Here is a 72,089-nt window from a genome sequence, read left to right as displayed (position 1 = left end):
CTTCAAGGGCAACTGCCGTAATGTTGCGCTAAATTACTACTGTGGGCAGATGGGATACTGTCACACCCAAACCCAAGGCCGCTGAATGTTTTGGATGAAGGACATGGGTGACCCATACCACTCGGGCACAAACACTCTCACCTGGCACTCGATCAGAACCTGTCACCCAAACAACATACACATGCATAACACACACATGCATGGGCACTCACCGGACAATGCATCATAATCAGGTAGTTCTCCCACAACTTGCATCTGTTTCTCTGTGATGAAGGCCCCAGCAACAGACTCATGTTCAGTGAGTTTGTTGTCCTCTTGTGGAGACCCACCGCCAGTCACCAGGGTAGCGGCATGATTTGAGGCCAGCTTGTTCTTTGCTCTGCGTTTCAGGTCATTCCACCGCTTGTAGCAATCATCAGCTGTGCGCCTCACAAATCCAAGGGCACTTATGCGCTGAGCGATGATCGGCCAGTGTGCCTTACGTTGACCAGGTGTGGTCTTGGACCCTGCAGTCACCAGCATTTCGTGGCTATGTGCCGACACATAGGACACAAGTGCATCAAGTTCCGCCTCATTAAAGCAAGGCTTCCTTGAGGTACCGGAGTGTGTAGCCGTGTCTGGGGTCTCAGCCTGTCGTGCCAGAGCACCCTTCTTCCTCTTCTTTAAAGGTGGAGCAGTGCCAGAGTGGCTTGCGCCGCTCTGGTCAGTAGGGGCAGAATCACCGGTGGACTGGGTAGTAGGAGTGTGGGAATGCACAATGAGCATAGGGCTCGATGCTGGCATTGGTTGCAGGGTAATGTTGGCAGGGGGAACGTCAGTTTGATGGACCTGAACTGACACTGTCCTGGCTGGGAGAATCAGATCTGGGGCAGATGGAGCTGCAGCTGCCCCTGCAGCCTCCCCACCCTGCATACTTAGGGCAGCAGATGACATAGCTGCCCCAGATCCACATGGCTTGGTGACAATAACTTGCACCACCACACATAGCCTAGACTTGCTGACCTCGGAGTCAGCCAGGGAGTCATCCTGTGCCAGGTCAGGTGCCACAATGGGCTGGTCCAACAGGGGCTGAGCTGGGATGGTGTCAGCCACGTTTCCCTCAACCATGTGGGGGGCATGGGTGTCCCTGATTGTTCCTCCACACATGGGAGTATAGGGGCACCCTGCAAATCCCGGCCACGTCCCCTACCGTGCCCACCATGCCCACCTTTGAAGGTCGGCCACCTTTGCCTCCCTTACAGCTTGGTCGCCTCACAACCATGGCACTGATGTTGTTGTGCGTATGGGAGTTGCAGTAAAATATTGTCCTTGGCAATTGGGGTTCAAAAGGGTAGGATACTAGATGAAATTCGTACCCTAGTGCTCTAACAAGGCTGTCTGTGTCCCCTGGGGGAAGATGATGGGTCACGCAACGCACAGGCAGCCCAAGATCAAAGATTAATGTGCACGCAACCCCCTCGTAGACCACGTGCATGAAAAAATGAACCCGCACTACGCTGTGGCACCCAGAAACACAAAAATAAGCGTACGTGTAATACACGCAGCCTACAATGACCTCTGAAGGGGAACGCAACACACGGGGCAAGCACAGTTGCTAAGTACATGCGGAACTCACCGTCTGCCTGGAAAAAGTACATGAAAAATACGCGCTTGTGCGCGTTGGCAACACCCCCGCCAAAAGAAGAATTGTACGCTGTCTGAGGAGACAGGACAAAAGGAGAAGTGAACTCTGTTTGAGGAAACAGGCCCAACAAAAATTCAGAAAAGAGCTGTCAGAGGTAACAGGGAGTACGAACTAGAAACACTGTGAAGTAATCGCGTGTGAACCAACAAGAAGTACAAAATTCTCCCACTTGCTCTCCACGAAAAGCACGTACAAGGAAATGTCGTCCTACACGTAGCTTTTAAACTAGCCACACGTACACGTCAGATACGTGTGTACGCGGGCGCTTTCCTCCAATTACACGCGATGACACTCGGACGTGCAGTTTTTCCACGTGTGCTCTCTCATCATGAGCTATGAGGGAAAGGCCCGCGTGCGTAATGTAACTTACGCGCTTACGCGCTAAGGGCCTTTGGTCCAATGAAATCGCGTGCGTGTGCTGACGCGCTTACGCGCTAAGGCCCTTTCCCCGAATTACACGCTGACGTGCAATTTTTTCACTTGCCAAATCACTCCGTATCAATCTGGCCACACGAAAACACGTGGAAGACCACGCTCCTGCCCAGAAGGCCGAATTACTGCCCCCAGAGTCCCGAGCATGCTCCCACCTGCCATCTGCTGCTGCCTGACTGCCTGCTGCCCACATGCCCTGCCATTTGCTGCCTGCACGTCAGCCAGGGGTGTAGTTGCTGTGACCACCCCTGCTGGAACCAAAGACTCCCAACTGGGATTCCATCGCTCCACAACCCAGCCCCAGGACCCAGTTGCCCACCCACTCCTGCCTCTGGGGTTGCCATGTCCAGCACAACACCATCTGGCAGCACTGGCAACCCCCAGCTAGAGAGGCAGAGGGCCACCAGCTTCACTGCCACCGAAGTTGGTGTCCTGGCAGAGCAAGTCCTGGGGCAGTATGATGCCCTCTTTGGAAGTTCGCGCGCCGACAATGAAGGATGGACCAGGATCTGGATGGACATCGTGACTGCCATCAACGCGGAGGGGGTGGCAGTCCGCGACTTACATCATGTCAAGAAGCGCTGGGAGGACTTCAGGTCCAGGACCCTCAACAAGGCCCGGCGCCTCGCTAAGGCAGCGGATGCCAAGGGGCGCCGGGGCCAGCTGTCGAACCATCAAATGAGGGTCCTGGAATGCATACGCCCAGCTCTGCACGTCCAGATTCTTGAGAGGCAGACCCATCTGGAGTCGAGCGGTAAGTGTACATGCATGTTGATAGTACGCTGTGCGTGTCGTGGTGTGCCAGTAGTGTGCAGGTTGCACATGTGTTTATGTAGGGCAATGTAGGGATGTGTATGAACATGGGCGTGAGGCTGCCACATGTGAGTCCTCTCAGTTGTGAGACACAGTGATGGTGTATGTGTTGGTAAGCATGCTGGGCAAATGCAGGTGTGAGAGCACACATGTTTGAATTTCTGTGTATGTACATTGGCATGGTTGTGGCATGGATGGTGGTTCATAATGCATGTATCTGCACTGTGTACATGTGCATGTATGTGTATCTGACAAGTGTGCAACTGTGATGCAACATAGATGCACGTGACACTGATATGTAGAAGGATGAATGGCAGATGTGACATGTATGGCGATCTCATCACTGCAACAGTTGGAGGAGATGTAGACATGCATGTAAGTGTGGTGGCGGGTGTGCATGTCTAGTGCACTCCCTGTGTTTCATGTGATGTCAGGCTCACCTTAGGCTGTTCATGGTGTTGTATGTGTATGGATGTTGCTGCCTGGTGCAATATTGCTGTTGAAATGTTCATGTGCGTGAGTTAAAATGACATGTGTGTCATGGAGTGTGAAGCCGTGTCTGAAGTTAAACATTGCCACTCATGTGCAACTGTCATGTGTGTATCAGTCCATTGTACAGTGCCCTGATGCCTGTGTTTTATCTCTCCCTGTCTGCAACGTCAACTGAAGAAGAGGGCGGAGAGGGTGCTGTGGGGCACAGCGGCAGGGATTGTCCAGCTAGCCAGAGACGCAAGGCCCGGCTCCCCTCCCAGTTTGTCATCTTGTCAGGGAGTGAGGAGTCTGGTGCCGCGTCCCAGGCCTCAGCTGCTGAGGGTAGGTCCAAGAGGCAGAGGTTGGAGGTGGACTCCTCGGCAGCAGAAGGGGCAGCTGAGACACCACAGGGTCTGAAAGAGGAAGATGGCATGGAGTCATCCAGGTTGGTGGGGGGTTTGGTGGAGGAGGAGGCCGTGGAAGGGACACACATGGGGTCTGGAGGTGGGGATTCCACTGGTGCTAGCGGTGCAGTGCAGGACCTGGGACAGGAGGCAGCAAAGGCCGCCGCGGAGGTGCCTGTGTGCAATCCTGTCCCTGATCCTGTCACTGCATCATCTGGCACCAGCAGGGATGCCTACGTCCAGGCCCTTTTTCAGGGAGGGGATGAGCGCACAACAACTGGCCTTCCTCTCCCTGCGGACGTGGCTGTCCAGGACCGTGTTGAGCCTGTCCTGGCCGGGATAGCGTTGCGTCAATGGGGCATGCGAGGTGACGTGCAGTCTTTTCATGAAGAGACTGCACGTCATCTTGGGTGCCTCTTTGACCGCATTGACCTGCTGGGATGGGTCACCAGTGCTGGATTCCTCCGTGTGATGGACCTCCTTGCGACCCCCTCCTCACCTGAACCCCCTACGCGCCAGTCATCCTCCATGCCATCTTCCCACCCATGTATCACCTGGCTACCCTGGGGAGCTGCCTCTGACCCTGCGGCCAGGCTGGTGGAGGACACATCCCTGCCACAGTCGGGAGTCGGACGTCCAGCAGGGGTGGCCACCTCAACAACTGCACCCAAGCCGGAGGAGGATGTGCAGGCAGAAAGAACCAGGGCACAGGCAGAGGCACAGCAGCAGCAGCAACAAGGTGGGAGCCATCATGGCTAGGGGCCTTCGACATCGGAGGGGCAGGCATTGGCCAGAGGGCAGGTGGACCCAGGACTGGAAGTGTCTTCTGTGTGGCAGCGGGTAGGCCATGCTATAGATGTGGAGCGGCAGTGGGCAGAAGAGGCACGGCTCACGATGGTGATGGCGGAGAACTCCATGCGGAGGGCCCTGAGGCGGGCTGAGTGCCTCGAGGAAATTTGCAGGGAGTTGGAGGAGAACATGTCGTCGTTCCTGCGAACCCTTGGGGCCATGGAAGAGGACCGCCTCCAGGACATTGAGCAGGAGTTCGATGATGCCCTGGCCCGGGACATCCAAAAGTGAGCCGTCGGACTAGCCCGCTGCCCTTGTAAATAGTTTTTAGAGTTAGGTTTCCTTTTCGTTTTCCTTTTATTTGTGGTCAAAGGACAATGCCACACACATTTGTATATAGTTATATTTTTAGGTAGTTTGTTAGGTAGGTTTCGTTTGTTTGGTTGGGATCATGGACCTTTTACATCCCTGGACAATGGATTGCATCATGCATTAATTTTTTTATTTTTTGCATTATGGACATGGAGCAATGGATTTATTTTTTTCGGACAATGGATTGTAAATAGTTGGACTATGGATTGATTTCTCTTTTTTTTTATTGTGAACATGAAGCAATGGAGATTTTTTTTTTCATTTCCTTTGGATTTGCGTTGTTGGAGGGTGACTTTGGACTGTTTTTCTTTCTATTTTTTTTGGATTGTTATCATTTTCATTCAATCATCTTTTTCACATGCTTTTCATTTCATGTTTCATATTTTGGTATGCTTTCATTTCATTTTTGATTTTATGTACATAATACATTTTCATTATTTAGTTCCATGTATGGGATTCGCTCATTGGGTTGATGCATGTGAAAATGTGGGTTTACACAAGCAATGCCAGCCAGTGTATGTGTGTGACGGACATGTGTTGATGTACATAGTTGACTTTTGGTTTCTATCATGAGATCGGCATTTCACTGCTGGGGGGTGGGGGTGCAGAGGGACATGAGTGGGGGCCTGCTGGCAGGTGCCCCTCAGTGCTGGGGGGTGGGGGTGTAAGGGGACATGAGTGGGGGCCTGCTGGCAGGTGCCCCTCAGTGCAGGTGGATGGGAGTGCAGGGGGACATGAGTGGGACATGAGTGGGGGCCTGCTGGCAGGTTCCTCTCAGAGCTGGGGTGTGTGGGTGCAAGGGGACCTGAGTGGGGGCCTGTTGGCAGGTGCCCGGCAGTGCTAGGGGTTGGGGGTGCAGGGGGACATGAGTGGGGGCCTGCTGGCAGGTGCCCCTCAGTGCTGGGGGGTCGGGGTGCAGGGCAACATGAGTGGGGCATGAGTGGGGGCCTGCTGGCAGGTACCTCTCAGAGCTGGGGAGTGGGGGTGCAAGAGGACTTGACTGGGAGTCTGCTGGCAGGTGCTGGCAGGTGCCCCTCAGTGCTGGGGGGTGGGGGTGCAGGGGGACATGAGTGGGGGCCTGCTGGCAGGTGCCCCTCAGTGCTGGGGGTGGGGGGCAAGGGGACATGAGTGGGGGCCTGCCGGCAGGTGCCCCTCAGTGCTGGGGAGTGGGGGTGAAAGAGGACATGACTGGGGGTCTGTTGGCAGGTGCCCCTCAGTGCTGGGGGGTGGGGGTGCAGGGGGACATGAGTGGGACATGAGTGGGGACCTGCTGGCAGGTACCCCTCAGTGCTGGGGGGTGGGGGTGCAAGGGGACATGAGTGGGGGCCTGCTGGCAGGTGCCCCTCAGTGCTGGGGGTTGGGGGTGCAAGGGGACATGAGTAGGGGCCTGCTGGCAGGTGCCCCTCAGTGCTGGGGGGTGGGGGTGCAGGGGGACATGAGTGGGACATGAGTGGGGTCCTGCTGGCAGGTACCCCTCAGTGCTGGGGGGTGGGGGTGCAAGGGGACATGAGTGGGGGCCTGCTGGCAGGTGCCCCTCAGTGCTGGGGGTTGGGGTGCAAGGGACATGAGTAGGGGCCTGCTGGCAGGTGCCCCTCAGTGCTGGGGGGTGGGGGTGCAGGGGGACATGAGTGGGACATGAGTGGGTCCTGCTGGCAGGTGCCCCTCAGTGCTGGGGAGTGGGGGTGCAAGAGGACATGACTGGGGGTCTGCTGGCAGGTGCCCCTCAGTGCTGGGGGGTGGGGGTGCAGGGGGACATGAGTGGGACATGAGTGGGGACCTGCTGGCAGGTACCCCTCAGTGCTGGGGGTGCAAGGGGACATGAGTGGGGGCCTGCTGGCAGGTGCCCTTCAGTGCTGGGGGTTGGGGGTGCAAGGGGACATGAGTAGGGGCCTGCTGGCAGGTGCCCCTCAGTGCTGGGGGGTGGGGGTACAGGGGGACATGAGTGGGACATGAGTGGGGGCCTGCTGGCAGGTGCCCATCAGTGCTGGGGGGTGGGGGTGCAAGGGGACATGAGTAGGGGCCTGCTGGCAGGTGCCCCTCAGTGCTGGGGGGTGGGGGTGCAGGGGGACATGAGTGGGGGCCTTCTGGCAGGTGCCCATCAGTGCTGGGGGTGGGGGTGCAGGGGGACATGAGTGGGACATGAGTGGGGGCCTTCTGGCAGGTGCCCATCAGTGCTGGGGGGTGGGGGTGCAGGGGGACATGAGTGGGACATGAGTGGGGGCCTTCTGGCAGGTGCCCATCAGTGCTGGAGGGTGGGGGTGCAAGGGGACATGAGTAGGGGCCTGCTGGCAGGTGCCCCTCAGTGCTGGGGGGTGGGGGTGCAGGGGGACATGAGTGGGACATGAGTGGGGGCCTTCTGGCAGGTGCCCATCAGTGCTGGGGGGTGGGGGTGCAGGGGGACATGAGTGGGACATGAGTGGGGGCCTTCTGGCAGGTGCCCATCAGTGCTGGGGGGTGGGGGTGCAAGGGGACATGAGTGGGGGCCTGCTGGCAGGTGCCCCTCAGTGCTGGGGGTGGGAGTGCAAGGGGACATGAGTGGGGGCCTGCTGGCAGGTGTCCCTCAGTGCTGGGTTGTGGGGGTGCAAGGGGACATGTGTGGGGGCCTGCTGGCAGGTACCCCGCATTGCTGGGGGGTGGGGGTGCAGGGGGACATAAGTGGGAAATGAGTGGGGGCCTGCTGGCAGGTACCCCTCAGTGCTGGCGGGTGGGGGTGCAGGGGAACATGAGTGGGGGCCTGCTGGCAGGTGCCCCTCAGTGCTGGGGGTTGGGGGTGCAAGGGGACATGAGTAGGGGCCTGCTGGCAGGTGCCCCTCAGTGCTGGGGGGTGGGGGTGCAGGGGGACATGAGTGGGACATGAGTGGGTCCTGCTGGCAGGTGCCCCTCAGTGCTGGGGAGTGGGGGTGCAAGAGGACATGACTGGGGGTCTGCTGGCAGGTGCCCCTCAGTGCTGGGGGGTGGGGGTGCAGGGGGACATGAGTGGGACATGAGTGGGGACCTGCTGGCAGGTACCCCTCAGTGCTGGGGGGTGGGGGTGCAGGGGGACATGAGTGGGGGCCTGCTGGCAGGTGCCCCTCAGTGCTGGGGGTTGGGCGTGCAAGGGGACATGAGTAGGGGCCTGCTGGCAGGTGCCCCTCAGTGCTGGGGGGTGGGGGTGCAGGGGGACATGAGTGGGACATGAGTGGGGGCCTGCTGGCAGGTACCCCTCAGTGCTGGGGGGTGGGGGTGCAAGGGGACATGAGTGGGGGCCTGCTGGCAGGTGCCCCTCAGTGCTGGGGGTTGGGGTGCAAGGGGACATGAGTAGGGGCCTGCTGGCAGGTGCCCCTCAGTGCTGGGGGGTGGGGGTGCAGGGGGACATGAGTGGGACATGAGTGGGTCCTGCTGGCAGGTGCCCCTCAGTGCTGGGGAGTGGGGGTGCAAGAGGACATGACTGGGGGTCTGCTGGCAGGTGCCCCTCAGTGCTGGGGGTTGGGGGTGCAGGGGGACATGAGTGGGACATGAGTGGGGACCTGCTGGCAGGTACCCCTCAGTGCTGGGGGGTGGGGGTGCAAGGGGACATGAGTGGGGGCCTGCTGGCAGGTTCCCTTCAGTGCTGGGGGTTGGGGGTGCAAGGGGACATGAGTAGGGGCCTGCTAGCAGGTGCCCCTCAGTGCTGGGGGGTGGGGGTACAGGGGGACATGAGTGGGACATGAGTGGGGGCCTGCTGGCAGGTGCCCATCAGTGCTGGGGGGTGGGGGTGCAAGGGGACATGAGTAGGGGCCTGCTGGCAGGTGCCCCTCAGTGCTGGGGGGTGGGGGTGCAGGGGGACATGAGTGGGACATGAGTGGGGGCCTTCTGGCAGGTGCCCATCAGTGCTGGGGGGTGGGGGTGCAGGGGGACATGAGTGGGGGCCTTCTGGCAGGTGCCCATCAGTGCTGGGGGGTGGGGGTGCAGGGGGACATGAGTGGGACATGAGTGGGGGCCTTCCGGCAGGTGCCCATCAGTGCTGGGGGGTGGGGGTGCAAGGGGACATGAGTAGGGGCCTGCTGGCAGGTGCCCCTCAGTGCTGGGGGGTGGGGGTGCAGGGGGACATGAGTGGGACATGAGTGGGGGCCTTCTGGCAGGTGCCCATCAGTGCTGGGGGGTGGGGGTGCAGGGGGACATGAGTGGGACATGAGTGGGGGCCTTCTGGCAGGTGCCCATCAGTGCTGGGGGGTGGGGGTGCAAGGGGACATGAGTGGGGGCCTGCTGGCAGGTGCCCCTCAGTGCTGGGGGTGGGAGTGCAAGGGGACATGAGTGGGGGCCTGCTGGCAGGTGTCCCTCAGTGCTGGGGTGTGGGGGTGCAAGGGGACATGTGTGGGGGCCTGCTGGCAGGTACCCCTCATTGCTGGGGGGTGGGGGTGCAGGGGGACATAAGTGGGAAATGAGTGGGGGCCTGCTGGCAGGTACCCCTCAGTGCTGGCGGGTGGGGGTGCAGGGGAACATGAGTGGGGGCCTCCTGGTAGGTGCCGCTCAGTGCTGGGGGGTGGGGGTGCAAGGGGACATGAGTGGGGGCCTTCTGGCAGGTGGCCCTCAGTGCTGGGGGGTGCGGGTGCAGCGGGACATGAGTGGGACATGAGTGGGGGCCTGCTGGCAGGTGCCTCGCAGTGCTGGGGGTGGGAGTGCAAGGGGACATGAGTGGGGGCCTGCTGGCAGGTGCCCCTCATTTCTGGGGGAGTGAGGGTGCAGGGGCACATAAGTGGGAAATGAGTGGGGGCCTGCTGGCAGGTGCCCCTCAGTGCTGTGGGGTGGGGGTGCAAGGGGACATGAGTTGGTGATCAGTAGAGCAAGGTGACATGTGGCTTGGCTGGGGGCATGCCCATGGTGGATGGGCTGCCTGCAAGACATGACAAGGGGTGCAGGGTAGTCCCCTGTGGTGTTGGCTGCCTGCAGGGGCCGTGGAGGGTGTAGAGGGAACACCTGGGAGGACCCACACTGCCAATTCACGTGTAGGACTCCCCGCGAACCCCCGAAATTTACATACCCCGCTCTGACAGCAAAATCGCGTGTGAAACTTCCCGCGCACCCCAGGAATACAGGTACTAAACACAACATGAATGTAATCTAAATCCAACACACAACAATGGGAATAATAAAAGAAAAGCTGCATGTCTGTAAAAGAATAAAAAACAAGAAATCATAATCCAAAGAAATCCAAAAGAAATGGTGTCCAAAGTCACAGTCCAACAAAGCAAATCCAAGGGGAAAAAGAAAGTGAAAACCATTGCTCCATGGTGAAAATAAAAAAAAAGAGAACACTCCAATGGTGAACTATGTACAGATGAACATTCCAGGGTCCATGAGCCCAACTGATGAAATGAAACCTATCTTAAAAATACTACCTAATAAAAAACTATATACAAAAACGTGGTGCATTGTCCAAGCGCAACCAAAATAAAGAAAAAACTAAAGGAAACCTAACACTATCTAACTATATACAATGGCGGCGGGCAAGTCCAGCAGCTCACTCTGCGGTGTCCCGGGCCAGGGCATCATCGAACTCCATGTCTATTTCCCAGAGGCGGGCCTCTGTCCTGGCCCCAAGGTCTCACAGGGAGGCACTAAGGGCATGTTCCAACTCCCTGCGAGTTGCCTCGAGGCACTCTGCCCGCCTCAAAGCCCGACGCATGGAGAACTCCGCCCTGACCATGGTGAGCTGCGCCTCTTCCGCCTGCCTCCACTCCGCACCTATCTGCTGGCCCAACCGGTGCCACACGGAAGACACTCCCATTCCTGGGTCCTCCTGCCCTCTGGCCGATGCCAGCCCCTCCGATGTTGATGGCCCCGAGCCATCATTGCTCCCACCTAGAGCCTGCTCCTGCTGATGCTGTCCATGTGCCGTGTCTGATGGTGCCTAGACATCCTCCATCAGCTGGTCTCCAGTTGTGGTGTCCACCCCTGCTGGGCCGCCGACTCCCGACTGTGGCAGGGATGTGAGCTCCACCAAGCTGGCTGTGTTGGTCGGGCCAGGTCCACACGGGGCTCTGGTGGAATCTGGGCCAGAAGACAGTGTGCAGAATAACTGGCACATAGTCTCCACAGAGGAGGAGAGGTCCGCCAGAGTGCGCGACACATGTAGGAACCCACCAACCAGGACGGAGCCCATACGTTCGTGGGACCCCTCGTCCACAGGTAGTGGAGAGGCAGATGACATGGCACTCTCCCCTACCTGTAGACGGGCCTGGGTTGGGGCCTCCCTGCTGGTGCATTGTGGTGCAGTCACAGGGTCAGGGACAGCGATATGCACAAGCCCTTCCACGGTGACCTGTGCTGCCTTCTGACCCTGGGCCTGGACTGCACCACTTGCACCAGTGGTACTACCCCCAGCAGGCCCCATGTGCGGCTCAGTAGCAGGCTCATCCTCCTCTGTGGAGACCACCTACTTAGATGTCTCCACACCATCTTCTGCCATTCGAAGCCCCTGTGGGACCTCACCCGGCCCTTCCGCCACAGCCGTTGTGGCAGACGCAGCACCAGCCCCCTCGCTACCGGATGATGGTAATTCCTGGGAGGGTGGCTGGGCCTTGCGTCGCCGCCCCGTGGAGGCATCCCTGCCGCTTGGCTCCACCGTGCCGTCTCCACCCTCTTCTTCACTTGACGCTGCGTAGAGGGAGACATAGAACACAAGCATCAGGGTACAGTACAACATACCCTAGACAGGAAGCAATAACACATGAGTGGCACTGTCAAATGTCACTTCCATCCTGTCATTTCACAACACATGGGTGAATGCACACAACACACATGCAGAAACAGTCCTGGTGTCTGCAATCAACATCAACATACATGTAGAAGGGCCCCTGTAAACCAAGATGGTTCCTTCAAAGTCACATGCATCCATGGCATTTCAAAGTCACACACACACACTTCTCAGGCACACACACACACATGTGAACCATACATGTACATGACATCAGCACCCATTCCTCACCTCCCCTTCATGTCCAGGAACAGAGACAGCCATGCTTTCATGTGTGCATTCCGCATAGAGCTCCCCATGTTGCATTAAAACACATGCACCAACCATGTGGTTCACACATAACTGGTCTCACATGCATGACCATGATGTCCCTGCACAGACACATCCATACATGGCCTATGTCACACATACAGGGAAGCATCAGACTACCAGCACACTGCAAAATGCCCTGTCTCACACAGCAATGCTTGGCCACTTACCGCTCAACTCCAGACGGGTCTGCCTCCGAAGGATCTGGGCATGGAGCGCTGGGCCTACGCGTTCCAGGACCCTCATCTGGATGTTACTCATGCGTGCCTGGCCCCCTCCGTGGGGCCCCGGGGCTTGTGGAGGGTCCTGGACCTGAAGTCCTCCCAGCGCTTCTTGCCTTGCTTGATGTCGTGGGTTGCCACCCCCTCCGCGCTGATGGCAACCACTACGTCGTCCCAGATCCATTCTCGTCCTTCCTTGTTGCTGCGTGATGTTCTGAAGAGGGCATCATCATGCCCCAGGACATGCTCCACCAGGACACCAACTTCGTTGGCAGTGAAGCTGGTGGCTCTCTGCCTCTCTGGCTGGGGGTTGCCAGTGGTGCCAGATGGAGATGTGCCCGACATGGCAACCCCAAAGACAGGAGTGGGTGGGCAACTGGGTCCTGGGGCTGGGCTGTGGAGCGATGGTATACTAGTCGGGAGTCTTATGTTCCAGCAGGGGTGGACACAGCAACTGGACCCCTACAGATGGCTGATGTGCAGGCACCAAATAGCAGGGCACGTGGGCAGCAGACAGTCAGGCAGCAGCAGATAGCAGGTGGGAGCGAGCTTGGGGCTCTGGGGGGCAGGAAAATGGCCTTCAGGGCAGGAGCGTGGTCTTCTGTGTGTGTACGCGTGGCCAGCTTGATACGGAGTGATTTGGCACGTAAGAAAATTGCACGTCAGCCTGTAATTCGAGGAAAGGCCCTTAGCGCGTAAGCGGGTCAGCACACGTACGCGATTTCATTGGACCAAAGGCCCTTAGCGCGTAAGCGCGTCTGTGACGTATCGCGCACGGGCGTTGCCCTTTCACGTGTAAAACTTCACGCGAACCCCAGGAATACACATACCCCACTCGCACAGGGCTCTTTCGCGTGTAAAACTTCACGCGAACCCCAGGAATACACTTACCCCACTCGCACAGGCCCTTTCGCGTGTGAAACTTCCTGCGCACCCCCGTAATACACGTACCCTGCTGAAATCGCATGTGAGACTTCCTGCGAACCCCAGTTATACACGTACACCACTCGCACAGGCCCTTTCGCATGTGAAACTTCCCGCGAACCGCGTAATACACGTACCCTTCTCCAATCGCGTGTGAAACTTCCCGCGAACCCCAGTAATACAGGTACCTCGCTCGCACAGGGCCTGTCGCTTGTGAAACTTCCCGCAAGCCTCAGTTATACACATATCCCACTCACACAGGCCCTTTCGCTTGTGAAACTTCCCGCGCACCCCCGAAATACACATAGCCGGATCCAATCCTGTGTGAGATTTCCCGCGAACCCCCATAGTACACGTACCCTGCTCCAATCGCATATGAAACTTCCCACGAACCCCAGTTATACACGTACCCCTTTCGCATGTGAAACTTCCCGCGAACCGCGTAATACACGTACCCTTCTCCAATCGCGTGTGAAACTTCCCGCGAACCCCAGTAATACAGGTACCTCGCTCGCACAGGGCCTGTCGCTTGTGAAACTTCCCGCAAGCCTCAGTTATACACATATCCCACTCACACAGGCCCTTTCGCTTGTGAAACTTCCCGCGCACCCCCGAAATACACATAGCCGGATCCAATCCTGTGTGAGATTTCCCGCGAACCCCCATAGTACACGTACCCTGCTCCAATCGCATATGAAACTTCCCACGAACCCCAGTTATACACGTACCCCACTCGCACAGGCCCTTTCGTGTGTGAAACTTCCAGCGAACCCCGTAATACACGTACCCTGCTCCAATCGCGTGTGAAACTTCCTGCAAACCCAAGATATACAATTACCCCGCTCGCACAGGGCCTACCGCGTGTGAAACTTCCTGCGAACCCCAGTTATACACATACCCCACTCGCACAGGCCCTTTCGTGTGTGAAACTTCCCACGAACCCCTGAAATACACCTACCCAGATACAATCGCATGTGAGACTTCCCGCGAACCCCCGTAATACACGTACCCTGCTCCAATCGCGTGTGAGACTTCCCATGAACCCCAGTTATACACGTACCTCACTCGCACAGGCCCTTCGCGTGTGAAACTTCCTGCGAACCCCGTAATACATGTACCCCACTTAGCATTTGCGGTTTGGCAGCCCTGTAAACTGGTCCAGGGTTAGCGCAGTCCTTTGCGCTGGATTGGGGATTTTGATGGCTTTTCCTTGCGCGAGGGCGTTCTTGGGGGCGTAACTGGCGCTGCTGCAGGGTCGCTGCGCCACTCTGCGCCACGGCTGGTTTTGGAGGCTAAAATCCATGAATACGCTATGCGCGGAAATCGATTTTAGAGCACGCGGCTGGCACAGACATTCGCACGTGCACACTGTGCACCAGCCACGTGCGCCACTTGTGCGCGAAATTCTATGAATTACCCCCTTAATGATCACCATAGACGTTAAGGAAAGCATGACTAGTTGGAAAGACTTCTCAAATCTATTGGCAGTAGCATGGTTGAACCCGGTGGATTATGTACACAGGCTGTACACAGGCTGGACAGTTACCTCGCAAGAAAACCTGCTGCCTACCATACTAGATCTAGCCAATAGTTTCCATTAGACATTTCTCAAAGCAATGCCAGCAGAAGGCCATTTCTTTACCCTTGTTCAATGGATAGGAGGACATTGTTGCCACTGTTTGTGAGAACTAAATAACTTTAGGTCAACAATTGAAGTTGTTGAACTAAAGGTGCTGGAGGGAATGAAGGGTATCTAGTCTCCAGAAGCAGCATCAGTGGTGGAGAGTTGGAACAGGTGACTGGAGAATCAATGTCAAGCTCAATGGAGCCAATCCTGTTAAAGGGGGGAGGTGGTACCTGAGCAGTGCAGTACTACAGGAGCAGCATTCTATTGCAGTTCTATATTTTGTGTTTTTATTAAGTGTTTATAGCGTGTCATTGAAGCCATTTACACTATTGAGACATAATACATATGAATTAAAAAACATTACGTTTTGTTAAAACACTAAATTAATTTCACTTAAATATCTCGTTAATGAAACATAATACCATGCATGTAACAATCCTATATACAAAAAACTATTTCATCATTTTCATAAATTGGCAACATAAATGAGGTTCTGCAGCAGTAACAACCAGTGACTCTGCCCCATAGATTGCAGAACAATTTTGATCAAATCCAGCATTCAAGAAGTTTTCATATGATCTACCATACTCTAGAGTAAAAGGTGGACATTCAATTAAAAAGAAGTCTGGCTGTTTCAGAATTACCCACACACAGGGCCTCATTACGAGTTGGGCGCAAAGGGATTACCAGCACCGGTAAGGACACCGGTGCCGGTAATCCCTTTGCGCCCTATTCCAAGTTCCCTTAGAGGGTCCCTTCCTTAACGCCTGGTTTTAATAGGCATTATGGACAGGACCCGTTAAGGGAATTCAGAGCCAATAACGGTACCGCAATTTGCGGTACCGTTATTAGTGCCTTCCCCCTTCCCATTGAGCCCTATGGGGGCTCAAATGGAAATGGGGAATGGTTTGGTGAATGGGGACTTACTGGTCCTGCCAAGGTCAGACTGGACCGGTAAATCCCCCTTTCACCAAACCGGAGTCGGAACCGCTATGGGAGGTAGTCATGGCGCAAATAGTGCCATGACTACCACCATACTCGGAATGAGGCCCGCAGTCTTGAAATTCAGGCCGATATTGGAAGGCCCTACCAAACACCAGCACAGGAATAATGTCAAAATGGAAACACATTATAAAACAAATCAAGGGGGGATTTCGTATTTAAATATCCAAGAGGCAAATCACAGAAGGAACCCTTACTAGAATATTGAATATATCTTGTCTTTTGAACAAGTTTGTTTAGAGATTGTGCACGATCCCACGCCCATCTTATCTTTCAGTTTAAAATATATATATGTGTTGCCCTGTTCAGTGATAGATAGGGCACAATTTACTAACAACATTCTTTGCTTATTTTATTCCGTTACGCTGCGCTGCACATTAGCCTCACTTACTGCAGCTTTTTATACATTTTACAAGTCATGTTGATGATTGCTCTAGTATTTTAGAAATTCCTTTTTAATTATATGTAATCTACCTTTATTTACTCTGTTGGTGTGTATGCTCGCCCGCATGTGCTAAATTACATTTCTGGTTTATTGCACTGTTTAAAACGTATATTATTGCTTCTGGACTACAAGTCCCACTGGCAGTGTAGCTTCTCGCCTGCATTTGTATAGTATTCAGGCGCGTTAGCACCAGTGAATTAAGGGCAAGCCGGTTAGTGCCAGTTTGTATCAGGGTTGTTTGTTGATCTTTCTTTTGCCCCTCACGGATTGACAGGTGAGAATAGTCTTTCCTTTTGATCGCCTTTAAATCATACAAGCACTGGCTGATATTGCACCTCCTATTTCCTTGCAGAAAACTGCAACTCGACAAGATGATATTATTATGCAGTTCTCCTTGCTCAACACCCGTTCTTTATTAAAACATGGGGTTGAAATATATGACTATCTCACCATGACATCATGTGATATCATGGCTATCACTGAATCATGGCTAATGGACACAATTCCAAAATCTACGACCCTTGCGATTCCCTGAGACTAATGCATTTTCAGAGCAGACCGCTCGGATCATAGAGGTGGAGGCTAGCCATTATTGCCAGGAAGTGTTTTGACATTCATGTGAACACCCACTTATCTCCCGAGGGCTGTGAAAGCCTGGTTGCCAAAGTTAAATTTGATGCAAATGGGTCCCTCACCATTGTGGTAATTTATCGGCCACACTCTACTACTCCTCTTTTTGAGCAGCAGTTCACTAATCTATTTTCCAGCTTCACCAGGGCAACCACCCCATCATTGTTCTCTGAGATTGTAATCTTTGGGCAAATGATTCACATGATAAATTAGTAGTTTTGCTGATGTCAGCCCTATGCACCATTGGTTTTTCCCAGAGGTTTCTTGTTCCAATCCATGGAAATGGACACACTATTGATTGGGTCCTTACCCATCAAGTATACCAGCAATATAAACATTGCACCTTGCCTGTGGTCTGATCATCTTTCAGTGCACGGTACACTTATAATGTCCACTTGCCCCTCACTTCTGGAGTCTGACCCTAAACACTCTGTTATCACGAGAAATCTAAAAAAAGATCGCCACTCTAGCCTCTCATCTTCTGGCTAAATTATCCCCAGTTGATATTTTTTCGTGCAACAATGGTCTCCCCATCCATATTACTAATACTATCAACAACATCATAGATTTGTTAGCTCCTAAAAAATCTAAACATGTGAAGAATAAAGTCAACAAGAGTGACTGGTTAGAAAATCCTGTTGCTGCCCTGCACCGAGCCAAACACAAAGCTGAGAGAGCGTGCGGGAAAAAACCCTCCTTATTAGATCTCTACAAAAATGCAGTCAAAACTTTGAAGTCAGCAGTCGTCGCAGCTAAATCTCAAATTTACAATGACAGGATTACATCAGCCAACTCAAACTCACGTTAGCTATTTACTATTCTCAAAGAGTTTGAGGGGGACATACACAAGGCGACAACTGCTCCTAATGATGCTGCATGGTGCCAATCATTTCATGACCAATTTAATATTAACATTTTAGCTCATCAGAAATCTATTTCTGTCCAGTAATTGAATTCCAGGGATATGAGCACTAGTCTTTCATGCTCTGCTCAGCCTACTGCTTCCCCTACACCCATTAATCCCCATGTGGTATTCCAGTTTCAGCCTTGTACAGAGACAGAGATTTTTAAAATAGTGACTGGGATAGAAGCTACATCATGTCTCAGAGACAGCTGTACCTCATCCATTTTTAAAGCCAGAAGTTATACCCTCACTCAAATGTTTCCTTTGGCGAATCTACCATTCCTCTGATCCTAAAGGAGTCATGGATTACCCCTCTCCTTAAGAAAAACAGCCTGGATCTCAAAGTACTCAAACATTGACCAATTACAAATGTGCCTTTTCTCTTAAAAATTCTAGACTGTGTTGCATATACACAACTCCAAGACTTTATTGAAACTAACAGCATCTCAAACCAGCAACAATCATGTTTCAGGCACATGCATGGAACAGAAACAGCATTGACTGACCTCAAACATGCTCTTCTTCTGCTGCTGGATCTTTCTGCAGCTTTTTACCTGGTTCATCACTCTTTGTTGGTCACCAGGTTAAGTGGACAAGTGAATTGTTCGGATATGGCTTCTCAGTGGATTCTTTCTTTCCTCGACCAGTGCCGGTGTGCCAGAGTTGCAGTACAGAATGTTAGCCCAGTCCCCACACTTACCACCTGCAGTGTTCCGCAGGGGTCGTGTATTTCCCCTTTATTATTCAATGTATATATCATGCCACTGCCCATCCTACAGGAATGTCTTGGTGTTCAGTTGGGGAATCATGCAGATGACACACAAATCATTGTTGAGTTAACCGGCTGTTATAGAACGGATTCTGACACTTTTAATTACATGTATAACGCCATCCAGAATTGGATGATTACAAACTCTCTTGCACTCAATCCTGAAAAGACTGAATTCCTGATCTTAACATCAGGACAAAAGTTGCTTCCAGAATATGAGAAATTTAATATAGCTGGCAATCAATTTCAAGTATCTAGAAAGGTGAAAACATTGGGTGTGGTATTGGATGCAGAACTTTCTATAAAAAACCCATGTTGCCACCGTTTGGGCTTCCTGCGGATATGTTTCAAAACTGCTGAGACATATTCAGCCTTGTATCTAATTAAAAAACCGAGTCCTGAAGTGTCTTTGTGGTCGTGCCATTCTGTTTTCCCGGAGGTCTGCTTTCAGTTGCTTTTGCTTGGAGGAGGAGCCAATACACCTAAAAGGGCTGCAGTGAGCGGAGTCTGGTACGAACGGAGGAGCTTGAGTGTCTCCTCCAACTCATGGACTGGTGGACTCACGCCTGTTGCCCTGCTGGGGAGCCACAAATTTGAGCACTGAGCTGAAGGGCCACTCTGTAAGTGAATTTAAACTGTTTTCCTGTCTCTCAGCCCTCTTTGCATTATTTGCATTATTGATGTCAATGGCATTAAACAGACTTGTGCTTTGTGCTGCTTTAGTAACACAATCCCTAACAGGATCCCAGGCTATCTCGTAAGGCTTGCTTGGGCGCAGGGGTGGAAGTCAGACTTTGGCAGCTCCCTAAGCTGTCGGCATGCCCCGCACCTCGGCCCATCTCAACAAGGCTTTTTTTCCCCTGTTACTACAACGGCTGATTATGGCTGAGTGTGGGAGAAGGAGTGAAAGGCCGTCGGGAGCGAAGGAATCACATTTATTAGTGGAAGGTGTTCCTGTTCCTGTTTTACCCCGGTTTTGGGGTGTGTTGCTCAAGCAATTCCAGAGCTGGGAGCCTTGTTGCTGACTGATGAATGTTGACTCTTGTTGGCTGTTCTATTACTCATGAATCGCACTAAATCTAAAGTCAAAGGAAAATAACAAGACTATGGGCCTCATCACGACTTGGGAGGTAATGCCGGCGCTATTAGCGCCGGCGCTATCTGCCCTACCACCGAACTCCCCGGCGCTAATAGCGCCGGATCACGAGTTCAGCGGTAATTTTAATCCCCATTCCCCATTGAGCCCATTCAGGAATGCCCCATTCCCTATTGGGCTCAATGGGGAAATTTTGCGTTATTACCGCCGGCAGATTTCCCACCGGCGGTATGAATGTGAATTTTTGGCGGATTTCCCCCAGCTCAGAGCTGGGGCGAAATCCGCCGAAGTCCTGAATTGGCAGACCACTTGGTAATAGCACTACCGTCAGATTTAAGGGTTACCGCCAAAGTCGTGATGAGGCCCTATATATTTTACCAGCCTGTTGAACTATTGTTCGACTCAGGATTACACTTGGTATACCTGAACCTGAATCTTTTGTAATTGATACACTTGTTAAGGGACCTGCCTATTAAGGGGGCTGCAAGGTTTTCCTCTCCCCCTCCTTGCAAGACAGCTTCTTGAAAGTTTGAAAGTGTGTTTATTGGACCCTCGTGCCAAGGGGTTGCAAGGTTTTCCTCTCCCCAGTGCCTAGGGCACACTTCCCAATTAGTCAGTGGCTAAACTAATAGTGGTTAAAATTAATAACATTTGTTTAGTATTTGTTTCATATTTGTTTGCTTAGTATTTGCTACTAGTGGGGTTGCGAGGCCCGTGAGGGTCTCTTCTTCTCTATCTTGGATATTTTTCTGGCAGGCTCCAAGATCAGCCTTTAATTTGGCTATAGCTTACATATTGGACACTTGTAACATGATTCACTGCCTCTCCTGACTCTTTTTACTGGCATACATCTTGCATTTTCTTTGCATAGACGTCGTTTTTAACATTGGTGCTTACAGAGTATGTAGAGTTTACTGAATTTGTAATGCTGCCATGCTTTTCAGGAAGATGTTCCACTTTGGTATCTTGTGCATTGCATTTTAGTTTGTGCAGCCTTCTGTTTCACACTATTTTTAGACCTGCCCTGTTTCATCCTTTGCCTTTTTCGCTTTTGTTTTCCCTGTCTCTCCTCTGTCCTCTATCCTCTGTCCCTTGCTTACTACACGCAGTGGCATTAGTGTGGGTGCAGGTATCAGTGTGGGTTGGGCCGGTAGCAGGTGACGGGGACAGAGAATGGTAAAAAGGAAACTAAGAGAGCAGGGCTCCATGGCAACCAGTGCCAAATAATCCAAACACATAAGGGCTCCTAAGGTTATTAGTAAACCTGTAATCAGGACCCCTAAACTTAGGCGACCAGTGAGCCAACTCTCACTGGATTCCTATTTAAAACCAATAGTGGGGAACCTCCAGACAGGATACAAGTAACGGAAAAGCAATTTAGGAAGCCGCCTCCTCAATAGGGGCTATTAACGTAGTGGAAGATGGGGGCCAGGGAGACGGGTGTTGTGATTCTGGTAGCCTGTGCAACACAAGCATCCTAGAAGACTGTCATGGCTGAGGCTGCTGGAGTGCTGAAATCTAGCCAGGATATTGAACTAGTTGGCACTGTAGGGGGAAAAGGTAACCATATTGGCCCATCCTGGGGACAGGGTGGTGGCCTTGGGAGATCAACGGCCTACTCCACTATTTGGGGAGGTTTCAAAAGCCTCATGCACAAAGGATGATGACAAGACATGGTTGGAGGCTTTATTAGACAACAAACTGAAACCATTATTCCAACTTTTGGCAGTAAAGAGGGGGTCCTGATTGGGGGTCCCTCACCCGATGCTGAATGGCTAACTAAAATTGAGGCTATATACGACCTGCTTCAAACTTTTAAAAAAGGGGCCATGAACACTCTGGCGATAATGGACAACTCTATTAGAGCCTTGAAAATGAAGGTGAACACCATTAACGAGAATTGTGCAGGAAGAGGGCCCTGTAGCGCAAACCCCTACTAGGGAAAGTAGCAAGATGGGGCAGGGGGCAAGGGAGGGTGTAGCTACAGGTGATATCCTCTCGCTGCCCTCATCGACCAGCATGCCAATACGTTGCAGCGGACAAGGGATCCCAACGGAAGGGATAAATCCTCTTCCGTGTGACTTGCCCAATGTACCGGTTATCGGCCCAATGGCGGCCCTTTAGTGGGTGTGATAATGGGGGTCCAGGGACTCCCTGGGGGAGCCCTAGAAACAACAACTCCAATCTGATGGGTCCTAGTGTAGACCCCAAATCAGTGTTAAGGACTAGGGAAGTAGGCTGGGTTGGCCCTACTCAGAAGTCGGTTGAGGGTGACTGCATTGTGGTTTAATTTTCTAACCCCATTGTAGCTAGCCATATGATGACCTCTAACTTAACAAGGGGCTTTGAGGGCCAATGGCTTGAAACTAGGCAGTATATTGGTGGGTTTGGATTACTTTTATCCCCAAGGGAGGTTGGCGGCATCCCCACCCTCGGGCTGTAGAGAAATGTACACACTGGGGTATTCATGCTGGGGTGGTGGAGTTGCCTCTGCCATCCCCAGAGTGGTATGTGTGTCTATATGGGAAACTGTGAGGGGAAATGGTTGTCAATGTCAAGGGCAGGTAGAACCCATCAGGAGCCTTGTAGTTCAGAATAGATTTGAGCGACTATCGTCATTGGAGGACCAGGATTGACAGGAGGTAGTGCAATGTTCACCCCTGGGGGGGGGCTTGGCGAGTCCTGCAGGTAGAGGGACAGAACTAATTGTGGTGGCTATCAAAGCTAAAATTGTATCCTGGAATATAGCAGGCTTTAGGAGTTAAATGCAGTTGGATGAGAATGTGGAATTCTTGAAGTGCCACAAGATCATCCTACTGCAGGAAACATGGGACCTGGAGGTGCCCCGCCTGGACGGCTATGCCTCTTATGGCATGCCAACCAAAAAGAATGGGAGAGGGTAGTGTTCTGGTGGTTTGGTTGTTATGGTCAAGGCCTCTTTACCATGTAGGGTGGAGGTGGTTGAGACCAAATTGGAATTTCTACAACTTTTGAGGTTCAAACCCTTTGGCACGGATGGATTTGATATTCTAAATTTCTATAACAGCCCCAATAAGGTGGGGGCAGGGGGTTTGGTTAAAATTGAAGGAATCTGTGAATTAGTATAAGGCAGATTCAATGAATAGCCAGAATAGGCTCATTTGGGGGGGAGATTGTAATGTCTAAATGGGTCGTGGCCTGGCAAAAGACCTTTATGAACCCACCGAGGAACAAATGCTAAAGGTTTTGGAGTCTCAATATGAGGATAATAGGGCTTGCATCAGGGGTCTCCAACTGAGCACCTGGCTCATCGAGTGGGGCCTGCAACCCGTGAACAGGCTCATCAATCCGGACATCCCCGGTAAACGTATGTTTAGTAACCATTTGGGATCCTCATTATTGATTATTTTTGCCTAACGCTGGACCTATGGAAACTCATTGTGAGTTTTGAAGTAGCAAGAGAGGGGAATAGCGACCACTACCCATTGGTTTTAACTATTAAAGGCCTGGTCGAGGGGGCGGTGAGTGTGCCTAGCCCACTGTGCCAAATGGACACTGATGTACCATCACTTAGAAGAATAAAATGGGGGAAAATCCTAGGCTCTGGTTTGCATCTGCAAATATTAGCCACCCAACAAAGCGGCCTTAATGGGGATGATGGATCAATCTAACAGTCAAAGGGAAGAGGTGGGTCTCTTCATGGGCATCCTGGAGCCCCTCTCTGTTTTTTTTTTCAGTGGTTCCCAAACAACCAGGGAGTGACGGAAAGCGGGCTGGTTTGATCAAAAATGTAGGCTGGCAAAATCGGCCCTTTTAGATGCTCTGAAGTGCCCTGCGACGGACAGATGAACAAGAGGGTCCTCCAACAAGGGAAAACAAGGTACACAGGGCACTCATCTGGCAGCATCACATTGGGTCTCCTACTTTGGGACTCTGTACGATGATGGTCGTGTGCGAAAGGAAGAGCTGTCTGATGGTGTATCTTTACGCTTTTCTTTGCAGCAGGTGCCCAAAGAAATAGGCGCGCAATCATGAATTGAGCACCCGGGCCGGATGCCATACCGGCAGATCTCTTTATGAGTCAAATTAATATATGGACTGTGGTGCTGACTTTGGCCTTCAATGCATCCCTGAGTTCAGGGCATTATCCACCATCCTGGAAGATGGCAACCATCTTTCCCATTTTTAAAAAGGAGGACATAACCAAACCTTCTTCGTACCGTCCCATCTCCCTTTTGAACACTGTTTTTAAGATTTTTGTCTGGGTACTGATGGGCCATATTGAGCATTGGCTTACTGTGGTGGAGATCCTGACTGATATTCAGTTTGGTTTTTGCCCCGGTTGGGGCACAATGGAGCAAGCACTAAATTTGTACCTGTTAGCATTGAATTTTATTTTCCGTAACAGTATACTTCGCATTCATGGACTTAAGCATGGCTTTCGACAAATTACATCGTGCTAAGTTGCGGGCCCTGCTTGAGTCGGTGTGCTGCCCAGTGGATATTCTGGGAGTGTTGCAGGAGTTTCACTCGGGCAACAAAGCTAATGTCCGGTTTGGTCCTGGGTGGTTTGACATTGTATTCTCTGTTTGCCAGTGGTGCGTTTTGGCCCCTGTACTTTTCACCTTGTATATTAATGGGCTGCTGCAGGCTTTGTTGAGCACCAGAGTGGACTTTCTGAAAGTGGGGAGCAGGCCATTCCCGGTCTTGGCATATGCCGATGACACAGTGTTTATGGCCAGAACCCCCAGGGCCCTGCATGCCTTGGTTGATGCCTATGCCTCCTTCATGACCAGTTTAGGTCTCAAAATCAGTTCTACCAAATCAGCGGTGATGAGCTGTAGTGGAGAAAGAAACCTTATCAAGATGTGTCCTATAATCTGCAAGGGTGAAGTTATTCCAAGGGCGGGTGAGTATGATTACTTGGAGGGTCAGGTTTTCGGAGACCCAAATAGGAACAGCACACGTAAAAAAACAATCCTTGAAAATGTGCCAATACTTTGTGGGTCTCTCTTGTTTTTCTTCTAATTGTAAGGGCCAGCACATGGAATCGGCCCTCAAGGTATATACTATGCAGGTAAAGTCAGCCCCACAATATGGAGCAGCTCTATGGGGGCATTGTAAGCCCGGTGATATGCAGGCCAGGGACAATTGTTATTTTAAAAAGCTTTTGGGACTTCCTAGCTCTTCGTCCTGTGTCTCAGTGCATAGAGATTGGAGATGGCCTTTCTGGAGGATGATTGGACAGTTGCCCCAAGCATCCTAAAGCTAAGAATATGAGGTAACAAAAATACCACTTTGTGTCACTTTATAATAAAGGTGAGACTGAATAAGGATTTGTGGCATAAAATACCCCAGTTAAGGTCCGTAAACGAGCTTATGTGTCAGCTGAACGTGCCGGTTGTGCCACCTTTTACTATGATGCTATTACCGCAAGAAGTAAGATCATCCAAGGAAGCAGTAAACAGGGAAACTGTGATTAAACATATAAATGTAGCATTAGTGTCACAAGCAGACAACTTTACAGCCGTACCTTGTCTGGGCCAGGGAAAAACATCAATGCTGGCTCATCACAAGGGCACAATTCGATTGTGTACGAAAGAGTGGTAACACAGTGTACTGGGTGGGTCACCCCGATGATCCAAGTTGGCCTGTGTGTGGCGCCACAAACAAACATTTGAGTCACTTTATTATGTTTTGCACTGGTTATGGGAACATGAGAAAACAGACTATTCTGCAAGTTTTAAAATATACGGATTTGCGCCAATTGGGCCAGCAATGTGTTTTTTAGTAAGGACGGAAATTAAGTTTATGACTTGGGCCTTGCTTCATTAAAATCAATTCAAAGTATTATGATGATTGTTTTTTAACATGCACCAATGCAAAATGTTTTATTTCTGATTTACTATATGTATGTGTTTGATCAATATTTGTATTCAATAAACATTTACAACAACAACAACCATTAAAACACAGATCCATTTTAGCCACCGCCCTAATTAATTCGCAACTTGATTATTGCAACAGCCTGCTGATAGGGACATCCAAGGCAAATCTTCAGGCCATGCAGGTTAAACAGAATGGAGCTGTTAGAGCTGTCCATGGGCTATCTCAAAGGGAAAACATCACTAATGCCAGACGTAGTCTACATTGGCTACCTGTAAACAACATGTCATTCATAAGTTACTTTCTTTGAATTATAAATGTATCCACAATTAAGCTCCTCAATACCTCACGAACCATCTTACTACTCTCCCAGTAGGACATGACTTGCGGTCTTATGACCCTTTAAAACTCTCTCAGCCAAGGTATAACCTCAAAAACTATACCGGCTCTACCTTTGGTGTTCAGGCTCGTTTATCCTGGAATAAACTCCTGTTTGAACTCAGGCACGCTAAGTCCTGCATTGAGATCAAGAAAAGTCTCAAAACCCATTTGTTCAATTTAGATCCAGATTAGGTCATGGACAACCTTTCTCATCAGCATAGACCATGGTCTTCTGTACCCCGCCCAGCAATTTGTTTTTTATTTCTAGTTTTGTTTTTCATGCACTTTGAGGACCATTGGTGCAGAGCGCTATACAAGAACTATACATAAATAAATAAATAAATAAATAAATACATAAATAAATAAATAAAAGCAAAGGAGGGCCTACCACTGAGACTAAGGAAAAAAAGTTAGACTTTTTTATTTACTATCCCATTTACCATCATCAGACATAAGAACACTCTCTATACACAAAGGAAAATTAAAAAGCTAAATATCTTTTTATTATATATTAGTGATTGTTGTTTCTTCAAACAAGCTAAATAGTCAATCATGCCTTATATATTCTTTTACATATTATGCTGACAATAAGACCACGTATACAAAACAAGTAAATTGAAAAATAGTAAATCAAAACATTCATCCAAGTCCCAGTGTTTCGAGTGACATGTTAACCAGTTTTGAAGCAAGTCTCTAAATATTTGGTGACGGTAGAGCAAATAAAAGAAACCATGAATGATATAATGACTGGGTAAGACCTGAGCTGGAAGTAAGAGAAGGAAGAAAATCACATTTTAGCAAAGTGGATCTAATTGAGCGGGTCAATAGTATTATTCTATACTAGCCTTGCTTGCAGGTAGTAAAACTAAAAGGGTAATACTGGCTGTAATGATTATTTTCCTTCAGATTTTGTATCAAATTGCTGTCCTTATTTACATAGTACAGAAATGACATTTCATTTTGTAGCAGCTTTTTTGAGAATGTGTTTCATTCAAACCACTGGCCACCATTCCATCTAGTAAATTTGCACCAGATTAATTATTACTTAGTCAAAAAGAGGATGTATGAGTCATTTTTTGTTTATTTCAGTTTATTCAAGAAAGAAGCCACTTCATAAAGAGCATGCAATACCGGCCCTACGCCCTTAAGGTGGATGTTTACAGTATCCCATAATTCCCTATACACAGTATTACCTGGTTTAAGCCATGCATGCTTGACAGCCAGCCCTATAGTGATGAGTCAATATCAGCAGCCAAGGACATTTTTAACAACAGTTTACATCTTGCAATTTACCATAGAGAGAGGAGCGAGGGCAGGTCTAATTCCATTCTCAATGCCTCCACAGGAATTGCAGTAGGTAAGCCCAGTAATTGTTGAAGTATCTTCCCTCTGCTTTCTCAAGCCCACTAAGATGGGCAGGAGGAAATGCACCTAAGGCATTTAAAATCCTTGTTATGATACACTTATGATAAACCTCTAACATCCCTTCTTTGGATTAACCCTCTCGCTTATTGATGGGACACTTAATTGCTTGCCATTTACCTATTGACTTTGGCAGCCGTACCTATGCATAGAAGGCTGATGAGGGAAAGTATCTCACTGGTAAACCTAGGTGCTCATGTGCTTCAGAAAGATGCCACCCATATGCCAATGATATCGTTGTTTCTGGCAGGGCCTCCATCCAACTACCATGACTTTCATTCTGCACAGGTTGAATGTTAACTGGTAGGAGGATGCATAGACACATATGGCGTCCAAGGACTGCTGCAGGCAGATGGGTGTTTGATCTAACAGGACTGTATTGTCGAAAGTACGAGAGTCAGCTAATGCTCTTGTCACAGAGCTTAGGTGGATAATTCCATACAACCTGCAAGGCCTTGTCCATATTGGTAGCATGCAGACTGAAGAGTAAGGCTGCTAATACGCAGCCTTATTTTAGGTCAGCATTATTAGCAAGTGACTCTATTGTAGAACCCTCCTGTGTCAATCTATCTGTCACTGAAGTATCAGAATAGAGCAGCTTGATTAAATTGAACAATGTCTCATAGTTTGACCTGGGGTACATTGGCAAACGCTGCCTTATAATTTATATAACAAAGATACAGTTGAGTATCCGTGTTATAAAGGGCATCTGACATAAGAAGGTGCAAGGTCCAGATACTATGAGACACACTGCCACCTTTTCTAAATCCTGTATCCTGGCATTTAAGCAGGTTCCTAGATTCTCCCCATTTTTTAAGTCGTTTTAACAATAGTCAAAAATAATCAATAGTGGAGCCCTTTTGAATGTTGTGCACATCACAGCACCAGGCTGATCTCCAGGAAATCTACCATTTGTAGATTGCATTCCTATTACCGTCAGCCATTGCCAAAATGTTAACCCTTCACTAACATTCTTCGGCTGACATATCGGGGTGGGCTGTCCAGAACAAGGTCTTCCTCTGGATCAAATATACCATCTGCTGGACCAGTACCCAATTTAATATATAGGTGCCCACCAGCAACAATCATTAGATTATTGTCCATAGATCGGTTTGCAAGATCCTCTATTTCCTGTTTTATTGTGGTAATACACTCCACTGATCTATTTGTATAGGAACTGTTATATATATATTAGTAACATATATAGGTTTCCCAATACTTTATTATAAACATTTAAATCACTTGGAAAAGAAACACAGAAAGTAATATACAACTGTGTACATGTTTCCTAGTAGATATTGAATTGTAAAAGTGTATTTCTTTTCCATACATAAGTTAATGTGTAGAAATAATATTTTTTTACAATATCCATGTTTACAAATCGTAAAATATATTGCAGTACATTCTTGTTCCTTGTTTTATGGCTCGTTTAAAGTCATTTAAAAAGTAATTAGTGTACATATTTTTCTTATAATAAAGTAATTGAGTATTTACATCTGTTTCTTTAAGATCTATTAAATAATTAGGGTTCAAAATGTGTATCGTTCTATTTGTTTCTACTAATATTCTCTTTTTGGTATTTTTTTTAATGTCATATTATGATAAACAAATCTCTATATATAGAAAAGGGAAATTTGCAAATATATGTGTTTGTTTGTTAGAAATGTTCAGCATACTTCTCAACAAGCGACAAACCTGAAATTTGGCATTTGGTTAGGTTCCATGGTGTAGACAATGTAAAAAGTATTAAATATACATATTTCTAATTTTGTTTTTTTGAGTGGTCTGCAATGCTTGGTTATGTGTGTGTGTCTGTTGAAATGTTCAGCATATTTCCCAACATGCTACAAATCTGAAAGTTGTCGTGTTGGTAGGTTTGATGGTGGTGTATACAATGTAACATACCAATATACCTTTTTTGAATATTTATTTTTAAGAAGTCTGAAAGGCTTATCCCTGCAATATGGCTCTTGGCACTGCAGTACTGCTGTAGTGCTATGTTCATTGTTACTAAACTTAAGCAGTTCATGAAAACTTCTGTTCATTGTTCTTAAACTTTCCACACTATCAGCATTCTAGCTAACATTAGCGGCATTCACTTTTGAAGTCATGCAGGTGACACAATACAGTGCTTCTGTAGTAGTATGGGTGACAGGAAACATGCATGTCTTTTCAATAGTGTCAGCAATGATGCTGTCTTGTGACAGCACAGAAAATATCTCATGATAATTATAGAAACTTAATTTCCCATGGACGTTGATGAATGTATGCCATCTCAATAGTTTGGATGTAGGGGTACAGCATTTCAAGCTTACACGCTTCAGCCCCTCACGTACAACACTTATGTTGAGGTCGATACTGCCTCTGCTATAGATAGGGACACCAATAAAATTGGTTATTTGGTTAGTTAGTTAGCTTTATTTGGTTTTCTACAGAGTTAGGAACAAAGTCACTGTGTTCACACTAGCAGGAAAGACTAGCAATTGTGTCCACAAAGAAGCATTTGTTTACACAGATAGTCACAGTCTGTGCAGTGGACTATTTAAATTCATTACTATTAATAGAAACTATTTTTTAAAATATTAGATATTTATCATGCAAATATTATCTTTTACTAAAGCACTATAAATTAATGCTTCAGAGGTAGTGGTGCCATGTATGTGTTGCTGTTCAATATTTTATACACTGTTCTCATTGCTGTGAACTTTTGTAAAATCACATATGTACCTAAATCAGGGTTGTGTAAATATTTGGAAATACATACAGGGAAGGTATGTCTGAACTTATATATGATGTAATTAGTGATGTCATCAGTGACTCCACCATCACTGATGGCATCATTGATGCCATCTGTGATGTTATCATTGTGGTCAATCATTTTTAGTATAAACATATTAATATAGATTCATACTATTATGTAAAATAATAGGGCAGACCAAAAAATGACCCTTTCTTTAAACTCATAGATATTTAGTAGAAACAATACTAATTATGTATAAATTATCATTTTAATACTTCTTGTAAAATCTGTGTGCATCCTTATTTTGGCCACGTACACACATAACAAGTTAATGTCAATTTTCTACAGTCCATACTTCAATGTTTTTTTTTTAACGTTTCTTATTTTTATTTTAATTTACTTTGGAGACGGACCTCAGTGTAACAACTAAATATATTTCCGAGCTTTTCAAGCAAGTGATACACTGAAATTCATGTATTTGAATAATTCCAAGAACTTGTGGTTAAAACAAGGAGTATTCCTCAAGCTGATGTAGCTGAAGACTCAATGTAAAACAGACGTCTTCATATACAGAGTGAACAACGACTTTGATCATTTCTTCAGGTAGAGGCTGGACCCGACACAGCAGCCACAAATGCATTTATTTGGCACTGGATTCCTGGCACGTTCTATTTGTTCCATTGTTGCTTTTCAATAGATGTGATATGATATGATATTTTATTTATATCGCGCTTGTACGCAAGTGTTTCAGAACATGACCAAGCAAAGGCAGGGAAACAAGGGAGAGAAAAACAACAATCTTACTAGGCCCAGTGACATTAAGAACATGCAAGATAGATGGCTATTCATTAAAATAGAATTTCATGCTAATACTTCCCGTAAAATCTGTGTCCATCCTCCTTACTTTGGTCACATACATATATAAGAAGTAAATGATGATATTCTATCATGTATAGTGAAAATTTGTAACTTTCTTTTTACAGTGGTCTTTTTTTTAATTTTGTACTTTCCTTTTTAGCTCTGTTTCATATGTAAACAGTTATGTCATACTACACTCCCCAACACCCAAAATAATTTACATAGAACCACTTATTTAACCCAGTACTTACAGGAAATAGGTTTTGCAATTAAATCTGTACATATCATTTTAAAAGATACAGCAGAAGTAGAAGATTGCAGAATGCTTGTTTTTTTCATAATTTTAGGATAATGACCTTCTTCTAGGCAAATTTGGTTTTGTGTAATACTATGTTGTGCATTACTACATATTGGTGTAGTAGTTTCTAGAAATATATTCCATTACCTATTTATTTCATTTGTTATTAATATAAATATTGGTTATTGATATTGACAAAATCTATACTGGTTCACTGTAAAATCGAAACTTCAATAACATTAAGTAGGCATCTTTAAATCCTTAGGCAATTTAGTTGTGTGTGATACTGTAGAGTCTACTCCTGTATGCACCCATGTTGTGAAATGTCTGCAGTGAACGGATGCCCCAACATGAAAGATAATAGCACATGTTTGAAATACTTTTCAGCTATTTGATATCTGACTGTTTACAAAGTTTAAAATGGGAGTATTAATGTTCCTCTCATCCATTCTACATCTTTTAAACATTACCAAAATGTATTTATTATAATCTAGATTTTGTAGTGAGGATTTGAAATTACAGTCACACTCACTGCATATCATATGATGGTAAGCTTGCATTACAAGTTCAGAAAAATTCACATGTTTCTGATCTGGTTCTGGAAGATATAAAAACATTTGCCCATCTTCTCGACTAATTTCCTGTGTTTAACATTGGGACAGTGTACCACAAAAAAGAGACCTGCAGCAAATTAACAACACTAGTATTCAGCCCCCAAATAAGCAATGGACACTCAAAAACTAGGGAACCCAAGTGTCTCCTCGACTTCTCCTCATGAGTTATGACACTTCAGTCCATGTACCAAATAGGAACTGAGAAAGAGCTTTTCAACAATGAATATTAATACACACAATTGTATTAAATGACAATACATTTGTCAATAAATCTTAAAAATGACATACAAAAACATGATTATAAAACATGAACAGTGTAAAACATTTCATTCTCATCACTCACACTCTAAAACACACTTGTCACTCACGTAAACATATACAGTATTAAAAACGACACCTGACAAACCTCTGGAGTGGGATAGACAAGTGCAAAAAATACAAATTTAATAATAACAATAAAGTGCAAAAAACATTGGTTGTAAGAGAACAAGGGCCAATGTTAATATAGGTCACATCTTAACCTTAGATATGGTCTACAGTAAAAAAATCCTTTCATCACCAAAAGGTAACAAATACAACTCAATATGCAATTACTGACACTGTTACAAAGTCCAGTGCCAACAGACCCAACATGTTTCGTTCTTCTGAATTGTTGAAAAGAACTGTCTGAGAACTTCTTCAGGGGACCAACACACTAAAAAAAAGCGAGGGAGAAGGATGCATGTCATGGTGCAGCATTGAAAATATGCATTTCCACGATCAATGCTTTGTATCCAAAGCCTAAAGGAGAGAACAAAGATAGGCAGCATTTTAGAACTCAATAATAATTTACTGCCTCTAGGCCTTAAGGATGCTACAATCTACCCTTAAAGGGCTTACCGTCTGAAATATTTCAAAAATGTTCTTCACACAGCAATGTTTGAGTGTCTTCTAAGTTGACCAGAATCTGGGAAACAACGTGAAATGACAATTGGAGTACAAACAATATTTATCCAAGTATCACTGTCTTAGTAGGTCTGATAACAACAAAGGTAGGCAGATGAAAGCCGCTGCCTCTAAAAGGCAACTGCCCAACCCCAACTCTTCAATGGACGAAGTGTAGTGGCGCTAGTAGTAAAAAACTCGGCCTTAACAGAACCGGTGCTCAGGGTCTGGAAAACAACAGGAAAAATTGAAAGGACCCGGACGGAGACATCCATCGTAGAAAAGCCAGTAGAAATTAACTGTCCTTGAGTCCAACGGGCAATCAAGGGAATATGCAATGGATATCGTGGATTGGTACATTCTCAAATTTGTTTATACATCAACTACAGTGTTACAACGTTGTTTTTTGTCCATATATCTTTTAAATTACTTAAATATTGCCACAGAAATGTATTCCAAATAAAATCTTCATTAAATTCGAAATGTATTCAGAAGAACTCTGGTCGATTTGATTCACAATAAAATTGTGCAACACAATGTTTACATTTATGACATCATCGACATTTAACATGATGATGTCAGCATTGCGTGATGATGCCGCTTTTTAAAGCAGGCATTTTGCAATTACAACGCTCGTGAAACTATACGAAAACCTCTGTTTTCGTATAGTTCCGTTCCGGCAGCATAGCTCAGTGGCAGCGTGCTCGTCTTGGAAGCAAGATGACATGAAGCAACAACAGGTTCGATCCCCGGGTCCGTGCTTAGAAACCTCTGGGTGTTTAAGCGTGTTGTAAATACGTAACTAAGACAACAAAAAAAGAACACAATTACGCAACTAAGAAAAACAAACAATTCCTGTAACAGCGCTTCCATGCCTGCGGGCTGTGTGAGCGCTTTATAAATGTAAAAGAAATAAAATAAAAATCTGTTGAAACGCTGTTTGACAACACAGTTTATTGATGACTTTAGAAATAGGAATTTTGCAATAGACTCACAACAAGTAATTTTTTAAACAAAATACTGCCACAAAGATTTGTGTTTTAACAGATCCAATAGGAAGAACCTATTTTTGACAACACAGGATTTGGATTTAACAGATCCAGTAGGAAGAACCTATTTCGACAACACAACACACTGGGTGGAGAGTCATACATCCCCTAATAACTCAGTTAAATCTGGATAAAGACTGTAAGAGTAAGTGAAATGCTTCTTAATTATTATGAAGTATAAGATGTTACCTAAACACAACACACTATAGTTTTACTCTAATCAATCTATCTAGGTACAACTGATAAATGTGGAGGACAATAGAAATAGAAACTTGCGCAATAAACAGAGGAATGTGATCTCAGATACATGAACAGGACTATGTCCTCTTTGCCTTCTAAAAAAACAGGTTAGCATCCAATTAATTCATATTTGATTGACTGTTGTCATTAGAAATTGATATGATTGGGCAAAACATATGATATAATATGTGTTTTAAAAACCAATTAGCAAAATGGAGACTATACAAACACTATGTATACACAATGTTTTAGTTGTGATGAATATATGTCACAGTATGCCATTTATATAAAGTAGTTTAACACTAATGATGGAAACCTCTTCTTGCACACAATGTAGACTCAGACACATGAGCTATTTTGAAACAACATTGGATCTTTGTTTGAATTAAGTACTAACTTGATATTTATGAGGAAAAATATGTAAAATTTAAATATTGTTTTTTGAAAAAACAGATACCTATCTAATTGAATATACATTTTTTGTAGATATTGTTTTAAATATAACAGCCCCTGAAGAAAAGATAGATAGTATTGGAATGTGTTGGGCAATAATAGACCACATCTAAAGAAGAAAATCATGAAAGTGTCTCTTTCTTAAAAATTGAAATATGAATACTGTGAAATTGTTTACAGACATTGGTGAATTAATCTATTTAATAGCTACCCTATTACATGGCTAGCATCTTCCAAAAAGTTTGGCTTCATTTTTGAGCCACAAACAGTAGGCAAGGGACACAAGTTCCCTAAATTGGGAACTTATCTCACAAGCAGTGCAAGATAGTGTCAGCATTTTGATACAGTGGCAGTGTTTTATAAGATTCTGCAGAAAGGTCTATCGCTAGAAGTAGGGAAGTTGAAAAGGGCTGGAGAAACTTGGAGAATGAAAGACAGATGGGAGGAGATGAAGCTGAAGAGTAGATAATGAGGCAAGGGAGAGGAAGCAGAGAGCAGGAGCCAAGGGTTTGGACAAGAGGAGAGAGAAAGAGGTGGGCGAGAGGCAGTTGGGAAGTGGAGAGAGAAGAGAGGAGTGAGTGAGGAGTTGAAGTGATAAATGAAGTGGAGATGAGTAGGAAGACATTAAGAATAATTCTGGGGAAGCCATAGAGTGAAATTAAGGAGACAAAGAGTAGGGGGGAGGGACAGTAGGCATGCTTTAATCTTCTGAGGTAAGAATTTCAGATCCCTTATTTTATATCTCATAATATTGTAAACATATAAAACAAAGTTAAAGGATATATGAAGTTCAGGACCAGCATTTATGACTGCTTGATTTTCTGCGTTATTATTCTAACTTCTAGACCACAAATACTTTAGCTCGTTCATGCACCTGATCACTTAGGGTACTGAGAAAAGTGGACCTATGTGTATTATCAACCATCAAACAGCTACAGCCATCATGACCTGTGCTGAGTAACAGGGAGACATCTGAAAGTGAATGTAGAGATGAATCCTTGCGCAGTTGTATTGTTAAAATCTTGGAGAGATTTTAGAGCCACCAATAAGTGGAAACTAGATCCCTGTTTCAAAAGAAAATGACATAAAGACTATGTTCAAATGTCCCTTTCAATTACAGTAGTTTAAAGGTATATAATAGTCACTAAGCCTCCATCTTGGCATGATGCCTTCTAAGAATTGGCTTCTGTTATTGTATGGGCACGTTAACATTTTGGACATTCTACAGGAAGAGTTTTGTCTTGTATTGGTCTTCTCTTTACATAGTCCCCAAATGTTTGCCATTCATGCATTCATTGAGCCTTGGGTAATATGTGTTACATTAAACAGTAAATTGCTCATCTATTCTCCAGTTTCCTTCAATCTTGTCCCTCTCTGCATCATGTGGTTTCAGCCTAGGATGTTCCTCTGGTTCTTAGTCTCCCGTATTTTAGCCCCTTTCTGATGTCATTCTCAAATGTGTGTATTTGAGGACCCTATTTTTGGTAGTGATCCCTTTATCCTTGGTTTCCTCTTGAGAGGTTGATTTTGCACCCTTTCACAGCTTTCTGTGTTCATCTGTCCCAGGAATTGGTTCTCCATACTTTTGCTTCAGGCCCTTACTCTTGTGAAACATTAGGCCATATCCTAGATATAAATAGGGCAATCTGCATATACTGTAGACTTCTGGATAACACTGTTGGGTTTCGCTACTCTGAAGCTGTATTTAGGGATTTTTGTGCTGACCTCAGATGAACAAACAGTTCAACATTTACTCTCACTTGCAGTCTAGATAGTCGTTTTCATTTGCCTATGAACAACAAAAGGCACCCTTTCTGAAACTCTTCCAGCGTCCACTAGTGAGATTACTACTTCTTGGTCCGAGCTAAGTGAAGTTTGTATTGTTGAAATTTGTAGAGATACAGCCTTCCACAACTCAATGTCTCATTTCACTAACCCCTTGATATGGATACAATTATTAATACAACTCCAATTTTCTTGCCATTACTTGTCAATATTGCTCATATGTATTTGCCAAGCTACCTCCGTTTTTTGTCATTAAAGGTTAGTGTGCCTTTTAGTACAAATCTCTAATCTGTGTTTTATTCGTATTCTAGTAAATATAACTGTATTGTTTTTATGTATGTACAATAAAGGGAAACATAGATTATATAATGTTCCAATGTTATTTCAAATGGAAAAGTACCATAAAGATATTATAATTTAATGTATATTCTGATACCATAGCTGGCAGCACAGATATTGGAAATATGGTTCTTACACAATGAGGTATTTTGCTATCTCTCTGCACTCCCCTCCACACACATGCCAGACACAGAACATCCTAGGTATGTGTAAATTCATAGCATTGTAAATGAACTCCAATTTTCAGATAACAATGACAAAGTTGATTCCAAAGAAGAGAAATTTCAAGCACGTAGGTGTCTTTTACAACTGTAAATGTGACAATAGTTGATTGTTCTAAAAAGTGCTTCAGTTGTTATTGTGCTTGTAAAACTTATTTGCACATCTACTTTATTTGTGTATTGTTTATTTATTGTTTGCTTGTTATGAGCTTATACAGGAAATACAATTCAGTTTCAAAGCACCCACAGGGCAACAGGTAGGGGACGTGGTTAGCAGTACAATTAAATACAAAAAATAGAGAGGGGAAAGGGACGGCTCTACTTACTATGCCTTGTGAGTATACAGAACTTGCAAGTGCAGGAAGGAAGAGGGCAGTGGGGTAGGTGCTGAAGTGTCCATGCTTGCAGGTGAGCCACAGATGAAGTGACGGGTATAGTAAGTGCTATGCACCAGGAGCTGTGTTGGGTGGAAAGTTTGAATCTCCATTGCGGAAGGTGAGCCAAGGCAAGTGCTGTTAGGGAGAATTCTCTTAAAAGGCTAATTTCCCAAACCTAGTGAGTCCCCCAGCAGCTTTTCTGGATTTTTGGGGTTTGTTTTTTTCTCCTGCTAAGAGTGAGACTCTTTTGTTCCCACTCTTAGGCATGATTTGAGGTATGTCTTTGACTTGGTATGTGCTTATGGGATATGGGGTCTTTTACTCCAAAGGGTATCATCTGTTTTGGTATATGTGTTACACAGAACCCTCAGTGCAGTAACACAGGGGTGTCATAATGACCCCCAAACATATACTCCATACCCTGGGACTGACTACTGTCTCCCAGGGCATGTAAAGTCACCATTGGCTTTATTAGTCCAAAATTGTGAACAGAACCAGTACAAATCATCATATTGTGCAAGTACTGGAAGGGGTTAATTAGATTGCCCCTGGGACTGTTTCCAAGGGTGCACTGTCCAGTCCCCCCTTGTCGAGTTTAGGGCTGGCGGCAGTGGTTACCACGCAAAATATTCCACCGGAATATTTCCTATGGGATTTTCACATTCATTTAAAACGCACCACTTTTTTGGTGCATTGTAAAGATACCGCCGGTTTATTTAATTAATATAAAATCGCCGGTTGGGTCTTTTCCCCAGAACTCTTTTACAAAATGGTGTATTGTCTGTCTCTGTAACTCCAACCAAGGTTGGGCCCTTTGTTCCACTTTTTGGCGGGCTTCTCCACAGAAGCCCTCCAACTGGTGCCACTATGTCTGGGATTCACAGGATGTGTGGGTGGGGGAATTGGCACCCTGGACTGTGTTGCCTTAGCAACCCAAGTCGCACTCTGTTCTGATTGGCCCAGTTGTGAGCCGCCCGGCTCACCACTTAGCATGTATGAGTGACAGCTAGGCTGTTGAATGGGCGTTTTTATGCATAAAAGCAGGGCTTTTGGGACTGGAACTTCAGAAGTCACCACTGAACCTGAGAAATCCAAAGAGGGGAGAAGCAGAGCCATCTGCAACGACGACACCACCGGTGGAGCCCTGCTGCAACGACCTCATCACTTCCCCGACGACAAGAGAAGATGTTCTGCTGCAAGAGTCTTCTCCCTCTGAGCTGGTGGGAACAACCAGTTCGACATTCGCCTTCCAGGACGTACCTTGGTCGAATCATCAATGCCAAGCACTCAGCTGCCGGATAGCCAAGCTTCAGTCCAGCAGGACCGCGAATAAAAGGAACGCACCCTTTAACTGAACGAACTCCGCGGCGGGTTTCATCCCTGGGCAGTGCAACAACTCCAAGTTTCCTCCTCGACGAGATCTTCTCCTTCCATAGTCGAAACCATGAACTGCACCTGCTGCCAGGAACAACTGCCACCGCTGGAGCTTCCTCACTTTTAAAGGTACTGTGTTCCACCTGGCCTCCCTTTCCACGGATTGCTAAAGGTGACCCTTAAATCCTTGGCTTTCCAACTGGATTGGCCCCCAGACCTTCTACCTTCACCTTTTGCTTCAAACCAACCTCTTTTGAACATTTAGCAAATACTTGAATGCATTTTTAAACTGTGTGATCTTGGGCACATTTCGCCTTGCTCCATTTTAAGTGGCCCTGGCATATGAACTTTGGCTCTACAGTAGACTCTTTCTTCACTAGCTTGCTGTGGTCTTAGAAAAGAGTTGGGACCTGTTTTATTTTCATGACCTGTCTTTTTCTCTCCCTCTAACTTAATTATTGTAGTACCATCTGAGTTAAGAGCTTGCATCTGTTTTACGAATAGTGGTGTTTTGACCTATACTTGTCTAATAATTATTAAAGAAGGTGTGTATACTTTTTCTGATTGTGTTTGAACTTGCTTTGCTCTATAGTGCTTAGTGTATTTCCTAAAGTGTGGTTTCAATAAATAATTATATACTTTTGATACCAAGCTCTGGTCAGTGTTTGTTTGCTCCACTGTGTTTCTGGCCCTATTGTGTATCCTCTGTATTCTGCCCTACTCATCTTGAGAGAGGTCTGACTGCTCAGCCACAACTACCAGGTAAATCTGGGTGGTGCAGACTGCTACCAATTGGGTTTACTGCTTACTCCTGTAGTCTTAATCTTTTTGCAATGTTCCACAAGGGACTGCACAGGATTCTGCCTAAAAAGTGCTGAAGGAAAAAAGATGCTGGGGAGATTGGTTGGGCATGGTCAAGGGACCAGGGGATGCATAAGGGTCCAATACACAAATCACAGCAGCTGTGTGATTAGCAGGGGAAGGAGGAAGGGAAGGAGGAGGAAAAGAGGAGAGTCATGAGGTGTTTTCAGAATTTAAGAAGGTCCTGCTCAAGACGCAGCTGGAGCTGGGGGCTGTTTCAGATGAGAGAACCAGCTGAGCTCCTCCTGCTCTCTGTTCAGTAAAACATTTTACACATAGAGAGTTGGTGTCAGAGGAGAGCAAAGGTCTAGAAGGAGATTATTTGGTAAGAGACAGCTGTGGAAAGAGTGGTCCCTGGCTCCAGGCAGCCTTTTGGATGATGCAGAGGGGTTTGAATTTGATATGTGCAGCAACCGGGAGCCAGTGGAGGCTTTTTAGGGCAGGAGAGATGTGGTCCCTGGGCTATAGGCCAACAATACGTCTCACTGCATTATTCTGGATTAGCTGAAGAGGACGCAGTGTGGAAGGTAGATTGAGGAGGTGGCTGTTGGAATAGTCAAGCCTAGAGAGAACCATGGCTTGGGAGACATTGAGCTTCTGAGGGAAAGTGAGAAATGGGAGAATTCCTTTGAGAAGGAAGAGTTGGAAGTGGGACTTATTGACAATGTCCTGCATGTAAGGGAGGAAGGATAAAGAGGAGTCAAAAATTACTCCAAGGTTTCTGGCTTCATAAGGAGGAGGAGTGGGAGAAAAGGGCAGGGTGGCCCGAGAAAAGGGAAGAAGGAAGGAGCAGAGGTTCCAATTAGAGGGATCTCAGTGTTGCTGCCATTAAGGCAGAGATCATTGGAAGAGCACCGAGCCTGGATGGCACACAGGCAGTCAGGGACGAAGGAAGGTGCGAGGGTGTCAGCTGGAAGTCTGAAAAAGAGTTAAGTGTCGTCTGCATAACACTGGAATTTGAGGGGAAAATATACTCTGGTTGACATTGGTCTAGTAACATCCAGACTTGAATATGCCAAAAGACTCTAGCTCAGCCTCCCAAAATATTTCATAAACCAATGGCAAGAAGCCCAAAGTGGTGCAGCTAGACTCTCTGAATGACTCCAAAGAAGGGAAGACATTGTTCCAACCCTCAAAATGCTCCATACTCTCTGTATCTCAGTTATTGGGTACAAAGCAGAACCCTTTGTATTTTATATAGCCCACAGAACTCTTCACAATTCTAAATGAATTCAAGGGTAAGCCAGGCACTGTGCAAGTCCCAGTGAGGGATCAAGACTGGTGTCAAGCCAATCATGACTCCTTTATTAATAAGGTCAATATGCATCAAAACAGCATTCAGTCCACCAGGGACACCTGTTACGGTAGGGACTCGCTCACATTGGGCAGTGTGAAACTGGATTCTCCCACAACTATCACCCCCCTTTTATCCTTCATCCCTTGCTAAGAAACCACAATCCTGCAAATTATTTCCGGTATGATGCCCACATCTGTCAGGGCGATGTCTGCCATTTCAGGATTCTCATTAGGTGTGTGGATGTGCTCTGTCCCTGGATCATGAAATTCATTAATCTTTCCTTTGCTGAGGGGTCTGTTCCTCTTTTTCTGAAGGAGGCCAGGGTCACCCATCTCTTAAAGAAGGAGAATCTTGATCTCTTCTCTGTGGATATCTACAGCCCTATCACAAATATTGCGTTTCTCTTAAAGATTTTGGATAAGGTGGCCTACTCCCAATTTCAGAACTTTATTGAGGGGAATGATATTCCCCTGGCTCACCAGTCGGGGTTCAGAATGGGGCATGGCACTGAAACTGCCATGCTAGCCCTTAAGGCTGATGCTGTTGGACTTGTATTCTGCTTTCGATCTTGTTGATCACGTATTGTTAGAGCATAGATTCTGCACTATAGTTGGCTTCTCCCCTGAGGCATCTCAATGGTTCTCATCCTTCTTGGCCCACGGAATGCCAGAGGGAGTGATCTTGAGGCTTTCTCTAAGCCCACACTAATTACATGTGGTGTCCTGCAGGGGTCCTGTCTCTCCCCTTCCCTGTTCAACATTTATATCATTCCCTTATTGAGACTTCTTAACAACCTGGGTGTTCAGTATGCAAATTATGCTGATAACACCCAGGTTGTCGTTAAACTTTGTGGTTCCTACTCTGAGGACTTGGCCAACCTACACTCTATTTATGCCGCAATATCCATGCCTGGATGGCTACCAACCCAATTGCACTTAATACCAAAAAGACTGGTTGATGCATCTAGCTCTAAACTGAAATCTTTGTAGCCCGAATATCAGAGCTTTCTTATCTTTGGTACCTCGATTCCCGTGGCAAAGAAGTTGAAGACCATGGGTGGCATTCTAGATGCTGAGCTCACAATGAATCAGCATGTTGCTCAGGCCCGATCCTCCTGTGCCCTGATCAACAAATTGTTATGCAATATTCAACCGTTCTTGACATTTGAAAATGCAGCAATACTTGCCACTGCCATCATCAATTCCTGCCTGGACTACTACAACAGCCTTCTGAGTGGCTGCCTGCAGTCTAATATTTTCGCTCTTCAAGTTTCACAGAATGAAGCAGTTTGTGCGATCGTAGGTCTGTCAAGACGAGCTCATATTACTACGTCCAGGCGGGATCTTCATTGTTTGCACGTGAAGCTCAAAACAATGCACACAATTCTTTCCTTGACTCATAAATGTCCACTCCATCTTGCCCCTAAATATCTTGTGGCTCGTCTTCTGCCCTATGCTCCTTACCGTACTCTCATGTCACAGAACCAACGCAGACTTGCACAGCCCAGATTTAAACTTGTTAAGGCTACCATAGCTTTTAATGCTCAGAGTCCAACTGCTTGGAATTTACTTCCATATAGCCTTAGAGCTATCCCCACAACTGTGGAGTTAGAAAAAAGGCTGCAAACTCATCTCTTCAACCTATCTCCTTATTAATTAGGTCCAGCTCCATCTCTCCTGTTCATTGACTTCCTGATCCACTGTCTCTCTGAAAATCCCCTGAATTGTCTGTTGTGTGTGCACGCTCTGAGGCCCTCTGGCATGTGGCGTGGATTATACAAATTATTTATGAATAAATAAATAAATATTATACCTTCCATGGCCCAGAATGCAGCAAGAATAAATGTATTGATTAAATGCTGATAAGAAATGCTATATCCAGGAATGCACAATTGGCCAAAGTGTCACTTTTGAACAGGAATACAATGGACGATCGTCCTTTGTATTCTTGTTGAACAGCTTTGAAAATCACTTCCCATGCAATGGCGGTTGGAGGAAGACCACTTAGTCTTCAGAAAGTCCATCAAAACCTGTCTATTTGCAAGACCTCAACGAACACATTGCCATGGCACTCTAAAAGCAACACCAATTGACACAAACTAGTCCAACAACAAAATAATAACGAACGACAGCCATCCCAGTCTTGGACCCAATGATCTACCAGAAACAAGTAGACAAACAAACATGGACACATGACTATCAAAGGTGAACCACTGGGAGGCTTGAATAACAAACAACCAAAAGTTATCTGGACCTTAAAAGACATTTCAAAGCAAGGAATGACTGTAAAGGCAAGACAAAACAGAGACAGGATGACTTTTGGTCAGCCTTGCCAGAACACACTACACGCCAGCCCTCAATCAAGAAACATGACTCAGTCAGATCTGTCTCCTATGCTCATACCAATCACCCAAAGCACAAAGCTAAACCCTCCTTGAACAGACCCAATAATGGTAAGAACTCTGCATCGCAATGGTCAATAATTGTAACTTGCCCACATCTCCATCTGCATCTTCCAGCACCTTTTACAATGTGCACAGAGGGAACCACCTACATGACAGCGTTATGCTTGCTAATTGTGACAAAATTACTTATGCCCTGCAGAAGTAGAAGAGTGAGTAGTGTCTAAATCGCATACACGGCCCTCAAACTGCCTCAAACCAAAAGTGATCCCAATCATAAAGGTAAAACAGGCACAGTTAAAAGATATACATTCTTCCCCTTTTGTGTTAACGTTGCTGAGGGAATGCTATGCTCTCAAGCAATAGTACAAAACTGTAAAATACATGGAATGTTCAATCAAGGTTGTCTAAAAATACATATACTTTAATGAAACACACCCTCTCCAAAAATAATGTAATAAGAAAATACTATACAAAACCCACCACTGAGGAAACAACACAGAACTTGTACACATCGAAGGATGTATTACTCTGGGTCATGAATCACGGGTGCAAGGCAAGTAAATACCACAATGTTTGTAAAGGATATGTTCTGGTGCAAAATGGGATTAAAGGTGGCCTAACCAGCCTTTGGGGCCCAAAGGTGGACCAAAGGAGAAGATAGTAGTTTATAAGACCCTCAGTGGTTCTTGCCATCGTAGTCCTGTTTGTACGGTTTGAAGACGTTCCAGTGCATGGGTCAACTGATTCTAGAAGGGGGATGGTGTCAACCAGTAGCCGGAAAGGCTCATTGCATTTCAAAGGTGATGGTTGAAGAGGTGCAGATCATGAGCGCCGCCATGCTTGGTTCAAAAATTGCTTCAACTTGTAAGATGCTGGTAATGGATTTGAGGTTCTTACTGGACCAGTTTGATTAAACGTTCCAGGGGCTGTGGATCATGAGGGATGCCAAGGATGGTCTGATGGCTGGAGGGATGTAGACCTAGGTACTAGATGCACAGTCTGTTTCGAGTGGCTTTATATGGCATTCGAGGGTCAGAGCTCAATAATCTATCAGGGACGGTCCGACTGGTAAAGTAGAACTGCAGCAAAGATAAGGGCAGGCGAAGGGTGGTTCAAAGGTGGCAGATGCAATAAAGAGCCTGTATTTTGAGGTGACCAACAACACGCTCAGTATGCCTGGTGCAGCGGTAAAGGTTTGAATGTGCAGTTCAGTGGTTCAGTTACAGCAGCTATGTTCTTCTAGATGGGAAGGCGATATCAAGCAGAGGTCAGACAGGAAATTATGCGGTTCAAAGGCATTGCTCAGAGAAGTGCGTATTGTGAAGGCTGTCAGGTTCTGTTTGACAGTCAGTTTGATGGTTTGCAAAAAAGGCTTCATCTAGTTATATGCTTGGTATTAAGAAGAGGCTGGATAACGCTGGTGAATCGATGCACAGTTTCAATCGAGTGGCTCTGGTGCAGAATTCAAAGTGCACATTTATGAAGGATCATCCAGGATCTGGTTGACTGTCAATGAAGATTGGCAACGAAATAGCTGCTATTGGTTCGAAGAAGCTTTTCAAAGGTGGCAGCTACATTGAAGAGCTACAAGTTTGAGCCGGGGCAACAACATGCTTGGCTAGCATGGTGCAGTGGCAAACAGGTTTGAAAATGGAGTTCCGCAGTTTGAAGAGCAAATAAGTGCCACGGGCAGCTCTGCAGGGTCCTGGTGGTTTGATGCAGTTGAACTGTCTGAAATCAAGGCTGGAATTGGTTCAATGATGAAAACACAGTTTCTGGATGCCTTGGGCCTCATTATAAGTTTGCTGGTATTCTGGCTGTAAGTACGCCAGTATACCGACAAATGGTAATACTTTACCAGCACTCAGTCTGACAGTATTAACGATGGATTATGAGTGCCGGTAAGGGTTGTAAATCCCCATTCCATGGGACTTGCCAGTATTACCATCACTGGTGATACAAGTGCCGGTAATACGGTCTATTTTTTACGTGGCAGAATTCCCTCTAGGTCTTAGCTGAAGGTAATTTCTCCACCCAACTGGCAGACATTTACTTTGCCGGTGCAGAAACTGCCATTACACAGTAATTCAAGCACATTCATTCTGCACCAGAAAAGTTGTAATGAGAACTGTTGAATCTCGGTTGCTGTGAGTTCCAATTCAGGGACCCAAGTTTTAGTCCTTGTTCTAATTCTCCCACACACAAAGGATGCTGACCTATAACTGCATGTGTCCCTCAACACGTTGAGGTCCTGGGTATGGTTGTGGCTGGCAGAGAGGCAAGGCTTGTCCCAACAGCAGTTCACCCCCACTGGTCCCTGGAGATGGTCTGGGGCAGATCTCACATCTCTACCCTGGACACTGAATTTTCATGTCATTGGAGGAGGTCCTTGGAGATATCAACTCTCACAACAGAAGTCCAATGAATTCTTTATTAAGTGTTTGTCCAAAAGTGAATCAAAGAAGGATACAGGGACACCTTCTCTTAAAGTTAATAGTCTGCATGTGATTGGAATAAAGCTAGCCTGCTTTAGGAGTCTATTTCTTCTTTTTTACTGTCCTCCTAGCAGGAGGAAGGTCACCCTGTCTAGCGAGAATACGCCTAATCCGTTCACTGCTGAGCCAGGCTCACAGGGCTGACACATGTGTGATATCAAATTGATGAGGCTATAATAATTATGAGAAATACCACCCACCATACCCTAACTCAGAAACTGCTGATATTTCAAGATTGATCTACCACCAGGACAATAAACCCATGAATGATAGGGTTTTTGTAAGGGGTGCATGTCTCAAATGCAGGCCCTGCGCTGCAGAGGCTTGACAGTCAAGGCACCTTCCAAATAAGCACACGTGTTCCCTGAACTGGCCCTGTGCCACTGGTAGAGCTGGTGCTGCCTATCAGGAAAGTGATGCAGCAGGGGAAACCTATCAGCAGATTTCCCTTTCAGAAACGCAATAACCACTATAATTCTATTAATCTAATAAAAATAAAAAAAACAGGGCTTCTAAATCCTTGCCAAATGTCAATATGTCACGCTGATGTCATCATAGCATGGGAAATGTAGCAGCAAGGTTTATTTCTATTTTATCACAGAAATCACAATTTTCGCAAACTAACCCATTGTCCTAGCGCACCGATCTAATAACTCTTCGGGTGTCCCTCAACCAGATAAAATAGATACCAATTGTCCCACCACAAACTTAAACCACATTAACCTTTACCAGCATTTAGGACTTGGGCAGCACTGGCCTGCACTCATCGATACTTCAGAATTTGCATCTGCCTCCTCTTCTTCCCCACTAACATGCCAAACTCTCCCTTTTTTTGTACAGCAACGAGTAACTAGGACCCAATGGCAGGGGTATAGACAAAAAGTCACCTAAAACTACAATATTGCTTACTTTGAGAAAAATAAGAACACTGTCAGCAGTATTGTCCTATGAGCAGCCTATCCTTTCAACTGTCTTACTGTTCAGTATATACAAAGAGCGGTAAAATGTCATGAAAAATTCCCTGCTCTGGTTGCTGTCATTTCAGAAGGACACAATGCACATAGGCTAATCAAAAATGGCAACAGCGATTAGATTATGTGAATTCGAGGTCAAGCAACAGAAGTGCTGTTTCCGGGTTTAATAAGAGCAGCGCCAGAACCTATTAGCCGGAACACAAGAGGCAGATCACACCAGTGATGCAGCCTCGTAATGAAAAAGGCTCACATGACGGTTGTTTTCACGCTACTTGAAGGCCAGAGGGAAAGGAAGATTAGTCAGAGACCAAAGCCATCTACCGGCAATACATGGTGATAATCAATCCCAAAACGATAAGGCAGATCAAAGCTAGTTCGAGTCATATAGGTCACGATCAGGATCTCACGTGTAATTCTGCTTCACACCGGGAGCGAGTGAATGCAAGGAATCGGGAAGGTATACGAGACATGTTTGGAAAAGATAAGGAGCCTGCCTGCTGCTTCCCAGCCCATTGGAAAATGGTTCACTAAAAGATAGGGGAAGACAGAAATTAAGTGTATTACAGCAGTTCGCCCAAGAAGTAATGAAAGTGTCAATCAGGATTTCTCCTCCTTCTTAAATAGGCTGCGAAGACTTTAACAATCAGCCAGAAGAGTAATGCAACACTTAAATCGCAGGCAAGAGAAGTGGCCATGGGGGTGCAAAAGCTCATTTCAGATATTGAATGCAACAGTGCAACGCTGTGATGCTAAGTGCTGGCTGTACGGGGGCATTAGGGGGGAGGAACAACTTCAGGGAATGAGTCAAATGACATCACACGGTATGCGATATGCGAAATCTGCTATTTTAGTGATGCTTCTTAGTTTCACAAATCCATCAAATCAAGAGTATCACACCATTTAAAAAAAGGTGTTGTTTGTAAGCTGGTAATCTGTTGACCATAGATAAAACCAGTGCCTGCCCCAGGACTGCACTGAAAAACGTGTCTTCATGCTTCTCCCCGGGCGCTGCCCTTAAACACACAACACAAGAACAACACGGGGTCAGTTGCTGTGTTTATTTCAATTAATAAACCGAGTGACACGCCATTAAAATGATATGATGTGATATATCATTTATAACGTGCCTGTACACAAGAGAAGGGAGGGAAGACGGAGGACAAGACAAATTATGTTACTAGGTCCTGTGTCATTCATATTGTGCAAGTGCGACAATGCAAACTGAAGGGAGGGGAAAGTGCAATCATGACAGCAATGCTCTGAGTAGGTGCAGCCAGGGCAGTGCGGCTCTGGGTAATTTCAAAGAGGCAGGGGAATGTAGAGGTTACAGTTACATCCCCTGATTGCGCTGTAGGCCCGGAAACAGTACAGGGGAGACTGATCATGGACGAGCCTGGTACCCAGTGAGACTCTGAGGGTATCCAAGCAGCCAGTTGGTGCAGCAGACGGGAAGAACAGCAGGGGAGGGAGAGAGAGAGAGAGCAGAGGACAAAAGGAAGGTCTTGAGCTGCTTCTGGAACGTCAGGTCGTCCGACTCAAGTTTGATAGGGGCAGGGAGGCCATTTTAAAGGGAGGGACCTGCAGAGGAGAGAGATCTATCCCCCACTCTCTGCCTGGAGAAGCATCTGACCCTCAGAGAGTTGGAGGTAGCTGAACATAGGGCGGCACAAGAAGGAAGGTATTTTGGAAGAGAGAGTTGGATGTAGTGCAGGCCCTGGCCCCAGAAAGCCTTGTGGATGGTGCAGAGGGTCTTGAACTTGATCCTTGCAGCCACCATCGGAAGCCAGTAGAGAGATTTCAGGGATGGAGAGATACGCTCCCTGGGCTTGAGGCAAAGGATAGGCCTTGCAGTCCTGGATTAATTGGAAAGGGCAGAGAGTAATGGAAAGCAGATTGAGAGAGGCTATTGCAGTAGTCCAGCCTAAAGAGAACCAGGGCTCTGGGAAAAGTTAGAAAAGGAAGAATACCTCTGAGGAGGTGCAGCTAGTAGTGGGCCTTCATGGCAAGGTCCATGATATGAGGAGAGAAGGAAAGAGTGGAGTTGAGGATGACACCAAGGTTTATTTTCCTCACAGGAAGTAAAAGGAAGAGGGCCCAAGTATGGCGGCCAGAGTGAGAGAGGGAAACAGGAGCAGGGGTCCCAGGGAGAAGGATCACAGTCTTACTGGCATTAAGGCAGAGATAGTTGGAGGCACACCAATCCCGAATCGCAGATAGGAAGTTAGGAAAGAGCGAGAGAGGAGAAGAGGCTGAGGGGAGCCTGAAAGAGAGCTGAGTGTCATCTGCATAACTGTCATGATCTCTGCTTCCAAAAGGTCAGGGTTTTCCCAACTCCCTTGGAAGCAGATCCATAACCCAGGTTCCGAGTGCCAACCAGTCCCAATTGGGACCTTTTGGACCCAGTCCTGGCGCCAGTGGCACCAGGCTCATAAATATGCCCAGTCCCAGCGCTGGAAGCACCGGGCTCATAATGCTTGGGTGGACTTACCTGCAGCAGACCATGCTGCTTACTTGCCTGCCAGTTGAGCCTCTGATCCTCTTCTGTTTGGAGCTACTTTTCCTTTTGGGTGGGGCAGGAGCCACTCCCTAGATTCAGAACACTGGAACTCTTCTGGAAAGCAGGAACTCTTTTCTTACCTAGGCGTGGCTGTGGAAGGAGACACCTAAGCACTACAGGAGGCTATTTAAACCACACCCGATGGATGAATCTTGCTTTGCGTTATTCTGCATCCTCTGCAGCAGAACACTCATCGTGTCTTCTGCATCTGATCCTGGGCCTAAGGAAAAAGGCTTACCATCTTGAATCCAGTCTTCAGCAACACCTATAAAGACAAGAAAGAACAGGTTGGCATTACGGTCTTCAGTGACAGCTCTTCACTTACCTGATCCATCGGCTGTCACCAACGCCTCGCGCTGCATTCCGGCATCTGAAAGACAAAGGCTTACCTACTCTTCGTGCGCTCCGGAGGTCTTCACACTGCATTCTGGCATCTGAAAGACAAAAGCTTACCAACTCTTCGCACGCTCCGGAGGCCTTCGGGGCTGCATCCCGCATCTGAAAGACAAAAAAAGGTGCGTTTAAAGACATTGGGGAACTTTAATACTCACGTGCCATTACTCCTTTCCACATCTAACCCAGTGGGTATTCCGGCACCCTGCAGCCGCTCCGAACTTGTACCTGCAAAATAAAAAGACAGTTAGAGCGCATCGTGAAGCAGGCAACAAGCGCTTACTTACGTGCTTCCAGGCGCTTCTATTCATCACACAGGCTCCATCTTCAACTCACTTCAGCCCGTCATCCGCCATCGCCGGAACCCTGCAAAACAAGAAACATCATTACTAAAGACTTTAAAGACATTAGAATTACTCAAAACTTACCGTTCGTGCAGTAAACGACGGACAGCAGTCCTCTGAAGTCAAGAGGCCTGCTCCCCTTATCCAGTGAAGAAACTGGTTACAGCACCCTGCCCCGAGGCAGATGGAGAGCACAACGTTCACTTACCTAAGGTGAGAGCGTTAACCTTTGGGGTTCTACAGGAGAAGAGAAAGGGAAGAAGAGAGAGACATTCAATAACCCAGTTCCTTAATCCCATATTTTCTATCTGCAGACATCTTACCCTTCGAGTCAGACATACAGTGCACAGAGGTCCAGCCCAAAGAGCCAGCCGTGTGTTACACATCACCTTTGAAGATACGGTATACGCCCAGTCAAGACCGGCGCCTCTACGGGAATCAGGTGAGCGTTACAGAACGCAAAGCCTACCACAAAACTCCCGTCCAGGCGCTATGGAAACCTCGGATACCGACCAGCTAGCCCAGTTACTTGGGGAACTAAGGGCAGAGTGCATGCAGCCCGTCAGGAAACGAACGCTCTAAGAAGGGAACTGATTATTTCCAAGGAGCGAACAGATGATCTCGCTAGACAATTGCTACAGTCACAAGCCGGACAGACCCCGTTACCCGCATCTGGGGGAAATCTTCCTTCTACATCCTCTATGAATCCAGTGCAGATCAACCTACCTGGGAATGTACCTCTGGCTCCGCCCAAACGATTTTCTGGTGACCCAAAGAGGTTTGCAGTATTTATCAATCAGTGCCGGTTGCATTTCTTATGCCGGCCAGCAGCCTTTCCAACTGATCAAGCTAAAGTAGCTTTCGTGCTTTCGTACCTTAGTGGCAATGCGGCAGACTGGTCGATCCCTCTAGTAAATCAAGATGATCCGGTCCTCCATGATTTTCAAGCTTTTCAGCTCAGTATGGAAAAACTGTTCGCAAGACATTCACAGGGGCAGGCCTTGGACAATGAGCTTCTTTCGTTGCGACAAGGTAATCAAGACCTTTTGGCTTATATTGCGTCTTTCAACAGACTGATAGTGGAAACTCAATGGCCTGAGGACAAAAGGATTACGCTGTTTTATAGAGGTCTACGTGGAGAGCTCAAAGATGTGTTAGCCCAAGTAGTGAATCCCCCACAAGATTGTTCGGACTATATAGACTTAGTCGTTCAAATAGATCACAGACTGCAGAATAGGAAGGCCGATCGTTCCAAGTTTGATGCTCGAGTATTTTCCAAACCGCCAACTCCTTCCAAAGGAGTAGACTCCGGGGAACCCATGCAAATAGGGGGTCTGAAAGGTCCTCTAACACAAAAGGAGCGGGAAAGGAGAAAACAGTTGCAATTATGCCTCTATTGCGGAAACTCAGGGCACTTTCTTCGAGACTGTCCGGTGAAACCTGCCAAGAAGGCAGTAGGAGCTGCAGTTACCAAAGTTACAAACTCTGAGCAGGGAAACAACCTCGCCCGACAAGAATAGAGGTCCTCTTGCCGAGCGTGAAAACCAGTTCCGTGACCTCGCATTTCGTGATACCTATGGTCCTCATTAGCCCTGATAATCCGGATCGATTACATGCAATTGAAGCTTACGTCGACAGTGGTGCCATCGGCAATTATGTGGATCATGAAATGGTTTTGAGGATGAATCTAACTCTTTGTCCCAAGGCTGTAAAGGACGTCATTACTACGGTGGATGGTACGGAGATAGCCTCCGGGCCAGTAACGCATACCACTCAAGAGGTGACGCTAGTAAGTCAAGATGGACACCATGAGAAGATTGTGTTCGATGTGATCAAGGCCCCTCAGTTTCAGATTATTCTAGGAATACCTTGGTTAGAGAAACACAATCCTCTGATCGATTGGCGAGCAAGAACGGTCCAGTTTCCAGAATGTTTCTCTACTTGTCACCCTCCACCTGGTGTTGCACTGGCAGCAATTTCTTCAGAGACTCCCCAGTTACCTCCCGAATACCTAGAATACCAAGATGTTTTCTGGAAGGATCAGGCTAACTCTCTACCTCCTCATAGGTCTTATGACTGCCAGATAGACCTGATACCTGGATCTACTCCTCCTTGTAGTAGAATTTATGCCCTCACCGAGCCTGAGAACCTTCACCTTCGACAATACCTGGATCAATACCTGGCAAATGGGTTTATTCGTCCTTCCAAGTCCCATGCTTCTTCAGCTTTGTTCTTCGTTCCAAAAAAGGAAGGAGACCTTAGAACTTGTATAGATTATCGCTCCCTGAACCAGATCACCGTTAAGAATAGATATCCGTTACCTTTGATCCCTGAACTCCTGGACCAAGTCAGAAAAGCATGCATATATACAAAGCTGGATCGTAGAGGAGCTTACCACTCGGTACGAGTAAAAGAGGGCGATGAATGGAAGACGGCCTTCCGCACCAAGTATGGGCTATTTGAATATCAGGTCATGCCCTTCGGACTTTGCAATGCCCCGGCCGCCTTTCAATATTTTATGAACGATGTCCTCAGAGAGCTCATAGATGTGTGTGTTGTTGTTTACATTGACGACATCCTCGTTTATTCTTCATCGGAATCTGAACATCGGAAACACATGAAAATGGTCCTCGAAAGATTGCGTCAACACAAACTTTTCGCTAAGTTGGAAAAATGTGTTTTCAACGTGACTGAAGTTGAATTCTTGGGATTCATATTATCACCTGGCGGAGTGCGTATGGATTCAAAGAAGGTCGATGCAGTTCTCAAATGGCCATCACCATCCTCCTTAAAAGGTGTGCAAAGCATGTTAGGCTTCGCTAACTTTTACCGCAGGTTTATCCCCGAATTCTCTCGAATAGTCCAGCCCATCACTGCCTTGTTAAAGAAAAACAAACGTTTTGAATGGTCTACCGAGGCGGAACAAGCTTTCCAGGATTTGAAGACTAAATTTATCTCTGCACCAATCTTAAAACACCCTCGCCCCGAACTCCCCTACATCGTGGAAACTGATGCTTCAAGCCTTGCCATGGGGGCAGTTCTATCACAAAAGGACCCGGTAACCAATCAGTTGCATCCCGTGGCATTTTGGTCCCGCAAATTCTCGCCTCCTGAAATCAATTACACGATTACTGACAAGGAACTTCTGGCTATCAAGTCTGCCTTTAAGGCTTGGTGGCATTATCTGCTGGGGGCCCGACACACCGTTACTGTGATTACGGATCACCGAAACCTGCAATATTTGAAAACCGCAAAAGCCCAATCCTCTAGACAACTCTGTTGGGCATTATTCTTTGCCGAGTTTGACTTCATAATTACCTATCGACCTGGTACAAAGAACGGTAAAGCTGATGCCCTTTCTCGGATGGGAGTGGAAGAACACTTGATCAACCCTAAACCTGTACCAATCATTCCCGAACAAAGAATTCTGGGTGTAATCGCCACAGAATCCATAGAGGAAGTTAAGGATAAAGCCAGGCAACTTGTAACTCCAGCAGACATACAGAATTGGCATCTGCAGGGAAAGGACTTTGCAGTAAAGGACAACTTATTGTATTTCCAAGAATGATTATACCTGCCCAGCACAGATTTACAGAAAAAAGTAATCTCTTGTTATAACGATTCTTTAATGGAAGGACATCCCGGTATGGACAAGACCTCAGAAAAGATCAAGCGCTACTTCTGGTGGCCGTCTTGGAAAAAAGATATCAGAGACTTTATAATGTCCTGTGGAGTATGCGCCCAAAACAAGAGTCAAAAGGAAAGACCAGCAGGCCTCTTACGCCCTATTGACATCCCACCTCGCCCTTGGCATACGCTTTCTATGGACTTCATCACCGATCTACCTCCATGCTCCGGATACAATACGATTCTAGTAATCGTGGACTTATTCTCCAAGATGGCGCATTTCATTCCGCTCAAAGGCTTGCCAGCAGCAGCAACTCTGGCCCGAGAATTTCTCGAAAACATCGTCCGACTGCACGGTTTTCCTTCGGTTCTAATTTCGGATCGAGGTAGTCAATTTATTTCTCATTTTTGGCGAAGTTGCTGTCGGTCGGCTCAAATTGATGTGAGACTATCGACCAGTCACCACCCTCAGACCGACGGACAAACCGAGAGGACCAATCAAACTCTGGAACAGTATTTATGCTGCATGCTGCAACAAACTGAACAAACTTGGAAAGACATCCTTTGGATAGCCGAATATGCCTACAATAACTCTGTCCATTCGGGAACTGGGAAAACCCCGTTTTTTCTTTTGTACGGCAGTCACCCTCGAACCTCGGAGTTGGATCCCCTCCAAGATCTTGAAACACCAGCAGTAGACTACCTGCATTCTACAATCACCCAAGCCTTTAAGGAAGCTGTTTCTCACCTACAAAGGGCTAAAGAACAATACAAGAAAGGAGCAGATCAACATCGGAAGGAAGCCCCTCAATATCAAGTAGGGGATCAAGTCTGGTTATCCACCAAATATCTACCTCTAAAAGGGCCACGCACATTCAACCCAAGATACCTTGGTCCATATTCCATCACTACCATAGTAAACCCAGTAGCGGTCAAGTTGGACTTGCCCCCGCACATGAAGATACATCCGGTCTTCCACGTCTCTCTATTAAAACCCGTGCAACCTCAAACCCGATTAACTAAATCTCCAAAACCTACCCTAGTTGATGGAGAACTCGAGTTTGAAGTCAAAAGCATTCTGGACTCCAAGATCTCCAAATCTAAACTATTTTACCTAATTGACTGGAAAGGCTACGGCCCCCAAGAGAGATCCTGGGAACCTGCTGAATATGTCCACGCTCCTCGCCTAATCAAAAGATTTCACCGAACATTTCCTGACAAGCCAAAACCCCCGGAGAAGCCCGGTTTGGGAGGGGCCTTGAGGGGGGGTACTGTCATGATCTCTGCTTCCAAAAGGTCAGGGTTTTCCCAACTCCCTTGGAAGCGGATCCATAACCCAGGTTCCGAGTGCCAACCAGTCCCAATTGGGACCTTTTGAACCCAGTCCTGGCGCCAGTGGCACCAGGCTCATAAATATGCCCAGTCCCAGCGCTGGAAGCACCGGGCTCATAATGCTTGGGTGGACTTACCTGCAGCAGACCATGCTGCTTACTTGCCTGCCAGTTGAGCCTCTGATCCTCTTCTGTTTGGAACTACTTTTCCTGTTGGATGGGGCAGGAGCCACTCCCTAGATTCAGAACACTGGAACTCTTCTGGAAAGCAGGAACTCTTTTCTTACCTAGGCGTGGCTGTGGAAGGAGACACCTAAGCACTACAGGAGGCTAGTTAAACTACACCCGATGGATGAATCTTGCTTTGCGTTATTCTGCATCCTCTGCAGCAGAACGCTCATCGTGTCTTCTGCATCTGATCCTGGGCCTAAGGAAAAAGGCTTACCATCCTGAATCCAGTCTTCAGCAACACCTATAAAGACAAGAAAGAACAGGTTAGCATTACGGTCTTCAGTGACAGCTCTTCACTTACCTGGTCCATCGGCTGTCACCAACGCCTCGCGCTGCATTCCGGCATCTGAAAGACAAAGGCTTACCTACTCTTCGTGCGCTCCGGAGGTCTTTACACTGCATTCTGGCATCTGAAAGACAAAAGCTTACCAACTCTTCGCACGCTCCGGAGGCCTTCGGCGCTGCATCCGGCATCTGAAAGACAAAACAAGGTGCGTTTAAAGACATTGGGGAACTTTAATACTCACGTGCCATTACTCCTTTCCACATCTAACCCAGTGGGTATTCCGGCACCCTGCAGCCGCTCCAAACTTGTACCTGCAAAATAAAAAGACAGTTAGAGCGCATCGTGAAGCAGGCAACAAGCGCTTACTTACGTGCTTCCAGGCGCTTCTATTCATCACACGGGCTCCATCTTCAACTCACTTCAGCCCGTCATCCGCCATCGCCGGAACCCTGCAAAACAAGAAACATCATTACTAAAGACTTTAAAGACATTAGAATTACTCGAAACTTACCGTTCGTGCAGTAAACGACAGACAGCAGTCCTCTGAAGTCAAGAGGCCTGCTCCCCTTATCCAGTGAAGAAACTGGTTACAGCACCCTGCCCCGAGGCAGATGGAGAGCACAGCGTTCACTTACCTAAGGTGAGAGCGTTAACCTTTGGGGTTCTACAGGAGAAGAGAAAGGGAAGAAGAGAGAGACATTCAATAACCCAGTTCCTTAATCCCATATTTTCTATCTGCAGACATCTTACCCTTCGAGTCAGACATACAGTGCACAGAGGTCCAGCCCAAAGAGCCAGCCGTGTGTTACACATCACCTTTGAAGATACGGTATACGCCCAGTCAAGACCGGCGCCTCTACGGGAATCAGGTGAGCGTTACAATAACACTGAAAGTTAGAGGAGAGTGTAGAGATCAGGTCAACCACTCCATGGCCTGATCCTTGATGCCTATGTTCTCACTGAGTCGATTGATCAGGATGGCATGATTGACCGTGTCAAAGGAGAGGAATGGTCAAGGAGGATGAGGAGAGAAGGAAGGCTGTAGTCAAGATTAGAGAGCAGATCTTCACTAGTGTTCAGGAGAGCAGTTTCTGTGCCTCTGGCTGCACTGAAGACAGACTGATGGTCATGGAGACAGCCAGCAGATTCAGTGTGGAGAGTAAGCTGGGAGATGGCCAGCTTTTTCAGGAGTTTGCCCAGTTAAGGAGTGATAGAGATCAACCAATAGTTTGCTAGACAGGTAGGATCGTCAGAAGGCTTTTTAAGGAGGGGGTGCCAAAAGGAGTGCTTGAGGAGAGAGGGGAAAGATCTATTGGCGAAAGAGTGATTGTAGAAAACGGCCAAAGCTAGAACAAGGGTGTCAATGTTGTCCTTGAGGTTCTGAAGGAGCAGTGGAGCACCTGTCTGGATGACACTTTCATCAATCAGACTTGTATAGAAACATTGTCCGGTGTTGTCAGAGAGAAAGCGGAGAAAGGAGGAGGAAAGGGAGAGGTGGCCAGAGGGGGGCCGAGACAGGGAGAGGGAAAGGAAGAAGAGAGCGAGGACAGAATGCCCTGCGCTTTAGTAATATGATATGATAGGTTATTTATAACACGCTTAATACACAGAGAAGTGTGGACCCAGGGATCAAACCTGTGTTGCTCTGTGTCATATTGCTTCCAAGGCGAGCGCGTTGCCTCTGAGCTATCCTGCCGGCACTAGTGGTGAAGTGAGCAGCCAGACCCATACAGAGGGTGTGGGAGGGAACAGGAGAGGTTGATACTGAAGAATGATTGACCAGCATCTGTTAGATTTTAAAGATGTCAGCCCTTTTGCTAGAGGCCGCAGAGACACAAGCTTGGATATGGACTCACTTTTTCGACAGGACAGAGAGTTTGTACTGCCTTTGGAGCAGGTGGTAGGTCATTTTATCAGTAGATGTGTGTGAGGCCCTCCACTTCCTCTCAGCCACCCTGATTGCTTTTTGTTTCAGTGTCATGTTGTAAAGTATGTCAGTGGTTCCATTAATCGTTTTTTCTAACACCCGGTACAGTTTTCTAATATTCCATGAGTTTATTGCCTGTCCCCAGAAAGGTATAAAGGATTTTACCATGTCTCCAAAAATGTGGCCAGCAGTATCATCTTGTTGTGGCTGAGATCTAGATATTTTTGCTATTTCAGAAGTTTTGGCGAGTAATACACCAGGTAATAATATCCCCAAGTAACAGGTAGCTTCCCAATTTCTAGGTAACCATGGATAAGCTTGATCTCCACACACAAAACAGACAGAACCTCCTATATATCATGGTTTCTCTTTGAGCTCAAGTAGAACAGTATTCATCCATCTTGTAAATGTTCCCACCGGGTGGGAACCTTTCTTTCGTAAGCAAAATGGAACAGAATGCGGACTATGATTAATAGTATAGGAGAGGTTCATGGCATCTTTGTTACTGACTGGAGCCATTTTGAAAGTAATTAGGGACTTATAAGGCCTCGAGAGTCTATCAATGGGACTGGTCGAAAGAGTGTTCATTTTACTCTTTTTGTAAACACGGGACAACACAGCGGTGTTAATACCAGTCTTTCGAATTCATTTATGTTTGTCCATCAACGTTTCCTGTGACACTATCATTCCATCTTTCAAAAATTAGAGCTCATAATGATGCATAACAGGCAGTACTAAGGGCTAGAGGATGTATATACCAACCCATTCCACTTTACCCGTGCTGAGGTAAATGCAAGCACACCCAGCAACTGGATCTATTCAAGATAGCATGGGTCATATTCATAATCAACAATAGTGTATTGTTATCATAACCTTTTCTGTGTTTCACATCTCGTGACAGCAGAGTGTAAGAAAGCACATAGGTTGGGGTACTCATAGTGGGAGTATTGACAGTTGGCAATATGGCGTTCATGGGATGCATAGTTTCCAAGTACCAAAACATTGGGATTAGTGCAGATACGAAACAGATAGGTATAACAATCAGGAGCAGGCTAGTCTTTGTAGACCAAGACTTTCTTGGAGCAGATTCAATATTTATTGTTCTATCAATGGCAGTATCAGTGCAGGTGGGAGCAGGAGCAAATACAGGCATGAGCTATAAGGCTTATTTAAAGAAAAGTTCCTCAGCGTCCGTCGAAAAAGTTCTCCACTGCAAAACATGTGTCGTCAGCAAAGTTCAAACAAGTTCGATTCAGCCTGCTTTAAGATGGCAGCAAGCTGATGTTTACCTCAACAGCTCCAAAAAGGCAGGATCAAGTATCAATTTCAATTTTTCATAGTGTCAGTACCTTTTGCCCCTGCTTGTTCACGCTAGGTTGCAAAGCCCTTCACTTTCAAAGATAGCACCGGGAAATCGCGTGTCAGACCTCTCATCTGATACAGCTCACATTCCCTTTTCCTAGGCCTCCGTTTCCAGCTTTGCTTCCAGCTTCGTCTGTGAGCTAGAAACAAAGGCTGCTGATTACTTCCGATTTTGTGGACGCAGATTGTACCTTAAAGCTCCAGGTGTAGTGTGATCAATGAACAAGGCACTGTTGTTGTGTGCAACAGATGCAGAAACATTGCCAACCGGCACTGCAAACAGTGATGATGATTCAGTGGATGAGCAAAGTTGAGGTAAACCTGGTGTTTTAATCTTTGTTGCAGTCTCCCCAGGCCCTTTCTTGGGCTTAGGAAGTGTTACGGCTGAATTTTGGCAATGTATTTGTGGTCGCTCAGGGCTGATTTTCTCTGCACGTGAGGATTATCGGTCTCTTTCTCATGTGGCAAAGGAAATGGGATTCTCTTTGTGTGCGTTGCGTGGATCCAGTGCCTTCGACCGTTCACTCGGACAGCAGCCTGCATGGCCAGAAGCACCTGGTATGGTCCCTTCCAACGCGGTACAAGCAAAGATTTTCTTTCAATGTTTTTCACGAGGGCCCACTCTCCAGGTTGCAGACAACATCCAGGGCCCTTATATCTGACAGGAAGAGCCTCCTGCACCTGCTGATGAATCAAACACATGTTTTGAGTCAACTGTCTACAATTGTCAGTGAGTATCGGATATTCAACATCCTTCCATTTTCTCGGACATGGCACATTCCAGATATTGGAAGGTATCCCCATAACTATTTTGTATGGTGAGAGACCAGTCCTCGCCTGCACAGACATGCGCATTCACAATAAAGCCAGTAGCAATGCATCGGGCTATTTCAAATTGCTTTTGGCGCATATCATGGCCAGTTTTTTTTTTAAGATACCGTTTTGGCGTTCTACCAAACCACCTCATAACTAAAAGCACACATAGAAGTCGCAGACTCACTTCATCCACAACAGTCAGGGTTTAGACCAGCACACAGTACGGAAACTGCCATGTTGGATCTTCAGACGAAGATTCTTAGCATCATGGATAAGGGTAAGGTGGGCCTCCTTATCTTACTATATCGCAGCGCAGCATTTGACCTGCTAGACCATGATCTGCTTGAAGTAGCACTGAGTAAAACAGCCAGTTGTTCTTCAGCAGCAAAAACATGGATTATGTCATTCCTAAAAAACAGGACTTCTCAGGTAAACTGGGGAGAAAAATTCTCCATGGAAAAAGAGATAATTGCGGGGTTCCACAGGGAACCAGCATGTCCCCTCTACTTTTCATTCTGTGTATCAGATATCTATGCTTCGTATTGGATCATGTAAAGATTTTTTTTTACAAATTACGCTGACGATACTCAGCTGGTGATGGAAGTTAGCGGGGACCATAAAAAAGAAAATGATAATCTACTCAGGATATACAATGGATGGACCTAATCTGGATGTGCCTGAATGGAAAGAAAACAGAGTTGATGGTCTTTGGTTGACAACAGGCCAGTAACTCTCTCTCACCATAGTATAGCACATTTCAGATCGAAAACACAAAGATCAAGGTACTTGATAAAGTTAAGACACTAGGTATGATCTTGGGAGCATCTCTAGGAGCAGAAGCACAAACACAAACACAATACACAAGCAAAAACATATAACTACTACCTAAGACTCCTTAAAGCCATCAGACCATACCTGTCCAAAAGCAACAGTGCTACCGAGGCCAGGGCAACCATTTTCCACGCCTGGACTACGGCAATGCACTAATGGGTGGTAGGAGCAAATAAAAAAATGCCTACAAGTTTATCAGATCATCCAGAACAATGTGGTTAGGATTATTAAGAACAATCCCTCATCAGTAATTCGAGGAGGGAAGTTCACTGGCTTAAAGTAGAACGTAGAACCCACTTCAAGGCCCTTACGCTAGCTCACAGATGCATCCATGGGAAGGCACTAAGCTACCTAAAATCTAAAATACACACATACTCATCCATCCGTAAATTAAGATCAACGGACCAAGCCGAGATCGCAGTAGCCACACATAGACGCAAGCTTGCATTGGGTATATCCTTCCCGATCATTACAGCAGGCCTCTGGAACAATCTCCCCATCAATATAAGGAAAGAAGATAAGTACCTACTCTTCCACAAAATGGTGAAGACTCATCTCTTCAACTAAAACTAGTTTTAGCACCTCCTTAAAGTCACACACATCTAACACACATACGCATGTCTTGCCTATATATGTTCGCCCCGACATGTCCATGTATCTGCGCCCCGAGATTTGGTCGAGCAGCTCAGTCTTCAGTACTGCTCCAACTAGCACAGTAGGTGCAACTTATTGATTTGCACTTATTTGAGAATTGTGTTGGTCATCTTTTTATCAGTGGTGTATTGCACATTTCTATGGCATTGGACAATAGCACAAAAGATACGCTGTCCAGCACTCTTGCATGTATTGGCTTTGCGAGCACTTCTGACTCTAATGTATTGGCGGTGCAGCACCCACGTGGGCGCTGGGTGTGCATTTCACAGTATTGACCCTTAAAAGGGCCTCTCAGCGAAATGTGAGCGAACACAAATGTCTAGACCTGTTTGGTGGAGAGAAATGCAAGTGGGAGAGCAGCAGTACCTACCGCTGCTGTTCCTAAAGAGCATGCATAACAGTTTCAGGAAAGGCCCTATCGTGCGATGTGCAACCGCATGCACCTGTTCCAACTAGGTACAGAGGAATGACTTTGTTTCCAACACATCTTAATGTAGACCCCATTTTTGAATTTGGGATGCACTTTCAAATGAGGTGAGATGTCCCTTTATTTGCACAAATGTGCAAAGGGGAAAGAGGGCATTTGAATGTGCACATCCATGATGCACATATTCAAATGCACTATGTGCACAGGACACATCTATCTTTTGGCACAAGTAAAGAGATAAGCAAGTGCATCTCACTTGTGCCAAAAGTATTTTGAGAATCGGAACTGTAGTGTCTCAGCAAAAGCTTGAGGAATGAAAACAAAAGTAAAGCATAGGCTCCACCATGCAGGGTTGGACTGGCAACCAAAAGAGGCCCTGGAAATAATTTTCGAAGTGACCCCAAATTACACATTTTCAGCAAGCCCAAAACTTTTCCTATGAGAACATGTGGAAATATCACACAAAAGAGACCCAGGGTGCAGAGGCCTAACTGGAAATCTCCAAAGTTCCCGATAGGCCAGTCCACGCCTGACAATGTGCTGAAACTCCAACAGACTGAAGTACGCACGGCACAAGGATGCTGGAGGAAAGTACCTTGATGTCCATCTGCTGGTCACCATACACGCACAGCACAATACATTGCAACAGCAAAGTTTGGAGTTTATTATCATAATATAGAGTTTGTGAACATTCAGATCACAAATTTATTTTATATCTCAATAAATGTCTTTAATTTATTTAAGATATTTACTAAGTATGATATTGGAAAAATGAACTGTGCTCCTTAGAACTGATTAATGCCAGTTTTGTCAGTATGTCTGTTTACGCTACAGCATAGAAGAGTTGAAGGTGGATATTCAGGTAACAGCACAAGTACAGTTCCCTATTAGAACACATATGGTAATGTGGAGCATACCTGGAGGGACAATATTGCTGCATTTATTGATGAACCTGTCTTCGAGATGATCACAGGGCCGTCATATGAGCAAGTGTGGTCTAACTCCCACAAACCTAGTGTAATGCACAGTGGTGATGTGTGGTGAACCAGGTAAACACAAATACAAACACAAGTTAACACAATGTCCTAAAAGTAAGAGAACAAATAGGCTGCAGGACTGCTACTAACATGAGTCTTTTTGCCATTTTATTTAATTGGGTCTTGTTTGTGCCTCACTCTAGAGAGTCACTGGACGGGCAAGTATGCGGCAGGGTGAGCTGGCAGTACAAATATTAATCATTGCTTCAAGAATTAGCCCTCAGAGTGTTTCGGCTATTTTCTTTGAGTGACTGTGCCAGGCAGCACAAAATATGAGTTATTATCCCAAGAAGTAGGCCCCTGTTATACTCTCTCATGAAAACCTTACACAACCAATTAGAGCAGTCAAAAATAATGGTCTGTGTCCTTGGCATTCGCAGAAGAGAACATGCCTGTGGGATTCAGGGCGCAGATGTCCTGATGCATCCAGCTGCTGTTTCTGGCTGGTGGACTTGCTGCTGGCCATGCCCCCTGACATGCAAAAAATGGCAGGAACAGACCCATGATGGTGAAGCCCATGGGATCAACAGTGCGGCTGTCCTGCTGTGTCCTGCTGCTGTTTCTGGCCCAGGAGGGTCTCCGTTGGTGAACATGCTGCTAGCCATGCCCCCTGCCACACAGAAAACACTGGGAACTGCCCCACCAGGGTGAAGAATGTGGATTCATATGCACGGCTGTCCCGCCACATCCCACTGCTGTTTCAAGCCCAGGAGGGCCTCTGGTGGTGGATTTGCTGATGGCCAGGCCCCCTGACAAGCAGAAAATGCCGGGAATGGTCCTGCCAGGGTGAAGCACGTGGGATCAAGGGTGTAGGTGTTCCGCTTTTGCAGGGTGTTCAGTGCCTGCGTGGGGGAGGAATACAACCAAACATCCAAGTCTGTGTGTGCAGAGAGGGGACCTGCTAAGGACCAGTACTAGCACAGGTGGGATAGCAAGTACAGGAGCCAGGAGGCTGAGCAGGTTCCGCCAGGGCCGTGGCCTTCACATGACTACATGATTGCATGAGTGTTTGTCTCTTTTACTTCTACTTGAACTTAAGTCCACTCAAGCCACTCAAGTCAAGCAAACCCCTCCAGTACAATCACCAAGCCCCGTTCTTGGCCCTTTTCCCATTTATCATGCAGGACTGTCAAAGGTCGAAATGCAGAATACTGGCAGTGAAGCGCCTAATTGCAAAAGAACCCTCCTCATGTAGCTGCAATTAGGCTCTGGCACAGCAAAGAAAAAATCAGATATCTCCCCAAAACTGACAGGGGAAGTGTATTCCCTCATAAAGGACATTCACTGGTTCCTTGGCACTAACCAGGAGGCATTGGAGGATACAGGGGATTCAGTGAAAAACACAAGGGCCAAATCACACATCGCCAGTACCAGCCGACTGGACACTTGTGGCCCCAAGTAACTGGGCAGAGATAACCCAGCAGACGTCATTATCACAGAACCAATAACTGATCCACCATTGATCGAGGGCCAGCCCTGCACCCAAGGGGGTCATCGTTGTGAAGAGGGGGAAGAGGAGGAGCCAATGGAGAAGACCCAACTATCCCAGTACCTGAGGTATTGATGCCCTTAACAAGCCCCGCTACCACCCCCACTCACAACCCGTCCAACTAGTCTATCTATGGATAGAAGAGACTTGGTGCCTGTGCCTTCTGTAGAGCTCATGACTATGGGTCAGATCCATAATATGAGTCCATCCCTGAAAAAGATTCTGGGGTGGGGCCTCCACCTAGGAAAAGCCCAACAAGACATTGCAAGGACAAGGCCAATAAAAACACCATGGGGACCCAAACTAGATCTGAATTCAAGGGCACCATAACAAGTCTTGAATGGGCCCTTAGCGTTAAATGTCCTAATGGTATCTGAAGGTGCAGAGGACAAACGGCACCTTGCTTCTGACATTGTATCTGTCACTAGTTATTCCTCTACAGGTACTGACCACAACAAGTAGGAGTTGGGTAACTGCCCTGGGAGTAGCCGCTTGCCGAGCCCCAGTCACTCATGCACTCAAATACCACCTGACCAACACATTCAGCACATTGTTGCCCCAGCTGACAAGGGGGCCATCCATAGCCTGTGGACGTAAATGCAGCCTTGTTTTGGCTGAAATAAGGGGTGTAAAAAGGCTGCTCCTAGTTCTTATAGAGGCCAACGGGAGAGGAGGAGCATCACGGGGGGCGGGGGGAATTGAAATGGGACTAGCAGACTCTTTGGGGGTGGACCAACCATCTAGGATGACAGGCCACCACAAATCTGATGCCCCCACAAGTGCAACAAGCATGAGCAGAACGAGGATGGGGCCCATAGGGATAAGTGGTGAACCCATTGACTCTAACAGGGCCATGGCCAACCAAATGCTCATGGCTTCAATCAACCCTGGCTGCCCTGTTTTGATTTCAAGACCTTTGAATCATGTCGTGCAATTGCCCAAGCAGCCCATACCCAAGTGGGAAGGTCGCCTAGCTACAACCAACACATTTGATGAAAAGCTAGCTACGAGGGCTGGCCATGCATTCCTAAACTATGTTCCAATCAAGGCATGCCTTAGGGCCCATAGAGTACAGTCTGTGCAGGGCCCAAAACAGGGGCATAGTATACTTGCACCAGGTTCCAAATTATCCTGTTATCAGCTTGAACCGAGGAAGGCACTGATAAATAAATGTATTCATTGGCTCTGTACTGTTCATGGCTGCCTATTTGTAACCCGGGAAGTGATCTTAAATTGCACCAGATTGTATTAGCAGAGTGAGAGGGCCTGTGATTTCATGCATGTAGGACTTTTCTATCAGAGAGTAGACAACGGCAACCTAGGTTTTAACATGAAAATTTCCCCATACCCTACAGTACAATCTTAATTAGTCCCCATTCTGACTACAATATTAATCACCCGTGCACAACTGGGCCCTACAATCCTATGCTATCTGGGGCAAATGCCCTACCACTGGGGAAAAATGTCCCTGGGCATTTGCATCTGGACAGGCGCACGTGAAACTTAATTGGCCGTTGCACGATGGACACTGGTGGAACTCTGGGGTAACAGCAAACATGATACCAAATGATTGAGGGACGCACTGATTTCAATGTATTCCTGTCATGTTTATTTCGTTATGCTAGTATGTACTTTCAAGGTTTCAAGGCTGAATACAGTTATTATTGATTGATAGCAGTAAGGACAAGCTTTAAAGGTATTAGAGAAGCAGGTTTTTGGGAGTAGAATGGTAGCCAAGATTTCTGATCGCACAGGAGGGAATAGCAATGTTTCTAGGTCATTGCAATGGGGGGGAAGATTTTGCTCTGCTAACTGCATAGGATTAGGCCATTTGCAGCGGGATGCACATGGAAATGTTACCTACTCCTGTACTAACCAATTATAATAGGACAATCTATGCTGATTTAGGTGTGTGTAGGCAGGCACCAATAGGTATCCTGGACTGTTGCGTTCCCCCAATGTCTACTGATGTATTCTAATTTAGTGTTTTTCAGTTTTAAATACCACTGTCTGCTATGGGTGTGTTAAGTTTTCAGTTTCCAGTCTCATGGGACTGTCTGACCTCTAGGCCGTTATTTTGCATTTGCATTAACACTGTGTTTCCTCGCAATTTGTGTGTCTGTTCATTGTTTCCTGAAAATCACTAAAGGTCTACATCTTGGCAACACTTCCAAGATGTCAAGTACTTCCTGAAGACGCTGGGGACCTCTGCTGCATGTCCCAGGCTGTGGCACCTGCCTCCAGGGAGCGGTTCAAGCGCACATCAAATTGAGGGGTGAGCAGATGTCGTATTCTCTGAAGGTCTGCCTGGTCCTGGCTTGAGGATGACAGGCCATGGTTGTGCAGGCCATTGTAGGGGGCACAGCATCGGGGGACTCAGAGGGCTCATTTATGCTGAGTGAACAACTTGCATAAAAGCAGTGATTTTCATACGTTATTATTGCATGTGTATTTGATGAATTAGCGAGGAAAGTCAATGTTGTATATGAAATGATCGCCCTATTATAAAAAGTGCAGGATATCCCTCAGTTCTAGAGTGAAGGGAACTTGAGGACGTTTGAGTACCCTCATCTCGATGTAAGGGGACAGAGGAATGATCTACATTGTTGTGTAAATAAATATATTTTTTCTTTTTAGGTATTGTTCGAACTTGTGTAAACAATGGTGCTTGTAGGTAGGCATTGGTAGCAATTTGCACATAAAAAGTGTTTGTTGGTAAGTATTGTTAGCAATTGTGTAGAGAAAGGTGTTTGGAGTCAGATATTTTTGGAAATTGCGTACATGATGGCGATTTTGTTAAATGACGTCAGTATTTGTGCGAATAAGCAAATCAGCCATTAGGATTATGAGTTTTTGAAATAGGAACGGTTGATGTTTTTTCAAAGGAACACCCACTAGGCTGGTGTTAGCAGACTTTCTCTTAAGCACGGGCAGAGCCTTGTGAAAGTATGGACAAACCATTGGAGCATATGTGTAAATCACATCCGCAATATAAAGAAAAGATTTTTAAAAAACTGGAATGGGCTCAGGGAAATGTGGGGAATTGTTCACGGCACGGCCTGAACAAGGCATGTACAATGAGAGCTTATTATAGCATACATACTTGTTATCATCGTATAAAGGGGAACAGGTGAAATATTGGGTGTTAGAACAAAACATGGGGAGTGACAGACTGGAGTGCGCCTCACTTCCTCTTATTTGTTATTGGTCACCCGCAGCAGAAACAACATACGAGGTTCCCCAAAGCCCCTTGGTCAATGATAACACAGTAGGAAATTGTATGTATGTTGCAAAACAGTGCAGGAAACTCCTTGGTTAATTCGTTAGTATTTGAATAATAATTCAAAGATGAAGTGAACATGTAGAGACACAGGTCATCCCAATAAGTGAATGGTATTTTTTATTCTAGTAACAGCTAACACGTGTTTCGACCAAAGGGTCATCCTTAAGGCCAATAAGTCTCAATTGATAATCCCTCAATGGAAAGTGAAGCAGCCAAAATGCATAGTATGTAGCTCTAACAAGTCCTTTAGAAAACTAATCCAGCCAATTATTGGAAGAATATGGTGACAGTTATAGCAAGCGCCACGCAGTAAAGTTGGTAATCCAACAAAAAAGTCTGTAGAGTGTCAGTCAGTGCACTAACATTGAATCCAAATTCATGGGTCCTAATACCTGTGGCACATAATTATAGTGTCACAAAGGCACAAAAAGGGGGTTTGTTGTAGGAAAATGAGAAAATCATGCATGTATATTGCAATTACCTTGAAAGGCATATATCAGGGATGAATCCCGCAAATATGGCTGTCGGCCCTAGTTGAAATATTTGCATGGCATTCTAGATTCATGGCAAATGTTTGTGGAAGAAGAGGGTGGTTCTGATAAGGGTGGGGAGGGGTCCAACCAGGTGAACAAAAAATTTACCACCTCACCACCCCTCTATGGGTCCTATCTTTTACTGCCTGCTGTAGTGTACACCAACGCTCAGTTTTCTTCCTATATGGAAGATGGGAAGGTGGCACCCGGGAAGACAGGAGACACCACAAAGGTACATAGATTTCAACAATAGGGACAAGGTTTGCCAGCAATTAGAAGAGGCACTACAGAGGGCAGCTGGCCCAAGCATTGCAGAGCAAAACCAAAGAGCAGGGGCACAGTCCACCTATAGATACTGACCAATGGAGGGTGGGGCAGATCCTATTTAAGTAAGGCAGTAAGGTTCCCAAGGATCCCCAGATCTCTGCAGTCGAGGGCAGCATGTCATACGTGGATAAGGATAGGTATTCAGCATAAAATGAGTCTTGGTGTACACATGTAGACCAGGAGAAGGACGACGATGGGTGGGCATCAGAGGATTCCCAGGAGGTAACCCTGTGGATCTGCAGTCCCCGACCACGGCCCAGCTAAATGACCCTAGCCAAAACTAAGAAGTGGGCTTTGGGCGTGCGTCACTCACCTTAAACAAAGGAAAACACAGTTCTCCTTGCTGCAGACGGGATCAGGAGGACCCCATTATGTGCCCTGGCCCCTTATGGATCGGGAACATCTGATGCATGCTTTGCCCACCCTTACAGCAGGAACAGGCAAGTGGATTTATGCTCTAGAGAAACACACGCCAGGTATCACTTTATCTGCGAGGAACATGAAGAGTGTGTTTGCTGCCCTGCTGGGAGAGAAGGTGATGGGCTATGGAGGAAGGTGGGAATAAGGGAATAAAGTTAAGTGATACCTCTCTCTGCAAACTTTATTTCAACAAATGTGTCATAAAAGTAGAAAACACAATGCAAAATGATCAAATGTTGTCAATAAAAACCTTAAAAACATTTAATGATACAAACAATGTTACACAATTCAATTAAAAGGTCCACATAGCATTTAATCAGAAAAATAATTCACTCACACAGGGCAGGAAAAACAGCCTTCAACTTTATTAAGAAATCAACCCAACAAGGCCCTAAACTTAGTTTGAAGAGAAACCAGACTCTTTTGGCTCTAAGGGAGAAACAGTGTTATTTTTCCTTAATCTCATGGCTCCCTTAATAGAACAATGCCCATGCAACATAGAGTGATTCAACCTGCAATTAGTAAAAGAGAGCAGGCCCACTGGACAAATTTAAGCTGCTGAAAAACAGGCAAGATTTTACGCTGCTAGATTGACTGATACAGGGGACAGAACATCACAGTGTAAAATGTCATCTAGATGTTAATTACACTAATGGTGACTAGCTAAGTCTAGAAAGCCCCTCCAGTTAGCAGTGTCAGCTCTTAGATTCAATCTGTTGAAACGAGGCCTGGTAAGTACCCAGCTATCAGAAATGTGATCCACAATGGTACGATTGGGTTGGATAGAGCCTCAATGTCTAATCATTGTCAACCTTCTATTTGCCAGAATTTTCAAAGCCCTTGCTTAGCGAGCTTTCTTAATACGAACAACAAAGATTTTTTCTAGCTGTTTTTAGACTCAACCCCAAGTAACTTACATGGAAGGAATAGTGACAGGGCATTAAATCGGATGAAATGATCATTGATGTAGTTAACCAAGGGGATTTTGTTCCAACCATCGGCCCATGTACTATCCCTTAAAATCTACTGCAACAGCGATGCTCTGATATTTGCCCAAATCTGGAGCCATAATAAAAAGGGGGACAAAAGCCAATGATCCTCCAAAACTCCAAGTCCCAATTCAAAGAGTATTGAGCAAATTGGGGCCAAACTTGGCAGACCCAAAATCTCTCTCAAAAACATATTTTCTCTAATTTATAAAGAAGGCACTTGTTCAATGACCCATACAAATTTACCATGAATGGTTGCTACCTTTGTGCCTCATATACTTTCAAAATCATTCTCAAGGGCTGGCCAGAGCATATAGCTTTGATGCAGGAAATAGAACCCAGAGATTGACCTATGTGTAGCTCTTGTTTCTTAATATGAGCTAAGTATGCAGTAAGGGCAAAAAACCCTCTTTTTTGATGGGGGCCTGACTCCGAAGGGTTTAGGCAAATATATCAAAAGAAAAAGAAAAAAGGAGTCAAAGGCTACCCTTGTCAATGACGCTAAGGTGGTTTGTCTAAAAGGGTGCAGTGGAGTTTAGGTACCGTATAACAGTATGCTCTTCCAGAAAAAAGTGCGAGACAGTTAAGTTCAACAATTTATTAGTTCACATCCGATAAAAGAATATTTAAAATAATGACATATGCCGTCCTGGGCACAAAATAGTATTGTATACAGATCACAATACTGTGTACATATTTTGGTGGGTTAGTACAATTCAAGTGACTGTAATTTTATGTATTGCTAATAATAAGGTGGTACACAAGCATGGTCGACACACAAGAAATTAAGGTGTTTCTGGTGCGGTGGATAAGTGGAAAAATCCAGCGGTTTGGAATGGTCGTGACCTGCTGGCAAGTTCACCGCACTGTCGTCAGGACTGAGGGAATATTTGGAGCACGAAGGTGTCGTGAGAAGAAAGACATGCGCCTGCAATTGGTAAAACATAGGATGGGGTGTTAGATCTGGGGTTATTAGACAAAGGCAAAAAGTGCATAGGGGGACACTGCAGGAAGGACAGCCTACCTAAGGTAGTTGAAGCGTCATGACTGATTGTTCTTGAAGGTGCCGGCGGTTGAGTGCCTGGCGTGTTGATTGTAGTCCGCAAAGTCTCTCTGGTTACTGAAGAGATTCAAAAGAATTTTGTGGTTCAAGGGAACTGGCACATTGAATGTGATATGGGGAAAAGGGGGGGGGTTTAAAACCAAGGGATTGTGTTACCTTGCAGAGTCGATCTCGAGTTCAAGTCGAAAGAAGTGGCGGGAGCCGTTGTTGAATGGCTACGTCTGGTAACTATGAGAGTCCTGTGGAAAAGGCACATAGATGTATGTAATGTAGGGTGCGTATAGCTAGCTGCAGAGGTAAGCGTGACTTTGTAAAAACCAAGTAATGGTGGACATACATGCTGAGAGAGGGGCCGTGCCCAATTTTGTGACAAAAATCGAAGGATGTTGATTTCTAAATTTGCTAATTCACATGGTATAGGTGATCACCCGTGACATTTGCATGGGATATACTGGTATGGGTGAATGCTAAAAGTGCATGAGCTTAGAGCATGCAGCTGGTGTAAAAGAGAACTGATAGCGCTTGTGACTCGATTGTACACGTCACGTAATTTAACCATGAAGGGCCAAAGGAGGACAATTAAATGCGTAGAAAGCAGGGAGTCCTAGTGCTTACCTCTCAGCGAGCTGTATCAGTAGCTTGCGTTGTTGTCTGAATGGTGCGCATGCGTGGTGGCTAAATATAAGAGGACATTTCTAGATTAGGCGAAACGCGATGCGCAAGTTACTGATACAGCTCGCTGAGAGGTAAGCACTAGGACTCCTTGCTTTCCGCGCATTTAATTGTCCTCCTTTGGCTCCCGGGACTACGGCTATTTCACCAAGTTCCAACATGGCCCTTCGCGGTTAAATTACTTGACGTGTACAATCGAGTCACAAGCGCTATCAGTTCTCTTTTACACCAGCTGCATGCTCTAAGCTCATACACTTTTAGCATTCACCCATACCAGTATATCCCATGCAAATGTCATGGGCGATCACCCATACCATGTGAATTAGCAAATTTAGAAATCAACATCGTTCGATTTTTGTCACAAAATTGGGCACGGCCCCTCTCTCAGCATGTATGTCCACCATTACTTGGTTTTTACAAAGTCACGCTTACCTCTGCAGCTAGCTATACGCACCCTACATTACATACATCTATGTCCCTTTTCAACAAGACTCTCACAGTCACCAGACGTAGCCATTCAACAATGGCTCCCGCCACTTCTTTCGACTTGAACTCGAGATCGACTCTAAAAGGTAACACAATCCCTTGGTTTTAACCCCCCCCCCTTTCCCCATATCACATTCAATGTGCCAGTTCCCTTGAACCACAAAATTCTTTTGAATCTCTTCAGTAACCACAGAGATCGTCTATCCAGTTTGCGGACTACAATCAACACGCCAGGCACTCAACCGCCGGCACCTTCAACAACAATCAGTCATGACGCTTCAACTACCTTAGGTAGGCTGTCCTTCCTGCAGTGTCCCCCTATGCGCTTTTTGCCTTTGTCTAATAACCCCAGATCTAACACCCCATCCTATGTTTTGCCAATTACAGGCGCATGTCTTTCTTCTCACGACACCTTCATGCTCCAAA

Source organism: Ambystoma mexicanum, chromosome 2q (assembly GCF_040938575.1).
Source record: "Ambystoma mexicanum isolate Mex_15411 chromosome 2q, UKY_AmexF1_1, whole genome shotgun sequence".
In the NCBI taxonomy this organism is placed as follows: domain Eukaryota; kingdom Metazoa; phylum Chordata; class Amphibia; order Caudata; family Ambystomatidae; genus Ambystoma; species Ambystoma mexicanum.
This window is presented reverse-complemented; position numbering follows the sequence as displayed.